Source organism: Zingiber officinale, chromosome 9A (assembly GCF_018446385.1).
Source record: "Zingiber officinale cultivar Zhangliang chromosome 9A, Zo_v1.1, whole genome shotgun sequence".
NCBI lineage: Eukaryota > Viridiplantae > Streptophyta > Magnoliopsida > Zingiberales > Zingiberaceae > Zingiber > Zingiber officinale.
Genome location: NC_056002.1, coordinates 90,179,187 through 90,251,275, shown reverse-complemented (window position 1 = coordinate 90,251,275; position 72,089 = coordinate 90,179,187). Strand labels below are relative to the sequence as shown.

General features: G+C 38.5%; 1 protein-coding gene and 1 long non-coding RNA gene across 2 annotated transcripts; both read left to right on the top strand.

Annotated features, from left to right (window-relative positions):
- The first annotated feature begins 43,181 nt into the window (after positions 1-43,181).
- LOC122021316 (ras-related protein RABH1b-like) lies at positions 43,182-62,571 on the top strand. The gene is made up of 6 exons (XM_042579432.1): positions 43,182-43,471; positions 58,336-58,406; positions 60,185-60,273; positions 60,526-60,637; positions 61,560-61,650; positions 62,174-62,571. Exons 1-6 carry the CDS (start codon positions 43,355-43,357, stop codon positions 62,318-62,320), a joined length of 627 nt encoding a protein of 208 aa, XP_042435366.1. The 5' UTR covers positions 43,182-43,354; the 3' UTR covers positions 62,321-62,571.
- A 2,323-nt stretch (positions 62,572-64,894) lies between these two features.
- LOC122021218 lies at positions 64,895-66,207 on the top strand. Its single transcript, XR_006122477.1, has 2 exons — positions 64,895-65,097; positions 66,146-66,207. It is a non-coding gene; the product is annotated as an uncharacterized LOC122021218 (long non-coding RNA).
- The last annotated feature ends 5,882 nt before the right edge of the window (positions 66,208-72,089 follow it).

Genomic DNA, 72,089 nt, shown 5'->3' with positions numbered 1-72,089 from the left:
CTCCAAGCTCCTCCCTTTGACCACCTTGTGTTGCTCGTGCCCGCCTCGGAACTCCGTCTCGTGTGGACCCTCGACCGCTCCAATTTGTACATTACAATTTGAAACTCGAGTTACATTCGAGTCTAAATCTAATTTACAACCAGAATATATGAGAAAGGCACGATGCGCAGGTCGCGAAAAAAAAAAAAACATACAACACGCGCAAACACATAACGGCACGCAGGCCGTATTATAAATTACAACACAATCCAATCATATTGGGTTTTTGGGCCATGACTATCACAAAATTAATATATAATCAAAATTATATATTTTTCATAATTTTTTGTAATTTTAAAATTAATTTTTACAATTTTTACGAGTAAAATTTTCCGGCGGACCCGTTTAGCGGTTTCGGGCGCAATCGCGGAACGGATCCCCTTGCGGGGCCAGGGGCAGTGCCCCTACCCGCGATCTAACCATCGCGAGGGTTTCTTTGCGATCCAATAGCGCCTAAACCCACTGTCCCAAAACGATTTGGGCCGAGACATTGCCGTTTCGGAAAAATCTTCCCGGCGGGTTCGTTTTAGCGATTTTGGGTGCAATCGCGGAGCAAATCCCCTTGCGGGGTTAGGGGCAGTACCCCTACCCGCGATCTAACCATCGCGAGTTGCTCCTAAGTGATCTAATGGCACCCAAGCCCGCTGTCCCCAAAATTTTTTAGGCGAAACGAAGCCGTTTTGGAAAAATCTTTCCGGTAGCCGAAGCCTACAAGTGCCGAGACACTTGTGCTTCGCTTCTACGGAAAAATTACCCATAAAAACTCAAAAATCATAATTTTACAGAAAATTACAGAAACTTTAGTTTTCATAAAACCAAAAATTAAACTCGTACAAGCCTTGCACGTGGCTCTGATACCACTGTTGGGTTCTTCGGGCCGCGAAAATCGCTTTTCGCGTCGCGAAAACCCCGAATCACCCAAGGCCAACGGATCCGTGAAAGGAAAACCCGAACGAAAATACGAGTACGAGTTTCAAAGACTCTAGATCTACACTAGATGAGAATTATACCTTCGAAGCGTGCCCTTTCGCATTCCCGCTCGTCCAAGGAATTGCTGGATCTCTAGAGTATCAAAATAGATACTCCTCTAGAAGTATCCACACGAACACGTAGGTGGAGAAAACACACAAAAAGGTGTGCTAGCACCTTGTGTGGTCACGGCAAGAGGAGGAGAGGGAGAGAGCTCTCTTGAGGAAGAAGAAGAAGGAATAATACCTTGAATAAAATCAAATTTCATTCACCACTTTTGTGTGGCCGGCCACTCCATGGAGTGTAACTCCCATTCCACATTAATCACAATTAATGTGAAGCCATTAAGAGGTGTTTTGTAACTCCTATGATGTGGCACATCATGAAGATGTGGACCATTACCATTGGTCCACATCTTGCCACTTCACAATGATGTGGCAAATGAGTAACCTCCACTCATTTAATGTGGCCAACTCACATTAAATGCAATGGAGGCTTGTAACCTCCATGAGGTGGCAAAGCAAGATGATGTGGAGCAACACTATTGGTCCACATCTTGCCACCTCACTCATGATGTGGCAAAGAGTCAAGTCAAACTTGACTCTTCCTCTTCCTCTCTAGTCAAGTCAAACTTGACTCAATCTCTCTCATGGTTGATCTAATCTAACCATTTGATTCAAGCCAACTTAATATAATGAATCTAATTCATTAAATTAAATTGATCTAATGAGTCATAATCTAAATTAGACTCATTAAATACATAAATCAACTTGAGTCTAACTCAATTAGCCCAATTTGGATTACTCTTAATCCAATTTGATTCATCAAATGAATATAATCCTCTTGGTTCATCGTATGAACCAAATCTCCATCTACTTGTCCTTAGTGTGTGACCCTATAGGTTCTTGTAACGTTGGCAATGCCCCTAAAATCATTTAGGAGCATAAGTAATGAGCGGTATCTAGCAACACATCATTACTACCCAAGTTACAAGAATGTTGAGATCCAACATCACCTTGTGACTACTAATTGTGACTCCTCACAATATGTGACATTGTCCTTCTATCCTAGACATCTAGATTGATCAATGTGAGGTATAGACCGTGTCATCCTCTAATCAATCTAAATCTTGAACTCCAAGTAGACTCACTCGATCAAATGAGCTCAACATCTCATGTTGACTCACTTGGGCATGGCCATGCACTTCGTGGTCTAACTCTATCAAGAATACCGATGTCGCTCCCGTCATATGGGAGGGATAGATCCCATCTACATCACTCACATCCCTCTGCATAATTCATTACATACCCAGTAATCGCCTTTATAGTCCACCCTGTTACGGGTGACGTTTGACGAAACCAAAGTACATAATTCCTTATGTAGGGAACCATGGTGACTTCAGGTCTAAGGACCAATAGTCATACTAATAGTCACATGAGAAAGTATATGATACTCATATAACGATCCATGATACTTTCTCATGGCGGGTCATTCAGTATACATTCTCTAATGCATACCCATGTGTCAGCTTGATATCTCTATATCCATGACTTGTGAGATCAAGTCATCGAGCTGACCTACATGCTAGTCTTATTGTATTTAACATTGTCCCTGAATGTTAATACTCGACTAGGAATGATTTAGAGTAGTGTTCCCTATATCATCTCACTATCGATTCAACCAATCGATTGATATAGGTAAGAACACTCTACTCAGGGGCGTTATTATACTTAGTTTATTTGGCACTAATACAAGTAAGTATAATAACCAAAATCAAATGCCTTTATTAATATACAAGAATATGATACAATGAGTCCATACAATCATCAAATGATTGGCTCTAGGGCTCTAACTAACATCTCATGCAAGTTTTATATCACATATAAAATTCTAACAACCTAGTATATGTCTTCGCAAGTGGCTCTGATACCACTGTAGGGATCTGGCGTACTAAACATGCTTAAGCGGAGTGAAAAATTAACTAGATCCTCTCCAGAAGATCCATGTAAAGGATAAAACAATCATATGCTAAGTTCTACATGAAAGGTATACCTTTGTTGTGTGCCCTTCGCAATCCCGACAATAACTTTTTCTTTGGATCCAGATCTCAGCGTGATCAAGCGTTCGTGCCTCTACTGTATCCACACGAATGCATCCTTCGTTCGTCACATGAATGAAGCCTTCGAAGAAGAACCATCTTCTTGTGCTAGCAAGAAAAATGGTTCGGCCAAACTTGAAGATTCGGCCAAGGAGGAAGGAGGAGGAAGAAGAGGGAGATCAAGAGTCACTTTTCTCATCTAATGAAAAAATAAATCCAAAAACCTATTTATATTCATCCCATGAATACCAAGGATTTTTGTCTCTTTGCATTCCTCTTAATGGGTTGGATTTATTATATTGGATTAACCATTAATCCAATAACCCAATAAGTCTAACCCATTAATCCAATGTGTCTAATTTAGATTGGACTCAATCCAATGAGTGGGTTCATTTGAATCTAACTCAATGAGTAACCCAAAAGGCCTAATCATCTCATGATTGGCTCTTAGGGCTAATTAATAACACGAGCCTTCTTCTCTCTTCTCCTCGCGAGTTCCCGCAACCACATCCGGCGATCTCTCCCTTACGGGAGCAGCACAGTTAGCGATCTTTCTTCCTCTCATGAGCACCACAGACCATAGCCAGCGATCTCATCTCTCTCGAGCCATAGCCGCCGATCCTCTTCTCTCCGAGTCGTGCCCTACCTGATCTAGTAAGTAGTTTCCCTTGTAGTTATGGATTGGGTGATTTCGGTAGGTTTGTAGCAAGTTTGGCTGCCATCTATGCTTCGGCATAGGATTCATTCGATTGTAGTTTCGATTTTAGAAATGTTATTGTTTTCTTTTGGTGGATTGCTTTGCCCCTTACTTGGCTCTGATTCGTCAGAATAGATTTGGGAAGTTGGCTAATTGATTACATTTTCCTCTCATTGTCTCCCGGAGGATTTCTATTGGTTGATCGGTGATGGATGGAAGGGTTCGAATTTGATGAAATTCCTATTTTCCCAAGCTGGTTGTGATGTAGGGGATAGATTTAGGAGGTTATAAATGGTTTCAATATTGTTCCTATACCTGTGAAAGCTCGGTTTTATTTTTAGTGCAGATTTAAGTGGGATGTTCTTTGTTTTTGGTTTGGTTTCTGTCTTGGTGGCGGTTTCAGTTTCTTTTTCGACTAGATTTTTGGGTGTGGTACAGGACTCCGGGTTCTGTTCTATGAAGGTTCTGGGTCTTGATAACTGATGTAGATAGTGATGCTAGGATTGGGTTAGATATGGTTTGAGAATTGGTATTAGCTATTTGATTCATATGAAGATAGCTAATTTGTGTACGCTAATGTAGGACTTTGATTTGAGATGGGCATTTCGACGTAGGATTTCTGGTCATGATCTTCTTTTAAGACGGGTACTTCTTGCTTTATTTCTTTTAGTACTTTGACCTTGGTGCATGAGCTATTTTTGGATAAAAACTGCTTTACCTTGACTTCACTCTTATTTTTCTTGTGTTTGATACTTCCACTCAAACCTTTGTGTTATTCATTTATATATCCATACAGTCTCTTGTTGTCATCTATGATATTTAGCAAATATTAGATACCAACCTTGTATGCTTTGATTGTTGTTTATTTATGTATCGTATTGAGCATGTTGGCTTCATGTAGCATACCTGATTCCTGTTTACATGTATATGATGATTGTTATATTTTGCACATCATATCATTGCATACATGTTAACGATAAATTCTCCTTTGCGGTCGAAAGAGTCGTTAACCAGGGCCGCTCGCTCGGCCACTCGAGAGAGTGGTAGCTGGAGCATGTCGCTTGTCCTATCGTGCCCCACTCGGCCACTCATGGGTAGTGGTAGCTGGAGTCACGAGCAGCAGGGACCCCCTTTACTGTGTAGCTAGTTAGCTACTCAGCACCTGTCCACTCGGTCACTCGAGAGTAGTGGCAGCCTTTGAGTGGTACAGTTATCATCGATCCGACCTCTCAACCATACAGGGGTCGTGGTGCAGAGAGGTGGGAGGGGTGACCATCCGTGCATACGCTGTTATTATTATATCTGCTAATACTGTTGCTTACTTATACTGCTGTTACTAGTTTATGATATTGTTGCTTACTTATATTGTTGTTGCTAATTTATGCTACTGTTGCTTACTTATGTTGATATATTTACATAGGTTGAGATTTATACCTGTGATATGTGTTTAGACCCTGGCTTACTTATTGTTAAAATGTCTTTACCTCATATGATACCTTCGTAGTGATGAACAGTTTAGTAGTCGATTGGTATTACTCCTGATCTTCTTTTACCTAGCCTAGGATATGGTTTCAGGTATGATCATGTATATTACGATTTTATTTTAGTATCTTCTATTCCTTTATGAGACTGTATACTGTTGGCTCACTCTGTATTTGTATATTATGTTCATACAATATCTTTCTTTTACCCGCTGAGTTCCAATACTCACCACCCCTACAAATTGGTTTTTTTTTCGCCAGGTAGCAGGTAGATGAATCAAGGATGCTTGGAGAGTCCTAGCTGTCAGTCCCACTACACTCTCGAGGACGGATTTCTTTTCAGTCTTGTTTCTGTTCGGTGGTATATTCGTTTTGTGCATTTTACTTTCCAATAAGTTGATGTGGATTTTGGAGTCTAGTGTGGTGGTTGCAAATATTTTAGTTAGTAATTTTGTTGGTTTTGCATTTGTATTATTTTGTGATTTTTTTCGCTTTATTTACTTCCAGTCGTGTGTGATGTTATAAACTGCGTGGTTGTGTTTATTCATTTTTGTTCTGCCGGGTAGGCAGAGTATATTAACTGCGTTGTTGTTTCCATTTTTGTTCAGCTGGGTAGGCTGAGTATATTAATTAACTACGTGGTTGTTTCCCTTTTTGTTCCAGCTGTGTAGGTTGATGGTTATATGGATGTATTATGTATATTTATTGCTCAATTGTCACTGATATAGGGGAGATGCTGCCAAAATGTTTCAGTAGGGACTCCTCCGGGGCGTGACAATTTATTTGGTATCAGAGCATGGTTCGAGTCAAATGATGAGTTTTGGTGTTTTTAAGATTTCGATCTTGTTTTGATTTATGATTATTTTTCGAGTTAATCTGATACCAATTTAGTGGTATCAGAGCATGGTTCAAGTCAAATGTTGGGTTTTGTGTTTTGGGGATTTCGATCTTGTTTTGATTTATAATTTTTCGAGTAAATCTGGTACCAATTTAGTGGTATCAAAGAAAGTTTTATGATGCCTATTTTCTTGTATTTTGGATTTCGTGTTTTGATTTTTCTCAATGCGACTTTTCGAGTTTTAGGACCAAGCAGCGGCAAGAATCTCCAAGCTATAGGAGGTATGTGGTATACTGTTATCATACACTTATGTTGTTACTTGACTAGTTGTTTATCGGTCAATAGGAGGTCGACTTACTTTATTTCATGAAAATTCTGACCTTTGGGTTATTTGTGTTTGGTAGGATAACCTAGAAGGTATATTTAGATAAATGACCCCTCACTGATATGGAAAAGTATAGAGTTAGCTGCTTAACACATATGGCAGTTAGCTATTTGTTGACAGTGCTCTCTACCTTTGTGTGCATTACTCGTCACTAGAGGGTACTGAACCTCAAGTGGAGCAATCGTAGTATGATGTAGTACAAGACAATGGTTAGTCGATTTAACTATCATTGTCTCCACAAGTAGCTCAAGACCTTGATCACATGATCATTTATTAAAGGCCTTGAAGTCTATATCTCAAATCAAAGTGTTCGATATTTTTATCGACAGTTATCAGAGGACATCTTACGGGTATGATTATGAGATGCGTGGTGATATTCTCTGATGGGTAGACTTTTAGTCAGGAGGTTGAGTGACCATTTGAACTTTGGATTGTAATTTTTGTACTGTAGATACTTGAGTATTTGGAAGGATGAGAATATGATTGGTTGTCTCACTGAAGATTTATGATAATAACCTTCCCCACTAGATATTGTCTCTGTAATGGTACGACATGGGCGTGCAATGTTGAACCATGGTGGGTATATCTAAGTTTATTGATAGTGGGTGTTGAAGGTTGGAGGCTTCCCTTTTTCTCTATCATTGTTTGGGAGGCTAGCAGGTTTGATTGATGATGTCGATAGTTTGAGCGCTTTATATAGATGTTGGAGGATCTACTGATAGTAAATTATAGATTTTTGAGGTAGTTGACTTACCCACGATTGGCTAGATAGTAGTGGGGGAGTAGCAGAAGCAGGGTGAGCTCATCACCCACAGAGTCATCTTTTATGGTTGGAGATTGGTTATGATGCTAGGATAGAGTAGTTGATGAGGATCTTTGAGTTTAGTAAATTTGGGGACCAAAATTTTTTATTAGTGAGGGAGAATGTAAAATATGGTGCTCAAATAATAATTAAATAATAAGGTTATTTGAGAAATAGTCTTATTGGATTTTTTGAAATTTTTAGAAATTTTTTGAGAATTTTTCGGAGCTCGTATGACATATTTCGAGGGGATCTCACTTATAGGCTCGAGAAAAGGCTGTTAGGAATATCCGGAAGTGGGAGTTGATTAAGGAATCAACTTAGGGTTTAATTGCACTAAACCTAAGTATTTTTTTATAAAAGCTCCTCCAACCCTAATTTGCCTACCCGACACCTCCTCCCCCTCTTCATCGCCGACCTTTACCGAGCCCTCACCACGCGATACCACCGAATTCCTTTCTTCACCGTCGGCCTCTCTCCTCCTCCGCCAAACTCCTTCCTCCCTCTCCCTCTTGCGAGTTCCTGTGCCCTAGCTCTCACACCACCAACCTCCCTCCTTCCCGAGTCTTGCATTTCCCCTCACCAAACCGCCGCCTCTGTCTACAGCATAGGATCACACCAACGTTGCGCATCTCAGCATCGACTGAGCCTTCTTCCCTCTTCTCCTCGCGAGTTCTCGCAACCACATCCGGCGATCTCTCCCTCATGGGAGCAGCACAGCCGGCGATCTTTCTTCCTCACACGAGTACCATAGACCACAACCGATGATCTCATCTCTCTCGAGCCACAGCCGCTGATCCTCTTCTCTCCAAGTCGTGCCCTACCTGATCTAGTAAGTAGTTTCCCTTGTAGTTATGGATTGGGTGATTTAGGTAGGATAGTAGCAAGTTTGGCTGTCATCTATGCTTCGGCGTAGGATTCGTTCGATTGTGGTTTCGGTTTTAGAAATGTTATTGCTTTCTTTTAGTGGATTGCTTTGCCCCTTGCTTGGCTCTAATTATTCAGAATGGATTTGGGAAGTTGGTTAATTGATTACGTTTTCCTCTCATTACCTCCCGGAGGATTTCTATTGGTTGATCGGTTATAGATGGAAGGGTTCGAATTTGATGAAATTCCTATTTTCCCAAGATGGTTGTGATGTAGGGGATAGATTTAGGAGGTTATAAATGGTTTCAATATTATTCCTATACTTGTGAAAGCTCGGTTTTGTTTTTAGTGTAGATTTAAGTGGGATGTTCTATGTTTTTGGTTTGGTTTCTGCCTTGGTGGCGGTTTCAATTTCTTTTTCGACTAGATTTTTGGGTGTGGTACAGGACTCCGGGTTCTGTTCTGTGAAGGTTCCGGGTCTTGATAACTGATGTAGATAGTGATGCTAGGATTGGGTTAGATATGGTTTGAGAATAGGTATTAGTTATTTGATTCATATAAAGATAGCTAATTTGTGTACGCTGATGCAGAACTTTGATTCGAGACGGGCATCTCGACGTAGGATTTCTGGTCACGATCTTCTTTTAAGGTGGGTACTTCTTGCTTTATTTCTTTTAATACTTTGACCTTAGTGCTCCACTCATATTTTTCTTGTGCTTGATACTTCCACTCAAACCTTTGTGTTATTCGTTTCTATATCCATATAGTCTCTTGTTGTCATCTATGATATTTAACAAATACTAGATACCAACCTTATATGCTTTGATTGTTGTTTATTTATGTACCATATTGAGCATGTTAGCTCCATTTAGCATACCTGATTCTTGTTTACATATATATGATGACTATTGTATTTTGCACATCATATCATTGCATACATGTTAACGACAAATTCTCCCTTGTAGTCGAGAGAGTCGTTAACCAGGGTCGCACGCTCGGCCACTCGAGAGAGTGGTAGCTGGAGCATGCCGCTTGTCCTGTTGTGTCCCACTCAGCCACTCATGGGTAGTGGTAGCTGGAGTTGCGAGCAGCAGGGACCCCCTTCGCTGTGTAGCTAGTTAGCTACTCAGCACCTGTCCACTCGGTCACTCGAGAGTAGTGGCGGCCTTTGAGTGGTACAGTTATCATCGATCTGACCTCTCAACCATACAGGGGTCGTGGTGCAAAGAGGTGGGCGGGGTGACCATCTGTGCATACGCTGTTATTATTATATCTGCTGATATTGTTGCTTACTTATACTGTTGTTGCTAGTTTATGATATTGTTGCTTACTTATGTTGTTGTTGCTAGTTTATGCTACTGTTGCTTACTTATGCTGATATGTTTACATAGGTTGAGCTTTATACCTGTGATATGTGTTTAGACCCTGGCTTACTTATTGTTAAAATGTCTTTACCTCATATGATACCTTCGTAGTGATGAACAGTTTAGTAGTCGATTGGTATTACTCCTGATCTTCTATTACCTAGCCTAGGATATGGTTTCATGTATGATCATGTATATTACGATTTTATTTTAGTATCTGCTATTCCTTTATGAGACTGTATACTGTTGGCTCACTCTGTATTTGTATATTATGTTCATACAGTATCTTTCTTTTACCCGCTGAGTTCCAATACTCACTACCCCCACAAATTGATTTTTCTTTTGCCAGGTAGCAGGTAGATGAATCAAGGATGATTGGAGAGTCCTTGCTGCCAGTCCCACTACATTCTCGAGGGTGGATTTCTTTTCAATCTTGTTTCTGTTCGGTGGTATATTGGTTTTGCGCATTTTGCTTTCCAATAAGTTGATGCGGATTTTGGAGTCTAGTGTGATGGTTGCAGGTATTTTAGTTAGTGACTTTATTGGTTTTGCATTCATATTATTTTGTGATTTTTTCGCTATGTTTACTTCCTGTCGTGTAGGCTGTTATAAACTACGTGGTTGTGTTTGTTCATTTTTGTCCAACCGAGTACGCTGAGTATATTAACTGCGTGGTTGTTTCCATTTTTGTCCAGCTGGGTAGGATGAGTATATTAACTGCGTGGTTGTTTCCATTTTTGTTCTAGTCGTGTAGGCTGATGGTTATATGGATGTATTATGTGTATATATTACTTCAGATTATCACCGGTACAGGAGAGATACTGCCAAAATTTTTTGGTAGGGACTCATCCGGGGCGTGACATATCTGACTCAGATTATGCCGGCTGTAAATTAGATAAAAAAAGTACAAGCGATAGTTGTCAACTACTTAGACCATCACTTATCAGTTGATTTAGTCGAAAGCAACACTGTGTCGCTTTATCTACTACTGAGGCAGAATATATAGCAATAGGTGAATGTGTAGCACAACTATTATGGATGATGTACACCCTAAAAGATTTCAATCTAAAACTTAAAAATATAAAATTTCTAATTGACAATATTAGTTCAATCAACTTAACAAAAAAATTCATTGCATCATTCAAGAACTTAATATATTGAAATTAAACATCACTTTATTAGGGATCATGTAACTAAAAGTGACATTGAACTCAATTATATTAACTCAAACTTAGCTGACATATTTACCAAACCCCTCCCTAATGTTGGAGTGTATACTGAAAGCCTAAGCTTTTGTAAACATTTATGTTAAATAAAGAATCACATTTGATCAATTTATCTACATTTGTTTGTAGTTGTTCAATTAATTTATATTGTAGATAACATAGTATGTGGTGTCACATATAGAAGATGATGTTATCAGTACCTTATAAATTATAAACAGTAGCTCACGACCAAAATGGAAAGGAACAAACCATTGGAAGGTCGTAGTGTAATTAGGAATTAGTTTATCTTGACTATATAATTATACTAGTACACTTAGAGTGTATTGAGTAGGACCATTTGAGGTCGTTTCTTTTATACTGATTTTATAAAGAAACAAAGACCTCGGTTATTATGGAAGTGTGTGCTCTTAATCCTAATATAATAACAAGCACATATATTTGATATTTATTTCTTTAATTTATCAATGGGTGAGATTTAGTTTGATGAATCAATAAGCCTGATAAGTTGGGAAATGGTATCACTTATAGTGTGTGTTGTTGATTATAGAAGGAAACTGTGTCCTAGAGATACTAGGTTGATAATGTCCTCAAGAGGAGCTCATAAGGATTGTCATGTTAAACCCTGCAGGTGGACTTAGTCCGACATGATGATAAGGTTGAGTGGTACTACTCTTGGACTAAGATATTAGTTAAATGAGTTGTCAGTAACTCACTTAATTAGTGGACATTCGATATCTTAAACACAGGGAGACTAACACACTCATAATAAGAAGGAGCCCAAAAATGTAATTTGGGATTGGTGCGGTAGTTCAATAATAGTTCTCTAGTGGAATGAATTATTATTGATAAAATTAAGTTGTGTGTTCGGGGCGAACACGGGATGCTTAATTTTATCGGGAGACCAAAACCAATTCCTCCTCTCGGTCCCTATCGTAGCCTCTTATTTATAGAGTACTATACCCACCTATACCCACCTTCTATACTCACCAATAGGGGGTCGGCCAAGCTAGCTTGGGAGCCAAGCTAGGGCCGGCCTAGGTATAAATTGGGGTGGCCGGCCCTAGCTTGAACCCAAGCGAGAGGGGCCGGCCATATTAAATTAAAAGGGATTTTAATTTTAATTTTTATGTGGAAGATATAATTTATTAAAGAGAATTAAAATTAAAATATCTCTCTTGTAAAAAGATCTACAAAAGATTAAAGAAAGAGATTAAATCTCTTTCCTTATTTGTAGATTGGTGAGATATTTTATTTTCTCTTTAAAAATTATTCACATGTTGTAAAATTAAAATTATAGAAATTTCCTTTTATCAACCATGAAGAGATTTTTAAAGAGAAATTTTAATTTTAAAAATTTCCGGAAACAAATTAGGAAGTTTTAATTGTTGATTAAAACTTGTCTAATTTATCTCTTTTAATGTGGTCGGCCATTAGAGATTAAATTGGGAAATTTTATTTTATTTTTCTCAATTAAATCATGTCAAGGAAATTAAGGAAATTTTATTGTAATTAAATTTCCTAATTTGCCTAGGCCAAGGAATATAAAAGAAGGGGTGAGGGTGCCTTCACAAGAAACAACCTCTATTATTTCTCTCCCTCTTTTATTCCTTGGTGTGGCCGGCCATCCTCTTCCTCTCTTCCTCTTTGTGGTGGCCGAAACTCTCAAAGGCTTGGAGCTCTTGTGGTGGTCGGATACTACTTGAAGAAGAAGAAGAAGAAGGAGAGAAAGCTAGGATCTCTTGGAGCTTGGTTGGTGTTTTGTTCTTCATCCTTGGTGAAGCTTTTTGTGGCCGAACCTAGCTAGGAGGAGAATAAGGTGGTTGGTGGTTTCTCATCTCGGAAGATTGTTGCCCACACAACGTCCGAGGTTAGAAGAGGAATACGGTAGAAGATCAAGAGGTCTTTCTAAAAGGTATAACTAGTAGTTTTTCCTTTTCCGCATCATACTAGTTATTTATGGAAATAATACCAAATACAAGAGGCTTACGATTCTAGTATTTCGAATATGTTTTTCGATGTTGTGTTCTTTTGTTTTATTTTTCCTTGTGATTTGATTGTTCTTTTCGGTTAACCTAAAGTTATTTTAGGAAATTAAATATTAGCTTTCTATAAAAGGTTTTGTCTAGTCGGTAGTGGTTGCTCTCATATCCAAGAAGGTCATGTGCCTCGCCACGTCAGTACTGGGAACCAATTATGGAAATTAATATTTAATGGAATTAATAACTTAAGGTGATTTGGGTCGAACGTGTTAAGTTCCGCAGGAGACCCAAGTCAAAACCTAAAAGAACGAATAGATTAAGTTTTGGATCAAACGTGTTAAGTTCCGCAGGCGATCCAAAATTTAATTTAAAAGAACACATGGTAGCTAGGAAAAGGTTCAGACCTTTGTACAAAATTTTTGTACAGTGGAACCTCTAGGTTTTCCGAGTAGCAACCAACACCTAAAAATGAATTTAGCAATTTACGTTGACAATTAGGGATATGCTTCATAGAATAGGCTTGCTACTTTTCAAATAATTTCTTAAAATAGTTTACAACTTCTAGGAAAATTTCTTACTTATATTTTAAAATTCTCATTTCCTTAGACTTTCAAAATTGATTTTTTCCTTAGCCTAGGTCAAATCTATAGAAAACATGATCTTATAGATCTAGAACTTGAGCATCTCACAAACACACTAGGTTTACTTTGATTGTGTATTTACCAACTTAGAACGGTGTGAGATGTGTAGGCCCCTTACCTGGACTTAAGATACCTATATCAATGCATCAACACAAGTTTGGGCATAAAATACCAAACAGTACAGTGATCAAGTTAAGTAATCCAATTTTAGTCAAACACTAACTGGATACTAATACTTAACTTAACTAACCAAGTGAACACTGTTATCTTCTAATAGTTAGTTAGTAACTAATGGTTAGACATTAAAGACAATTTATAAATATCTACTATTTTTAAATCATATCAGGATCAAGGGGAGGATATTTGAATAATAATTTTATCTATCAAAAATTCCACTTTGTTATAGTTTCAAACTTAATTGTTTACTTGGAACCCTTCTTTTTGTCTAACAATCCATTCTAAAAATTTCTATGTTCAAGACTCTTGTTTAAGTTTTTTGATAATCTTTCTGAGAAAATTTTTTTTCAAACATTTTACATAGAAATCATTGAAAAAGAATTTTAGAATATTTTGAAAAATTATTTTTGTTTGGGAAACGTTTACCTAAAAATTTATGAAAATATTTTTTTACTTTGAATTTTGGAATTACTTTGAAAATATTTCTTCGATAAATCTTTCATTAAAAGTACTTTGAAAGTTTGTCTTAAAACGTTATTTCATTAAAAGTACTTTGTAATTTTTTTTGAAAATTCTTCTTTAAAATTACTTTGAAAATTTTAGAAAATTTTTCTTTGAAACTCCCTTTGCAAAATGGTTTTTTTTTTTTTGTATTTTAATGCTCAAAAATTATTTGCAAGTATGTACAACTTATTTTTGGATATTTTAAAGTTCAAAATTCTTAATAAGGAATTATGAAAAGATTTCGAAATTCTTTTTTAAAACACTTTGAAATTCCTTATTTTGAAAGCTTAATTCAAAAATATTTTTTGGAAATATATTTTGCAGAGCACTTACTAAACCACTTTTATGCTATTTTTTTACAAGACTTTAATTTGAAAGTTTCTTAAAAGCTATTTAAACTTTAGAGTTAATTTGGTATATATTAGCTTTTAAAACTTAGTATAAGCCTTCTAGCTAGACTTTCCTTACACGAATTACAATATTTTATACAAGTGTTGTGAAAATTATTTTAACATACGTTGAAAAATATTTTTTGGAAAGTTCTTTTGAAAAGGATTATAAAATTCTCTAGCTCCTTCCACCAATAATCCTGAAGGTCTCTTATTGTCAAAATTTTATTACTTTCCCTAATTGCTTTTCTTAACATATTTATTTGTTCACTCATTTATCTACTTATTTTTTTTTTATGAATGTCAAAGGGAGAGGGTTAGAGTTTAAGTTAGAAAACAAAAGAAGAAAATTAGTATAACTTAAACTCTAGAAATGATCAAGAGAACAAAACTAATATTTTTATTATTGTTTCTCATAAAATCATTTTTTGTTGCTTATTTGTCATATTTTTTTTCTAACTTAACCCAGGTTGTCATTGCATAAAAAAGGAAAAGATTATTGGTGCAGTTTACTCTAACAGTCTAACTTAGATTTTGATGAATGACAAGTGAGTTAAGTTAGGTGTTTTATGATCTAATTATGTTACCAAGTGTGTAGGAATTTACGAGTTTGAAGGATCGGACACCAGGATAAAATTCAGCTAGGTCTGTGGGATCGAATAGCTGGTGCGAAGTCTAGATAGGTCAACGCGTCGATCGCATATCTGGCAGAAAGTCCGACTGGGTCCGTGGGACCAGACAACGGCAGAAGTTCAATTGGGTCTGTAGACCGGACAACTAGCATGAAGACCTGGTGGGTCAAGAGGCTAGTCAACCAATAGCAAATTAATAAGTAAAGGTAAGTCACTGGAGGAGAGTGACTAAGTGAGGATGCGTTCCAGTTCAAGGACAGTAGGCGTCAATCCAAATTAGGTCCATTTTGGATTTCTAATCTAAGATCTTGACTAGCTCCTAGCCTTGGAAGGATAGGAGCTAATTACTACTACTTATTATTGTTGGATCGAAAGCGCTAGAGGGGGGTGAATAGCGCTCGTGGATTTCACAATTTTGGTATTCGTAAGTAGTTCGAGTTAAAGCAGTGGAAATGATAAACGAAATAAACACACATAAAGGACACTAAGGTTTTACTTGATTCGGAGCCTAGGGTAACTCCTACTCCAAGTCCCACGATCGTAGATCGCTTTCGGTGGGCAATCACTATCAATTCGAAAAATCTTTTTACAATTATGTAATACAAGTATTGAATAATCAACTTATACTGATAGTACAAAAAGATGTAGAAGCGAGTTGTTGTCCGTCGGAGTGTCGAGATGCTTCAGAGCAGTGCACAGCTTTGGAAGATCACTTGAGTTCTGGTTCGAGAGTTGCTCTAAAGCTTCAGCTCGAAGCCCCTTTTATAGATTTTATGGATCTGATCCAGATCCTCGAAGTTCGGGATTATCTTTCACCTGATGCAGATCGGTCAACTGATCCCTGCGTTCAGTTGACCGATCAGGCGATCTCCTCCTATTCGATCCGCCTAATCCTCTCACTCCGCTTCGATCTGGTCAATTCTTATCCCAGGTTCGATCAACTGATCTCGTCGTTCGGTCGACCGATCTACTTCTCTGACTCGATCAACCTGGCCTAATCCAATCGTTGTTGATCCTTGGTTCGGTCGACTGATCCCAAGGTTCGGTCGACCGATCCTCTGGTCGAGCCTGGTCCAATCTCTGGGATTCTGATCTGTTGGCTTGGGAGTTCGGTCAACCGATCCCAAGGTTCGGTCAACCGATCCTGGTCAGTTCTAGCCCTGCACAAAACTGTTAATTTCCTGCAAAACAGAGTTAGAACAAAATAGAATATATAAGAAGCTCAAGTTTGACAATCTTCGGACTGTCCGGTTCTGACTTCAGATTTCTGACCGGAAATCCTAGGTCGAACCGACGCCTACTGTTCCCTCTTCCAGGGAACGCGCCCTCACCTACTCCTCTCAGGAGAAGTAACCTTTTGCCAGTTCAGTCCTCCAGACCGACTGGACTTTTGCTCAACGTCCGATGTTTCGGTCTTCATGCTGGACGTCTGGTCCACGACTCGTCCAGACTTCAACCTGGTTCGCGACACCAGGATTTCAACCTAGGGTTACCTCCCCCTAGGATTTTGCCCGAAGCTCCGACTCGCTAAGACTTTTCGTCTAGGGTTGCCACCCCCTAGGACCTAGGGTTACCACCCCCTAGGGTTTTTCCTTTGCCTAACCGCAGCTAGGATTTTTGCTTAAGTGACCTTAGGACTTACCTGCAATCTCAATCAACATATCAGATAGCAAAACAACTTAACTTTGAATCCTTTAACATTATCAAAACTCGAGTTCGATCATCGAATGCTTCCCGCACCAACAACTATCACTGTGTTAATCTTGTTTTGCAAGTTAGATATTTTAGTTTTGGAATAACACAACTTGTAGGGCAAAAGAAGCAAAAAGTCTTCGGATGAATAGTACCCGAAGGCGCCTTCAAGCAGTAGATGGCGCCTTCGCACTATTTATGGAAAGCGCCTTCAATGGCTTGAAGGCGCCTTACAAGGGATAAAATTTAGACATCGTCACAGATAAGATGCATCAAAGTTGTGATCAGATTTCTCACGTTGAAGGCACCTTCAATGTCTACGGAAGGTGCCTTCCATGGCCTTTATAAGCCAGTCTCGACTAAGCTTCTCAACACAATAGATATATGAGCTACTGTGCGTCCATTTGAGGTTCCACCCGCTCTAAGTCCCTATTGTGACTCTACTGTGAAGCTGCTACACCTGACAACTGCTTCGAGAACTTCTGATCACGGTCGGTAGACTGACAATGACACACGAGCGCTTTCACTTTGATCCCTACGTGTCGGTAATGAAGTTACTTTTTTGTATTTAATTACTGAAAAAGGGAAGTGTAGTTTATTACACTTGTCCTATATTCTTTGTACTTGATTCTCTTTTCCGGAGGTATCGGAAGAGGTATTTTAGTGGACTACCCATTGATAGGTCCACGTGACCTGGGTCTTGGAGTAGGAGTCACTGAAAGCTCCGAACCAAGTAAAACCGACCGTATTTTCTGATGTTCTTTTTCTTACTTAATTTCTGCTGCGTACTTATCTTTTAAAATCCAAAAAGAATGAGATCTTCAAAACTACGTGACCCCCCCCCCCCCCCCCCCCCGTCTCACGTGCGACTCAATCTAACACTATCGACCCAAGAAGTCAACTAGATTGGAACCTATGACTCAGCAAAAAAACTTTAGGAGAAGTTCCTAGAATTACATGAAGGTATCTTGGAAGCTAAGCTAGCAAGATGGGGCATCCTCCAAAATTAGCTAACAAACCTCCGGATGAACAAGGGAGAGAAGGTGTCTCAACTCCATACGAAGATCAAAGAACTGATCACCTAGCTCAACAACCTTTGAGAATCAGTAACGAATCATGACTCAATCCGGTACGTACTCAACTCCTTTCCGAGAATACAAGAGTGGTCAACCTTAGTAGATGCATGCTACATCTCTAAGGAGTTGGAGGCATGTATCCTAGAAGAATTATTCTTGACTTTCAAATTACACGAGTCTCAATGTGTAGGAGTTACAAAAGAAACATAGTTAAGTCAGAACCTAGACTTGCAAGGCAAGAAGGATGAATCGAACTTTGACACATCACTTGATGAAGATGAAGCAACTTTTATGGTAAGGAAGTTTCCAAAAAATTATGTCTAATAACTTTGGTAAGAAACAAGCAACAAAGCTTCTTCGAGGCAAAAGTAAAATCAGATGCTACAATTGCAATGAAAGTCATGTAAAAGATAACTTTTCAAAACTGAAGAAATATAAATTAGAAGGATAAAGGGTCAAATAAAAACGAAACACAAGAACCTCAGAGCAATGTGGGAGGAGTCATCATTCGAGACCGAGATGGAAGCGTATGCTGGACTAACACTGTTGGGGTTAGGAAGGTGAGAAGGTGCCCCTTCCCCTTCCTCTTCCAATCTAATCACCTTCCTCCATAAATGAAGGAAGGGGAAGAGACCTTCTACACCTATATAAGTTTGTCCAAGCAATCTAAAGGAATGAGGAGCACAAGAGAGAAAGGAAGAGGGGGCTTGCTGTGTGCGAGTTTTGTGCGAAGTCAAAGAGAATGGGTTCGTCCCATATGAAAGGTCTCTGTGCAAGGTTCATCCATGTGCATAAGATTGAAAGAGGCATGAAGAACATTCAAGATTGGTTTGTCTAATCTTGAAAGAGAGATTTTGTTTGTGAACCATGAAGAGATTTTTCGATTTGTTCGTAATCACTCTTCAAACAGCAAATCCGAAGATTATATTCTAACACCGATTGCAAATCTGTGGGAGATCACTGTGAGTTTTTACAGATTTCATATTTCTGTATTTTTCATGCTTAGAACTATCAACAATACTATCAGAGTGATGCTTAAGCATGAATCACTTCTCTTCGTTGAAATGAAAATCTCTCTGACACCATCGCTAGGCAAGATCGTGATTGGGTTGCGATCTGCCATAGTTGTCGAGCCCCGAGAGGTTGCTGGCTATTGGCTTCCATGGCCGGAGTGTGCCAGTGACCATGTCGGGAGGCTGACAATTGAAGGTAATGGCAATCACGTTCATCACGGCAGAAGAAGAGAGTGTCACGATTGCGACAGAGAAGAGAAGAAGAAGTGTAATCGATTAAACGAATCGATTAAAATAGATCTTAATCGACTTGAAATCTATGTAATCGATTAAACTGACGAAGCACAGTAAAATCATGTAGTCGATTAATGTAATCAATTAAAGCACAGCTATAATCGATTAAAAGATTTTAATCGATCAAAGTAATCGATTAAAAGAGGATGAATAATATTTGTTATTGTTCATCCGTCAAAATACTATTGTGTGTTGAGAAAATTTTGATTTTATTAAAAAAAAAAGGAAAAGATCAAATTCTTCTCAAACCATGTAAAGATTAAAATTAAATTAAATTAAATATATTTATTAATTAATTAAATGCATATAGAAATATATTATTAATTAATAAATACATATTTGATTAAATTTAGGGTTCAATTAATTAAAAATTGAACTAGATCAACTTGTCCAATCAAACCCAGGTCTGTTTTTAAATCATTAGTTGATTTAAGCAGACCAGTTTGACTTAATGATACCTAGATCTAATTCAAATCATTTGTTGGTTTAACCAGTTCAGTTTATTATTGAATTAATTAGGATAATTTTTAATTACGTAACTTGGGATGATCGAATATGACCAGATTAGTTCTATTGTGTCAGATTTGATCAAAAAAATTAGATTTGTTTTAATAGGTTAGACTTAATCCAATAGACATTGGTTTGATCAAATGGACGTGAGTTTGATCAATAAGATTGAAATTGACTTAAATGGGCTTAAATTAACAGAACATAAGTAAGAAATCCCAGTCCAATTAGATTAGTTCTAATGAGGGCATTGGACAGAGCTCAAGATCTGGATTCCCAATCAACTGATCAAATGAATCAGTCGATTTAGACTCCTAAAAATCAAGAAGATTTATTTTTCTTGATTAATAATGTTGGTTCTATGCCTATATAAATTAAATTAAGCCGATTTTGTACTGGTTAGTTGGTTTTGTACTAACTTATTTAATTTAAATTTAAAGATGGCACGGATGATTACCAGTCCTGGAAACTCGAATAAGAAGAGTTTCCAATCCTGGATAATTACAAGATCTGGGCATTGATTTATTCACTGCCGGAGAATCCTAAGGTGGTAGCACACCAGATATGGAGGCTCTCTGAAGGGAGAACCTAATATACATAGTTGTGTGTGGAGCTACTTCACCATGAGTTCCTAGAGAAAGATCTTGAAGAATTTGAGAAGGATCCAAAGGAGGATCCTCAAGAATCTAAAGAGGATTCTGAAGAAGTTTCAATGATAGATCAAATTGAAAATCTTGAAGTTGGTCTATCTGAGTTTGCCTCAAACAAGTCTAGGTTGAAGGGGATTATGTTGACCACTGCACTAGTGTCTGTCCTAGCGGGAGTAGTGTCAGCCTATCTAGTTTGTAAGAGTTCTATTATTGTTACTGTCATTATGTATGAACAGTATTAGTCCATTTAGTTCATGTCCGCTTGTTATATGTTAACATATGCGGCATGTTTATATGAATGATATGTTCATTCATATGTTGATTACTCTACATGATATATGAAAAATGATTAGTTCATTTAATTAAATCATGATAGAATGATGATTAGTTCATTTGTTAGGATGTATGTAATACTATTAATCAATGTTGATTTGATTGGACCATACAAATGATGAGTGGAAACATAGTTATCACTTGATTTTGTAAACCAACCCAAATTAATATTGAGTCAATCATAAATTGCATACATATGAATTACACTAAACACTAAATAATATGTTTATTTATGTTAGATCATGACAAATAAGAACATCATAGCTAAACTCAATAATAGAGAGAAATTATATAAGGATAACTGCAAAATCTAGAAACTCAAGATATAATATGTTCTTGAGGAAAAAAAGTTCTTGAGGCTATAAAATAGGTTATGGAAGGCCTGTAGATTCCACTACACAAAATAGACGAGATCTTAATGCCTATAAGGCAGGGAAGAAGAAGGACTCCACTTCTAAGGGAATATTGATTAGTTCAATAGTGGATGACCTAGTTTTTGAATATGAGTCATATCTTACAGCTCAAGTAGTCTGGATAACCCTTAAGGAGAAATATAGTGGAGGAAGTCTGAGCAAGCTTCGATAACTAACGATTAAGCTTAACAGTTACATTAAGCATCCGAATCTTTCAATAGTGCAACACCTCAGGGAGATGTCGAATATGATTCAAGAGCTTAAAACTACTGGTCATGAGTTGACTGATGAACAACAAGTTCAAGCAATTATTCATTCCCTTCCAGACTCTTGGGAGACAATGAAGCAGACCCTAACTCATAGTGAGAGTATTAAGACTTTCATTAACTATTCACGCCATGTAGAATTGGAGGCGGAGAGAGTTGAATCCGCAAGGATTTCTAGACTAGCCTATGTGGCTATTGGTTCTGATGGATCATTTGGATCCAAGAAAAAGAAATGGTTCAAGAAGGGGAAGGGAAAGAAGAAAGAAGTTGCTGGTGTGGGACAAAACCCAATCAAGAAGAAAGGAAAGAAGACCGGATTGAAACAATGCAAGTGTGTCTTCTTTTCTTGAGCATTTTTGTTGCTAGTTCAGTGTGGTTAGTTGATTCTTATCCTTTGTGGATTATAGATTTGGAAGCAACCAACCATGTAGTCGAGAGTGAGTTACATTTGTAGTAGAATACCAACAGGTATCATCTAGCAACAAATGGATCTATGCAGGAAACAATGCAAGAGTTGAAGTCAAAGGAGTTGGCACTTGCAAGCTCAACCTACATGGTGATCATACCTTGTTTCTACATAATGTCCTATATGCTCCTGAGATTCGATGAAATCTGGTTTCCGTCACTTGTCTTCTTGATTAAGGTTATTGTGTAAATTTTTATAGCCATTGTATAAAACTTTAAATTAACTTTGTGTTAATTGGGTATGGTTATGTAGCAAATGGTTTTATGGTTCTTGATATAGAACCAAATAATAATGATGGTTGTTTTTCAAACATTGCTCTTACTAGTAATGCTGATGTTAATGATGAAATTTGGCATGCTAGACTAGGACATGTTGTACAAGAATGAATGAATAGATTAGCTAAGGAGGGCCTTTAAGACACTCATGCTAAGATAACTTGTCTATATGTGACCATTGTCTTGCTGGAAAGGCAACTAGGAAACCATTTGGTAAGGGTATTAGGGTTGAATCACCATTTTAATTAATTCATTTAGATATTTGTGGTCCAATGAATGTGAAGGCTAGAAATGGGAGTTCTTATTTCATTACATTTATTGATGACTTCACTCATTTTGGTCATATGTATTTTGATTTCTCATAAAAATGAAGCATTAGATTGCTTCATTCGTTACTTGAACGAAGTTGAGAATCAAACAGAATGTAAAGTTAAGACATTATGCACTGACCGTGGAGGGAAATATTTGTCTGATATGTTCAAGACAATATGTAATGATAGAGGGATTATTAGACAACTAACAATCCCAAGAACTCCATGGCAAAACGAGATTGCTGAAAGAAGAAATAGAACTCTTCTAGATATGGTTAGGTCTATGATGGTGTAAAGTAATTTGCTGAGATGCATTATTAGTTGCGGCCTATATACTTAACAAAGTGCCTTCAAAGTCAATTCCATCTACCTCATATGAACGTTGGACAGGTAGAAAATCAAATTTAAGTAATCTGAGACCCTGGGGGTCAACTGCTTATGTTCATGATAGTTCTCACAAGTATAGAAACTGGGACCTAGTGGTAAGAAATGTATCTTTATTAGATATCATAAGACCTCCAAAGGTTATGTCTTCATAGGTGAGCAACTAGATGGAACCATCTCCGAAATAGATTCGAGAGATGTAATTTTTCTTGAAACCGAGTTCCCAACCAGAGGTGATGTTGATAAAAGTATTCCTCTTTGAGGGGATGAGATATTATCAATAAGAGAGATGTCAAAAGAGATGCCTAAGTCTAGTCAACCCACTGGGAGTGATTTACCAAGTCATAAGTTGACTTCTCAACAACCCAACTTATGAAGAAATGGTTTGATATTGATAATAAGGCATTAATAATACTCTCAGTTATGAACCTCAAACGGTAGAGGAAGCATTAAGATTCTCCGTTAGAGAAAAAAAGGGGTAAGTTGCAATAGATGAGGAAATGGATTCAATGAGAAAGAATCAAGTTTGGGATTTAGTCGATCTTTCTCTGGGCCGAAGGGCTATTGGGAATAAGTTGATTCTCAAAATCAAGAGGAAAGCGAATGGATCGATTAATCAATATAAAGTTCGACTAGTTGCAAAAGGATATATCCAAATAGAGGGTATTATTTTTGAAGAGAAGCTAAGTACATCTTAGGAGTGAAGATTATGTAAGATCGATCAAAAAGTCTTTTGAGTTTATCTCAAGAGGCTTATATCACTAAGATGCTACAATACTTAATTGCAACATTATATCTCAAGACTCCTAAAGAGATAGCTAAAATAAAATAAAAAAAAAAACATATGTCAGTGTTATTGGTAGTTTGATGTGCACTATGTTGTGTACCTATCTTGATATAAGTTATGATGTTGGCTTAGTTAGTCATTTCCAGTTAAACCCAAGGTCGAGACATTGTAAAGTGATGAAGAGGATATTAAAATACCTCAGAAGGACAACAAATTATGTATCTATTTTCAAGGATCTAAGATGAGCCTGAGTGGCTACACAAATGCAGATTAGATAAGAGACCTTGATGACAGAAAATTCACATCTGGCTATACCTTCTTGCTAAATGGTAGCGCCATCTCATGGAATAGCAAGAAGCAGGTTTATATAGCTGTGTTGACAATGGAAGATGTGTGGCTTGGCTTGTGTAGCCTTGTCGACAATAGAAGCTATATGGTTAGGCTTGTGTAGCCTTATCGACAATGGAAGCTGTGTGGCTTACGCATTAGTTGTGCAACAATCTGTCTGGTTGAAAAGGTTCCTGAAGCATTTGAAGATTGTTGAGGACAGTGGGAATCCTGTTATAGTGTACTATAACGGTCAAGCTGAGGATCTCAAATATCACAACAAAGACAAGCATATAGAATTAAGTATAATTTTGTAAGGGATATTGTGATTAAGAAAATAATAATTCTTGAGTATATCCCTACACGTACTATGCTTACAAATCATTTACTAAGCCATTGACTAAAGAGTCATTTCAAAGAATGGGAAGTCTTTGTGACTTCGTAAAATGTAACATGTTGTAAAATGTCATAATCTATTCAGTGTATAAGCTATTACATTTTGGATTAAAGTCTCGATAAGTATGTTGGCAGGTTGAGATTAGTCCACTCACATGGACATTCATCTCTATTTGTTAAGTATAAATAGAGGTAAGGTCGCTACTTATGGGACAACTTATGTAGCTATGAATAGAGGCATACCTATAAGCTAAGGTCGCCTTGATAATTGTATCAAGCTGAGATCATTTATGTAATGATTGAAATAAATGAACCCACCATTTACTAAACCTGTTGAAAGCCAGATTGGAATTCATATGTTGAATTCAGGATTAGATATTAGGTATGTCTAGATCGAAGTCTATACAATGTTAAAATCTTAGAAAAACATGCACTCTTTTTAGTAAAGAGAATAACATCGTAGCGTGTGATTCATACCACATGTGCTATGGCGACAATAAGGGTAGTAGAAAAATGAATCCTTGCTTCTCTACTATGCAAGACCTTTGACATTATAAGTTAATCTCAGTTTTTACCCTTAGTGACTATTTAGCTGTTTACTTAAAGTTTTAATCAGTGTCTACTACTTTAGCATATATCCTATGACTATGGATGATTCAGTCTATGAAACAGAATTAGGAAAGCGACTGATTGAAATGAATAAATTCTAGCTAAAAAGGAAGATTAAATAGATTTACATCTTTTGATGTTATTCACTGGTCGATCCATTTCTGTTATGTATAGAAATAAATGTGAATATTGAATATGGAATATGCTCTTGGCATAATGGTCATTATAAGGGATTAGAGATGTTCATATTGATGTAAATGAAGATTATTTAATCTGGATAAATAGCAAGACATGGAAATCTCCAAGATAATGGTTGTGTGCCACTAGGAGATTGGATGTTTCCTGGATAAAAGCTATGTGCCACCAGGACAGAGAGGCTATGTGTCATTATGAGGATGTCTCTAATTCATTGCTCAAAGAGCGGCTATGTAAGGTGTAACAATCTTCTTAGCATCTATCACTCAATGTGCTTATTGTCGTACGAACCATTTTCCCTAAAGTATGAATTAGATGTTTTTATTCGGTCTTTGTGACTAACTAGTTCTAATTTGGCCTTTGTGACCAATTAGTGTTTTGCTCTGGTCTTTGTGACTAGTTGACCTTTATGGATTGACTTGGATGAGTGGGAGATGTTGGAGTTAGAAAGGTGAGAAGGTGTCCCTTCCTCTTCCAATCCAATCACCTCCCTCTATAAATGAAGGAAGGGGAAGAGACCTTCTACACCTATATAAGGTCGTCCAAGCAATCTAAAGGAATGAGGAGCATAAGAGAGAAAGGAAGAGGGGGCTTGCTGGGTGCGAGTTTTGTACAAAGTCAAAGAGAATGGGTTCGTCCCATACGAAATGTCTCTGTGCAAGGTTTGTCCATGTGCACAAGATTGAAAGAGGCATGAAGAACATTCAAGATTGGTTTTTCTAATCTCGAAAGAGGAATTTGGTTTGTGAACCATGAAGATATTTTCAATTTGTTCATGATTGCTCTTCCGACAACAAGTCCGAAGATTATATTTTGTCGCTGATTGCAGATTTACGGGAGATCATTGTGAGTTTTTATATATTTCATATTTCTGTATTTTTCATGCTTAGAACTATCAACAAACACTAATAGAGAATCACCAGAAAGATGATGAAAGTGCCTTAAAGATGAGCATTGACAAAGGGGGAGACACTTCAGAAGAAAGCAGTGATGAAAGGAGAGCGTCGAATAACGAGACTGACTCGATAAGTAAGGTATGTTCTCTACCTTCCGATAAATTGTATAAATTTATCAAAATACTTTGTAGAAGTTCATGTAAACTAGAAACTAAAAATGAACAATTAAGAAAGGAGAATTTAGAATTAAGAGTTACCTTAGTAAAATCATGCCTATTAGAAGATTTCGATAAATTGAAGATTGAAAATGAAAAGTTGAAGGATCAAATAGAAAAATTAAATCATTCATCTTCAAATGTTCAATATTTTAGAAATTCATAAAGGCTTAACTGTTATTTTAGATTTCATGAAGCCAAATTAGAAAAGTGACACGAAAATACATTCCAAGAAAATATCTTATTAATCCAGTAAGTAAAAACTTGTTTTGGGTTCGTAAATCATACTTAGATTAAATAAATTTTTTTCCATGTTTTAGTTTTAATTTGCTTTAATTCTATTTACATAATTAATTAGTTCATATAGTTGGTGTTCATATTTTTTTATTGAAATTTTTTCCTGTGTTACACAAATGAATAATCTGTTAGTATAAAATTTTTTGAGATTTTTCAACAATTATATAATTTTTTATTAAAATATAATTTGAAATTTAAATTTTGAAATTTTTTGGAGATGAATTTTGAAAAACCTGATTTTTTTAGATAATTATCGTTGTATTTTGAATATTAAAAAAAATCAGTTAGCTTTTTTAGGATTATAAAATTATTTTTAAATATTTATTTTTAAAAATAATTTTCTCTATTTTAAAATATTTTCTACAGTTTAACTAAAAATATTCTATACTTGAAATTTTTATCATGGTCTCAAATTATTATGATTATTTTTTACAACAATTTTCAAGATTTGTTGACAGTTTAAAATAATTTTTGAATTATTTTTTGACAAATTTAGTTTTTAATTTTTAGAAATTCAAATATTCAAAAAATAATTTTTGAAAAATGTCTCAAAGTTGCTAATTGTTTTAATCACTTTTAGAAAAAAATTTAGTTTTTTTATATATGCCCCTATTTTTTTTATGTAATTAAAGTGGGAGAAATTAGAAATTAAGTTTAGGAGGAGTATAAATTTTTTTTATTGCCAAATTATTGTACTTGCAATAATCACTTATTTTATTGTTTGTTATTATCCTAACTTAATTTAGGTTGATGCACATCAAAAAGGGAGAGATTGTAATACCCTAGTTGAGTTTTAATATGATCAACTAGGTTAAGTTAGACTCTGTATTTTTGATGTCTTGTGTCTAAGTGTGTAGGGACTTAGGTACACAAGAAATCGAGGGGAAGATGCAACGGATGAGAAGGATGACATGGGAAATGAGTTGACGGGCTCAGTACATCCGAGAGACAAGAAGCTGTAGAAGAGTACACTGATGGAGCGAGAAGGATGAGAAGTCGGAGCGGAAGACTGCTTGAGGAGAAAAGGCCAAAGTTGGGTTCGAGTGAGTTCAACTCTCGATGGCCAAAGAATCAGCCAAGTGATTGGAGTAGCTGTTGGAAAAAGTCAACTCTATGTTGACTTTGTCCAAGAGCTTGGACCAGCTTGGTACCAAATAGAAGCCTCCTCTTTAAGATGTTGCTATGGATAATTGTTGGAGTCCACATCAGCAACACTCCAAGCGCCTAGATCGATCCAGATGTCTGGGCGAGGATAAAATTTTATCCTGAAACCATTGAAGAGTCGTTGTGAAGAAGATAGAATGCACTGCTGGGGGTACCCGGAGATGCCACATCAGCCAATAGACATTTTTTACTAGCAGACTATAAATAGAGCATTGATCCTCTTTATTTTGAGACAATACTCAAAAAAGAAACATTTGCTTCTATTTTTACTTCTTTCTATTTTCTATACTTAAATTATTGTAAGAGGCTACTCCGTTAAAAGGAGATTTTTAGTGGAGCTATCAAAAAGTCTTGGATTAACAACCTCCCTAGTTGTAACCAAGTAAATCCAGCCTCTTCTTTTCTTTTATGTTAATTAATTTTTGTTTAACTAACCTGTGTTGTCTTTGTTGTAGGTTTATATAGGTCGGTTAGAGGGGGTGAATAGGCCTGAAAAATAAGTTACCAAATCTCTTACTTTTGCTTATGAAGGATAGTCAAATTAAGTAAGCACAAATAATTAGCACAAAAAGCAATAACAGAAATAAAGTAAGAGGACAGAAGGATTTACTTAGTTATAACCTTGGTGGTTGTTAATTAAAAATAGTTTAAAACTCCATTAAGAAAAAACTCCTTTGTGCAGGTGGAGTAGCCTCTTACAGACTTTGAACTCTTAAAAAAAGCTAGGAAAATGAATACATAAGTTATTGTTTAATTCCTAACTCCAGAGGACTCTTTATAACCTCTGGAAAAATGTTATTGTTACTTGGAGGCGCCTCCAAGGTCATCCAAGGCACCTCCAACATGGATAAAGTTTTATCCACATTCCAATGGTCAACCAATGACTTTGACTATTTTGAGGCACCTTTAAAGCCATTGGAGGTGCCTCCACGCCTCTATTTGAGGCACATTCGATCTTTCTCGAGGCGCCTTCGCGCCTTTCCATCTGAGGCACCTCAACAGCTTTGAGGTGCCTTTAGCTCTAACTGAACAACTCCACTAGCAGCACCCGAGCCACCCTCAATTACAAGGGAGGCACCTTGGGTCTTCAATTTTTTTTTTTTGATAAAATGGTAAATATATATTATCAAAATGCACAATCATACAAAATGATCATGGAGCCCCTTATGTAATGTCTGACGAACTGTCAGATCTGGAAGGGGACCTATGATCATGTACATGTGATCACTTATGTGCCAACTTCTATACACTCTGCTATGCATGTTGGCTGCGTGCTCACCCTCAGATCCACCTATTGAGCTGAGGTACCAATCAGTATTGCCCATGATCTGTGTCCATGCTGCTCATGCCTCGCCATCCTGATATGTGTCCATACTCCTCATGTCTCATCCTCACTGTTTATACTCTGTCATGTGCTACTATCTTGTGCTTAGGAGCCATTAGTAGCTCCAAGTGATCTCTGTTAGTCTCTCCCAACCCATGGGACTCAGGTCGCCATTGCCACCTCTAAACCACATGAAGTCATTTTGAGCAAGTGACCAGCTATCAATGAATTTGATATGCCTTTACTGTGAGCCATTTGCTGCAAGCTAGGTAGACCTTTTTTGTGGGCCTACGCACCCTCATGGGCTTTTTGGCAAAGCCCCAGCTATAAATGGATTTGATGCTGTCCTCACCGTGAGCTGTTTGTTGTGGACTAGATAGGCCTTTATGGTGGACATATTTACCCTCTTGGACTTCTTGGCAAAGCCCCAGTCGTAAACGGATTTGATGTGTCTTTACTGCTAGTTATTTGCTACGGACTAGATAGATCATTCGTAGGTGGATCTAGTCACATGTACATCACTCTCATCCCCTATATGCCTCGGGTCTTCAAGATCAACCACTAAGTTGATCTTCTTGAATCCTATTCACTTGGGTGATGCTATGGTCATCCAGAATTTAGCTCACCCAAATCCAACTCTGACCTTCTCCTCGAGCATGTTTCCTCCCTGGCTTCTCGTCCCTTGGATAGGCCTTGTGTCTCCTTCTCGTCTACCGGTGTACTCTTCTACAGCTTCTCGTCCCTCGGATGCATCGAATCCGTCGACTACCTTCTTGTGTCATTCTTCTCGTCCACTACATCTTCTGATTGACTTCTTGTATTTCTAAGTTCCTACACACTTAGACACAATGCATCAAAACACAACAAAACCTAATTTGACTTGGTTGATGTTCCGGATATGAATGTGGCATGGGAGGAATTAATGGGAGGTCAAAGGGCATTTGGGTAATTGGGGATGTTGAGGGTTTTGGGGATAAGGAGGCAGCCGGTTCGTGAGAAAAAGAGAGGAGGCTCCTGGGTTCTTCGGCGGCCGCCGGGAAGAAGCAGAGGGGGGGAGGGGCTTTTGGTGGACGGGCGCCGCCAAAGGAAAGGGGGTTCGGGCATTTTGTGGATTTCCGCCGCTGGCCACGAGGAAGCTTTTCTCCTTCCCAAGCTCCCCGCCGGAGCCGACGAAGTCGCCGGCGCTCCCTGCTTCCTCTTCTCTACCCCTTTTCCCCAGCAGCTTCACCCCTGCGCGGCCATCAGTAGGGAGGGGGAAGCTCGTCTCTCTTCCTCTCCCAGTCGACGTCCACCACAGCAGCTGGTGGCTGTCGCTGTGACCGATCATCAGGACGATCTTCGTCATCGTCTACCACCACGAGGCGGGCTCCGCCACCTCCAGCAGGTGGTGTCACCGCCGCCGGCAGTCGCTGCCACCCCTTCCGACGGCCCCCACAGTTAGCTCCGGCGTCCTGACAGCTCGCATCGACGGCTGTGCATTTGAGATACGGCCCTTTGCGGCGTTTCTATGCATCCCTTGTGTTTTCCGGCCATCGAGCCGTGATGTTCTGTTCTTTGTATTACTGCTATGATGATACGGCCTGCGTACCGCTTATCGGCCTATGAGCCATTGTGTATCGCCACCATCAGATTCGGCTTATCAGCGGGTCCCCACCCATCCCATTGTTGGGGTCACGACGACTCGGTCAGCACCATGACCAGCTCATCCATCCATCCGAGGGCGCCCCCCTGGGCCAGGGTACGTTCTCGTACCTTCTTTGCATTTATTTAAATATTCTATTATTATCCGGATATTTATGCATTTGTGGGATTCGCCTCGAGCACCGAGGTACCAGAGACCGGGGGAACCCGGTCGCTGGATACAGGTACAGTTGATCGGAGGAGGACTTCTGACGATTTGGTCAACATAGAGGACAGCTCATCGACCGGGTCATGGGGATGCGGTCAACCTTCCAGACACGTCATACCGGCAGGTTCGTTTTCTCAGCTTCCAGACAGGAACAAAATGGCGCCGTCTGTGGGAACGCGCCTGATCTGGAACGTGAAGATGAACGACGCCGGATAGTTCTGCCATCCTCATGACCACGGTCCCCGAGCCGTTCGGCCATGAGGTTTATATCCGAGCCACAGGCTCGATGACGAAGGCCCCCGAGCCGATCGGCCGGGAGGTTTATATCCGAGCTACAGGCTCGAAGTCGAAGGCCCCCGAGCCGATCGGCCGGGAGGTTTATATCCGAGCCAGGGGCTCGAAAACGAAGGCCCCCGAGCCGTTCGGCCGGGAGGTTTATATCCGAGCCAGGGGCTCGAACCCGAAGGCCTGAGCCGCTCGGCCAGGTACATTATAGTTGAGTACTACCTCAGGGAGCGAAGGCCTGAGCCGCTCGGCCAGGTACATTATAGCTGAGTACTACCTCAGGGAGCGAAGGCCTGAACCGCTCGGCCCGGTACATTATAGCTGAGTACTACCTCAGGGAGCGAAGGCCTGAGCCGCTCGGCCAGGTACATTATAGCTGAGTACTCTACCTCAGGGAGCGAAGGCCTGAGCCGCTCGGCCAGGTACATTTTAGCCGAGACTACCTCGGGGAGGATTATATACGAGCCAAGCGCTCGATGTGAAGGCCCGAGCCGGTCGGCCGGGTATATGGTTTTCCGAGCCAAGCACTCGACGACGAAGGCCCGAGCCGTTCGGCCGGGTGTGTAGTCTCACTTGGAGACCGACGAGCACCGTCGTTAAAAATCGAGAGTCGGGCCGGCGACTATAAACCTCCCGGGCGACCGACCAAGAATCGGGACGCAGTCGGGCCGGCGACTATAAACCTCCCGGGCGACCGACCAAGAGTCGGGACGCAGTCGGGCCGGCGACTATAAACCTCCCGAGTTGAAGACCTCTGCACGGACCAGCATATCATATATTCTCTCCCCTGTTCGGGGTCGAGTTATCACTGAAGGCCCCCGAGCCGTTCGGCCGGGAGGTTTATATCCGAGCCACAGGCTCGAAGACGAAGGCCCCCGAGCCGTTCGGCCGGGAGGTTTATATCCGAGCCACAAGCTCGATGGCGAAGACCCCCGAGCCGAGCAGCCGGGAGGATTATATACGAGCCAGGGGCTCGATGGCGAAGACCCCCGAGCCGAGCAGCCGGGAGGATTATATACGAGCCCGTAGCTGCTACGGGCTCGATGGCGAAGACCCCCGAGCCGAGCAGCCGGGAGGATTATATACGAGCCAGGGGCTCGATGGCGAAGACCCCCGAGCCGAGCAGCCGGGAGGATTATATATGAGCCAGGGGCTCGATGGCGAAGACCCCCGAGCCGATCGGCCGGGAGGATTATATTCAAGTGATCATCACCGGTTTCGGACCAGTTCAGCGGACTAGCACATCATATATCTATCTCCCCCGTTCGGGGTCGAGCAATCGTCGCGGCCAGGTATCTATTCTTCCGGGCGACATCATTCCGGTCGCACGCGCGGTATCGTCCGCCCGGCATTTATCCGACCGATCGACGTCACCACGGTCGCACGCGCGGCATCGTCCGCCCGGCATCTATCTGACCGATCGACGTCTCCACGGTCGCACGCGGTCGCATCTATACATCCGATCGGCAGCATTACGATCGTTCGCATGACAGCATTCGTCCGGCATTTATCCATCCGATCGGCATCATTCCGATCGCTCATTCAGCACGTCAGGCCAGCATTTCATGATCGACTGATCGTCATCTTCTCTGTCGCTCGTTCGGCGTTGTCCGCTCGCCGTCTACTCGATCGACATCTTTCCGATCATCCGCTCGGCCACACCGCTTGATCTAGGTTGCACGCCCGACCTCATGCCAGTCTACTCAGCGTCCCACGTGCCGCTCGGTCGGCTGTCAGTTTACATATCGAGCACTCAGCGTGTTGTCGTTCGCTCAACATCTTCCGCTCAGCGTCTATCCACCCGATCGGCATCACTTCGATCGTCCGGTCGGTATCTTCGTGGCTGCGTACTAGGCATTGGTCCGGTTACAGATTTAATCCGCTCGGCACGTTTATCATCTCATGCGACACTATTAATATAGAGACCGCTCGAGTGACATTATATTATCGGTTCAGCGATTCGGCTTTGACATCGAGAGCGGTTCAGCCCTTTGCGATAGACTTGTCCAGTCAGTCGGACTCACGCCTCCTTCGACTAGACTTGAAGGGGAGGCTTGTGTTCCGGATATGAATGTGGCATGGGAGGAATTAATGGGAGGTCAAAGGGCATTTGGGTAATTGGGGATGTTGAGGGTTTTGGGGATAAGGAGGCAGCCGGTTCGTGAGAAAAAGAGAGGAGGCTCCTGGGTTCTTCGGCGGCCGCCGGGAAGAAGCAGAGGGGGGGAGGGGCTTTTGGTGGACGGGCGCCGCCAAAGGAAAGGGGGTTCGGGCATTTTGTGGATTTCCGCCGCTAGCCACGAGGAAGCTTTTCTCCTTCCCAAGCTCCCCGCCGGAGCCGACGAAGTCGCCGGCGCTCCCTGCTTCCTCTTCTCTACCCCTTTTCCCCGGCAGCTTCACCCCTGCGCGGCCATCAGCAGGGAGGGGGAAGCTTGTCTCTCTTCCTCTCCCAGTCGACGTCCACCACAGCAGCTGGTGGCTGTCGCTGTGACCGATCATCAGGACGGTCTTCGTCATCGTCTACCACCACGAGGCGGGCTCCGCCACCTCCAGCAGGTGGTGTCACCGCCGCCGGCAGTCGCTGCCACCCCTTCCGACGGCCCCCACAGTTAGCTCCGGCGTCCTGACAGCTCGCATCGACGGCTGTGCATTTGAGATATGGCCCTTTGCGGCGTTTCTATGCATCCCTTGTGTTTTCCGGCCATCGAGCCGTGATGTTCTGTTCTTTGTATTACTGCTATGATGATACGGCCTGCGTGCCGCTTATCGGCCTATGAGCCATTGTGTATCGCCACCATCAGATTCGGCTTATCAGCGGGTCCCCACCCATCCCATTGTTGGGGTCACGACGACTCGGTCAGCACCATGACCAGTTCATCCATCCATCCGAGGGCGCCCCCCTGGGCCAGGGTACGTTCTCGTACCTTCTTTGCATTTATTTAAATATTCTATTATTATCCGGATATTTATGCGTTTGTGGGATTCGCCTCGAGCACCGAGGTACCAGAGACCGGGGGAACCCGGTCGCTGGATACAGGTACAGTTGACCGGAGGAGGACTTCTGACGATCTGGTCAACATAGAGGACAGCTCATCGACCGGGTCATGGGGATGCGGTCAACCTTCCAGACACGTCATACCGGCAGGTTCGTTTTCTCAGCTTCCAGACAAGAACAGTTGACTATATCAAAATCAACCTGGGGTACTTACAATCTCTCCCTTTTTGATGTGCATCAACCCAAGTTAAGTTAGGGTAATAACAAACAATAAATTAAGTGAAAGTATTTTAAGAAATATTGTAATTAAGTACAAGTAAAATATTACAATTAATTAACTCCCCCTTAACCCCTTAATTTCTCTATCCTTTGATCACATCAAAAAAATTGAGGTAAATAGAGAAAAATATGTTAATTTTCCTAAGGGTTATTGAAATAGTGATCAAGATAAAAAAATTTACAAGAATTATTTTTCAAATATCTGAATTTCTGAAAACTAAAAACTAGATTTGTCATAAAATAATTTAAAAGTTATTTTAAAGTGTAAAAACAAACCTTGACAATTTTTATCAAATATAAGCATAAAACTTTGTGAACATGATAAAAATTTCAAGTATATAACATTTTGTTTTTTAACCTTAAAAAAATATTTTAAATAAATAAGATTGCTTTCAAATCTAAATATTTAAAAATAGTTTTTGAATCCTAAAAATCTAGATATTTTTTTTAGATATTCAAAATACAACAAAAATTATCCGAAAAAACAGATTTTTAAAAAATCCTTCTCCTAAAAATTTTTAACTTTAAATCATATTTTTGATAAAAAATTTATAAAAATTATATAATCATCAAAAAATCCCATAAATTTTTATACTCGTATATGGTTCATTTGTGAAATACAGAAGAAAATTTCAACAAAAAATATAAATATATCTTAACAAGAAATAACTTGATTAATACATAAACATTCATTTTAGAAAATACATTAAAAAATTGATTTTGACCTCTAAATATTTTCTTAATTTTTTGTAAAATAAAATATTTATCTATATAAAAATTAGATTTTTGAAAATTTAATTTTTGAGAATTTTTAATATTCAAAATTAGTTTTTTAGAAATTAATTTATGAAAAATTATTTATCAATCAAAAAATTTTGAAAATATTTCTACTAATAGAAAACCTATAGTTACATCACAATAATAATTTTGAAAATAAAATTCGAATAGTAAGTTTGTATAAAAAATAACATATCAATTAAGTCAAATAAAAACTCTAATCTAGTAAATTTATAATTAATTTGAAGGAGATCTAGATTAGGCATGCTTTTGGAACCTAGCATAGATTTCTGCTTACTGGATTAATTAGGAATTTCCTTAGAATTATATTTCTTAGTACTTTTTTGATTTGACCCCTATGGTTTTATAAATATTAGTTAAGCCTACTATGATTTCTAATATTTGAATTTTGAAAAGAACTTGAATTTAAGCATACATTATTCTTTTTCAGTAATTCTATTTGTTTTTTTAATTTTTCATTTTCATTTTGACTTTATCATATTCTTCTAATGGACATGCCTTAGCTAAAATTATTTTCAAATTCATATTTTTCATTTTTCAAATTTATATTCTTAGATTTAAGTTTACATAAAGACTTGAACATTGATTTTATACCAGAATATAACTAATCAGGAGGTAGAAGACATACCTCACTTGCCGGATCTAATTTGAAGTCAGATTCTTCTTCTTCACTGCTGCTTTCTTTAGATGTAGCTCCCCCTTCATTGATGCATTCCTCTTGATGACTTGCCATTAGAGTTAATCCGACATACTCCTCTAGTTTAGACTCTGATGACTCTGATGACTCTTTGTTCTTCTCCTTCTTTTTTAACTTTAGACAGTCATCTTTGATGTGCCCTTCTTCATCACAATTGTATCATCTAATCTTTCTTTTACCTTTTGGATTTTTCTTGGACTACAACTCATTAAATTTGTTATATCTAAAAAACTTTTTGAATTTCCTTACCATATATACTTCTTGATCCGTGTTGAGTGAGGAGTCTGCTTCTTGCTCAATCTTCTTAGCTTTGAAAGTTAGGTTTTGAGTTGGCTCCTTTTCTTTTGTAATTTTTACACATCGAGACTCGTGTAATTCGAAATTCTAAAATAATTATTCTAGGATACTTACCTCTAAGTTCTTAGAGATGTAGTATGCATCTACTAAGGATGATCATTCTTGTGTTCTCAAAAAGGCGTTGAGTGCGTATTAGATTGAGTCCTGATTTGTTATCGATTCTCCCAGGTTGTTGAGTTGGGTGATCAGTTCCTTGATCTTTGCATGGAGTTGAGTCACCTTCTCTCCCTTGTTCATCCGGAGGTTTGTTAGCTAATTTCCGAAGATATCCCATCTCGCTAGCTTGGCCTCCAAGGTGCCTTCATGGAGCTCCAGGAATTTCTCTCAAAGATCTTTGGTCAAGTTGTAGGCGCCAATTCGGTTGACTTCTTGCTATGACAGTACAGTTAGCAGATGGAATTCAGCTTTGTCGTTGGCCACAAAGTCGGCTTGCTGCTTTTTATTCCATAGGTGTTCCTCTTTTTGTTCTCCGTTTTCATCCCTAGGTACTTAAAAATCATTTTTTAATGTTAGAAATATATCAAAATCAGTTTTCAAGTATACCTCCATTTTTCTCTTCCAAAGCGCAAATTCTCCTTCGAACTTCGGTGGATGAATCCTTGAACTGGTCATCGTCTTGTTATTTCAGTCGACGGTTAATTCTTCTAAGGTGGTTGAGCTCTGATACCAATTGTAGGTCCATGTAGGTCGGCTAGAGGGGATGAATAACCCTGAAAAATAAGCTACCAAATATCTTGCTTTTACTTGGCAAGGATAGTCAAATTAAGTAAGCACAAATAATTAACATAAAAAGCAATAACAGAAATAAAATAAGACGATAAAAGGATTTACTTAGTTACAACCTAGGTGGTTGTTAATCTAAGATAGTTGAAAACTCCACTAAGAAAAATCTCCTTTATGCAGGCGAAGTAGCCTCTTACTGACTTTGAATGCTCAGAAAAAGCTAGGAAAATGAATACAAAGTTATTGTTTAATTTTTAACTCCAGAGAGCTTTTTATAGCCTTTGGAAAAATGTTACCATTACTTGGAGGTACTTCCAAGGTCATCCAAGGCACCTCCAATGTAGATAAAGTTTTATCCATGTTCCAATGGTCAGCCAACGACTCTGACAGTTTGGAGGTGCCTTCAATGCCATTAGAGGCGCCTCTGCGCCTCTGCGCCTCTGTTTGAGGCACCTCTGAGCTTTCTTGAGGTACTTTCATGCCTTTCCATCTGAGGTGCCTTAGACAACTTTGGGGTACCTTCGGCTCTGACTAAACGACTCCACTAGCAGCACCCGAGGTGCCTTCAATTATAAGGGAGGCACCTCGGGTCTTCGAGATCAACCTCCAAGTTGATCTTCTTCGATCCCGCTCACTTGGGAGATGCTTCGGTCATCAGAAGTTGAGCTCACCCAAACCCAACTCTAACTTTCTCCTTGAGCAAGTTTCCTCCCCAGCTTCTCGTCCCTTGAATACGTCATGTACGTCCTTCTTGTACACTGATATATTCTTCCGCAACTTCTCATCCCTCGTATGCACTGAGTCTGTCGACTCCCTTCCCGTGTCATCCTTCTTGTCCGCTGCATCTTCTGCTCAATTTCTTGTATTCCTAAGTTCTTGCACACTTAGACACAATGCATCAAAATACAACATGATATATCTAGCTTGACTTGGTTGATCACATTAAAACTAACCCGGGGTACTTACATTTGCTAACTTCAAGAAGTAAAAGAAAGTTTTTAACTCTTATTTTAGGGCAATTTACTCCCTCTTGCCGGCCGCACTGGGACCAACAGTTTTAGCACATATCCATGTGAAGCTATCCAACAAACCTTAAGCGCTCAGATTGCTTTCAGGTGCCTGAAAAGTGCCACATAAGCAACAATCATATTCAACCAATAGAGGCCTTGTCTTCTAAATTCAATACACACACTGTATTTTATTTTCCTAATTCATGTTTAGAAGCTTGTGTACTCAACTATTGTAAGGGGTTACTCCATCTTTGACCTTCGTCAAAGGAGTCACTTAGTGTACATTTTAAACATCTTGGATTAACAACCACCAAGTTGTAATCAAGTAAACTTCGAGTCTCTTACTTTCATTTTATGTAATTTGTTTACGTTTAATTTGTGTGTCCTTGCTAAGTAAGTAGTAAGATAAGTTGAAATTTTTATTTGCAGACTATTCACCCTCTCTAGACGATCCAGTGATCCTAACATTGGCTTCTTCCCATATTTTAATCTGATTAACTTTTATCTCTCCATAAATATTGGACATCCTAAGATCCCAACAATGCTCCATTCCGATAACATATTATAAGCCGAAAAGTCATTTATGGTCCAAAGAAGAGTAGATTGCATTACAAACATCTAATTAGTATGAATAGAAAACCTTCATCTCATAGTTGTCTCAGCTCCGCAATCAGTTATTATTTATAAACATCTACTAACTTTTTTCATATTTTGTGGACTAGGCACAACCAAAATTGAAAACATATATAGTGTTTTCATGCACATACCAAGTGAAAATTATACGGAGTTAAGATAACTCGTCAATAAGAATAAGATCTTCCAAATTTACCAAATAGAGTAAATCCATCAACACAAAGACCTAACCTAATGTTTTAAGTCTCCTTCATAAATTCAAAATATGCTCTATCAAAAGATTTCCACGCCTCTACATTGCATCTGATGGATGATACATTAATTCCTCTTCTGTTTCATGATTTGCATACCAAGTCATGTGTTCTGCAGTAGCCTTTGATTCATAAAGCCTGGGGACGAGTTGGCGGAGGCGTTGGAGGCGAGCGAATTGTCTTATACCACCATCAATGCTTTTCACTAAAAATATTTTTTACACAAGTTTTTTATACTATATAAATTATTCGACATTATGTGATTATACGACAATACATCTCTAATAACTTAAACAAAATCATTAAAATAATTTTCAGACACATTATGCTCTACCTTGGCATTTAACAATACTACAGTTAAAGATAATTTTGTGCTACTGCCACAACCAGCCTACACAAGCTCATATGTAGCACTCAACACTTCCTGAAATTAGATATATGGTTCATTATTCATATTTTCATCAACAACGGGTGGTGTTAGCTCCTCCAACCTTGATGTATAACTAGTAAACATTTATTCAAATATTGGAGGAAAACCAGAACTTACAGCGCTTAGTTTTAGAAAAAAATCTGACATGATGCATCAATTACTATCATCTAATATGGATTTAATTGATCATAATAACTCTGATCCCCACTAATTGAGATTTGTATGTTTTGTCCATATTCTTTATATGTGAATGACATTGCTTACCATGAGTAAATCAAATTATAACAAGGTAATAACCAAATCCTTTTCCTTTAAAAATTTTCTATTATGACATTTTTTGCACGAACACCTTAAATTATTCTCATCCATAAACTTAACTTACTCAAAGTAAAATCCAAAAATTATTTCAATCCAATAATAAACTCATCAGTTAAAACTAACATTCAAATAAGATTTTTTTATACATCTAACTCCTTTCTTTCTCCATTTTTCCTATTTTCAAATTTAAAATTATTAGAATATTAACTCTCATCTACTACAAATAAAAGCTAGTATATACTTCATTAACAATAGTACAATAATTAATTACTACTAAATTGGTATATCAATAATTATTATAAAGTAACCTAGATAAATAACATCGATTATCAATAAATAATTATTGTTTTAGATATACCTAAAATTGGCCCTGAGACGGGTTGACAAGGACGCTGGGGACGAACATATTTGTCTTTTTGCCACCATGTACAAACAATATTACAAGTCAACAAACACTAAGAATTGCATTAACTAAGTAACAAACATGTAAGAAACATTTAATAGAACACCTAACTAGCAACATTCAATCAAAACCAAATGCATAACATTATAAGTATTGAACATTGAATCTATTACAAGCATTCAACAAGAATTAATACAAACAATCAACACATCAAGTAGACAATCAACACATCACACAAATGAACCAATCCAGATTTAATCAACTTAAAGTAGTGTTTGGGAACATTCATCAAACATTTCACATGAACCATTCAATTCAAATTAAATCGGTGACATCTTAAATATGGAAGATGAGTCATGCACCATTCAATTCAAATTAAATCGATGACATCTTAGACATGGAAGATGAGTCTAGTACAATCAATCAACGGTGAATTCACACAAGCAATCAAACAATCAAATCACACATCAAGGAAATCAACCAAGCTTGAGGATGATGTACGATTGGAGTTTGGAGAAGATGAAGATGTTGTTGTCCAGATCTATAGAAGATCGGATGTTGTGGCTACTTTTCGGCGAGGGGAAAGCATATGTCAGCTGCGCTCGTGCTAAGAAGCAAGGCCAGTTGTGCTCGTGGCTGATTGCAAGCGATGTGCTAGGAGGGAAGGGATAGGGGAGGGAGAAAGGATCGAAGATTATCGACTGTGCTCGGAGTGCTTCACGAGTTGGAGAGAACCAACACAGGAGAGTGTGCGGTGCGAGCGTAGATTCTTCGTGAGGTTGAAAATTTAGGGTCAAGAGCCAAGGCTTTAGATTCCTAAATTTAGCGAAAAATCTAGGATTTGTTGCTAAATTAATTACAAATAATGTATTCGTCGTTGATTCATCAACGAATACCTAGATTCATCGCTGAATCAGTGAGTGATGAATCCAGGTATTCGTCGCTCATTGATTCAATGCCGAATAAATTATTCATCGTTGATTTAGAAATGAATAATATATTCATCACTAAATCTAATATTCCAATCCAAAATTTAGCTTAAATTTAGCGACAAATTGTAAATTCGTCACAAATTTAGCGATGAAATCTGATCTTGTCACAAATTTAGTGACGAATATACAATTCATCGCTAAATTTCTAAATGAATCCGTGATTTGTCACAAAATTAGTCACTAATTTACCACTAATATAGAATTCGGCGTAATTTAACAACAAATTCAATTTTAGTTATAAATTAGTAATGAAATTTGCGACAAATATTCTTGTTACAAATTATACGATGAAATTTTTTGTGTTGTTAATTTCGTTGTTGTTTTACAATGAAAGAGTTTTTTTCTACCTATATTTGTTATTAATTTGTGATGAATTAATTTCGTCGCTAAAATTCATCAAAAATCAGGATTTTTTTTAAATGTATAGGCGATGTCAGCAATTGAGCTAAGCTAGGTAAATGGTATTGGGATTTGAGATTAAACCGGAAGCGGTGTCGTTGACTGAGGTGAGACATATGTGATGTCAGCGACTAAGGTGAGACATATGTGATGTCAACGATGAGACCAAGTCAGGTAGATGGTGTCGTGATCTGAAAGTGAACTAGATGGTGTTGGGGTCGGGAAGTAGGGGTGTAATCGAGCCGAGTCGAACCAAACTCTTAGATGTTTGAGTTTGACTCGTTTATAATCGAGTCGAGCTCGAACTTTATTTAACGAATATATTCATGGCTCATGTGTTCATTCGAGCTTTTATCGAGCCTAAACGAGCTTAATAAATATAAATTATAAATTTAAATATTCATTAAAACTAAATTATATATTTTAAAAAAATTATAATATTCTTGTTAAAATTTATAATTTTATTCTAATAAATAAATTTAATATATTTGTCCATGTTTTTCATAAGTGTAAAATCTATAAATTTAATATCAAAACTATTATTTTTTTGTATTTAAAAGTTAATTTATGAGCTTAACGAATATGTTCACAAGCTAACGAGTCGAATATTGTGAAGCTTGAGCTTGATTTGTTTATCTTAACGAGCCTTATTAAACGAGCTCAAACGAGCTTTTATGGAATCGAGTTTCGAATAGCTCATGAGCACCTTGGCTCATTTACACCCCTATCGGGAACTGAGTCATGGAGGATGTCTAGATCTGAAGCTGGGACTATGTTTGAGTTGGAAGTCAAGAGAGGAGTGAGATCAATGACTGAGACCGAGACGGGTGTCAGGATCAGGAGTTGAGATAGGAGTCACCGTTAATGACTTGTACTTAACCAAATTTGAATATCTAGAATGAATGTACCGTGCCAGTTTAATCATATCCAAATTTAATCTGAGCAAAGTCTAATTTTTTTAGGGTCATATTTGATCCATCTTGATTTTAACTTATAGATCAACATAATTTTTTACCACACAAGATACATGGAGTTATAGGAAACCACCCATCAAGGAGCACAGATCTCCTGTACCACTTTTTTGTAGCCTAGGGGATGTGTCACTCGCATTTGCGGTCGGATCACGGGTGTGATCCGGTCGTAAATGGTTGCGATCCCTTCCTGGGTTCATCATCCCCACCAGGTTATAGTTTTGTTCGGAGCGGACGACCGGAGGCCATCCGAAAGCCTCCAGTGGTGGATAAGTAGTCAGGTTACTGGGCGCCGAGTAAGGATGTCCTCCAAGCGGCCTCTGGTCGCCCGCTCCGAACAAAAACTATAATCTAGTGGGGACGGTGAACCCAGGAAGAGATCGCAACCATTTACGATCGGATCATAACCATGATCTGACAACAAATGCGAGTGGTATATCCTTTGGACCATAAAAAATGGTCCAGAAGATCCTGTCCCCATCAAGGTGGAAGAATACGTGGGAAAGATTTATAACAGGGATACTTCGGTATTTTTTGAATTTTTAAATACATAATATATTATACTATATAATTATAAAATATCTATAAATGTTAAAAATAATAGAAATTTAGTTCACTGAAATAATATTTTAATTAAGTTATACGGATAATAATATTTTTAGTTAAACTTTAAAAAAAAACTCAATGAAGCTTTTAATATAAATAAATTAGAATACAGTCAATTATTTGGATTTTTTTGAAGCTCTCAAGGGATTTTATAAAAGAACATAAAGTGCTGGGGTTTAAAATGAAATTTTACACCGGCAATGCCGGCCATTTTGATTTCGCAGGCCGCGGAGAATAAAACGGAAATAGCAATCGCCCAAAAAAGATTATTAAGTTGGATCTTTTCGAAATCTCTTGTTTCCTCTCCTTGATTTCAGATCCCAAGCTCTCTTTATCTATCTCCTTCAGATCCTCCCTGCTTTCAATCTCTTTGAAGGATCGCCATGGCCCCGGTCTCGGCGCTCGCCAAGTACAAGCTGGTGTTCCTGGGCGATCAGTCGGTGGGGAAGACTAGCATCATCACCCGATTCATGTACGACAAGTTCGACAACACCTACCAGGTCGATTTCTATTATCCTAGATTCTATTTTATACCGGGATCCAGATCAGACTTTCATATGCTTGTTTTCTGCAATATTGTCGACGATCCTGTGACTGCTGGGAGGCTTCGTTAGGGTTTTCATTCTAGCAAATGCTGCTCCTATATTTGTCCATCGCATAGTATGCTTCATCTACGAGATCTGTCGTGATCTAGATGGTTACGAGACGGAGGATGTGACTCTTGAATTTTATGATCTATTCAAATAAATCCTTTTAACTTTATTTCCTTTGTTAAAGATAAGTTTTAGACCTTTTCGTTTTCTAAGATAAATTTTAGATAAGTTAGATCTTTTCTCTTGAAAATATATTTTTATTTTATTTTTATTTTGGAAAGGTAATTTAGGTGCCTATTTAATGAAACATTATATAATTTTGGAATACAAGTAAGTTTTTTTTGGTTAATCAATTTCACTTGATTATTAGAGGTTCATCCCCTCGAGGTGATCACCTTATCCTCCTTTTCATTTTCTTTCCTTCGATTTTTCCACGCATAGGTCTCGGGTTCCTATCAACTTGGTATCAAAGCGAGGTTCACTTCATCATCGCCCTATAGTATCAAGCATCAACTTCTTCAACACCTCTAGCTGCATCCACCAACAAGTGCATAGTCTTAACCCAACTTCAAGAGAAGAAAACCCATGACTATTGGAGGATTCAACCTGACGCCAAATGGGCTCTGGAATTTGAAGCTAAGCATGAGACAAGAATGGATAAATTCAAAAAAACTGTAGCATTGTTAGTCACAATAGTACAAGAATTGAAGGATCGTTTAGAGGTGGATTCTAGCTCAAGCATACTAATCAAAAGGGGAACAAATCAACAGTCTCGACAATGACAATATGACCATAGAGTGAACTCAAATGAAGATCGAGAGTACAACCTTCCACATATGAAGGTGGAATTTCTTCGTTGGGAGAACAACGATTCGATTGGATGGATTTAAGGGTTGAAAAATATTTTCACTTCCACAGCACATCGGACTATGCAAAGGTAGAACTAGCATCTATAAACCTCGAAGACAATGCCATCTAATGGTATGACTAGTTTGATGCATGCCATGGACCTCCAACATGGGAGGATTTCAAAGAAGAACTCCTCAATCGATTTGGTCCCTCTGGTTATGAGAATGTTTGATGGAGAATTGGCTAAAATTCAACAGACTACAGCCGTACTAGTGTACCAAGGATGATTCGAGCGATTCTCTAATCAAACTCGTGATTGGTCAAAAAAGCAATTACTAGGCACTTTTATTGACTTCACCTTGCTATACGTCAAGAAGTAAAAATGAATCAACCCCGCACCATGAAGGTTGTCTTATCCTTTGCACGACTACAAGAAGAGAAGATCAATGAGGAAGGAAGAAGAAATAACAAGGTAATTCGTGAAAACAGATTGCATTATTTAACACCCCATAGATTGACAAAAGAAGAGATCAAGGAAAGAATGACAAAGGGATTATGCTAGCATTGCGGAAAAAAATGGCGCTGTGGTCATTAATGCAAGCAAAAGAGGATACTGATGATTGAACCAATAGAGAACTCTAATGTAGAAGATGATTTCGATGAAGGTGAAACACAATATAATATCAATGAAATGCAAGATTACTCTATGGCAATATCAGTTCATGCTTTAGAAGGACTACAAACTCCGCAAACGATGAAGGTAAAGGGATTCATTAAAAAACTAGTGATGATACTTATAGATTCAGGAAACACCAACAATTTTCTAAACTCAACCTTGGCAAGAAGGCTTAAACAAAAAATAGAGCAAGCATCTACATTTGATGTTAAGGTGGCGGATGAACGATTACTTACAAGTCCAGGAAAGTGCGATAGTATTAAAATTTTCTTACCAAATTATGAATTAATCACAGATCTCTTTCTTCTACCCCTAGATGGATGTGATGTTGTGTTTGGAGCACAATGGTTGAGAACATTAGGAGACATAATATGGAATTTCTCTCAACTAACAATTGCTTCCAAGATTAAGGAAAAGAAGTTTGCATCAGAGGCAAGAAACAAGATACTATCACATCAATTAGTAGTTATCAGGCAGAGCGATTATTAAAGAAAGATTGCTCCATTTTTCTCATGCAACTCTTCATCAAAAAGGATCCTAAAGGTACATCACATACCCCCCAAGAATTAGAGGCACTTCTTTCAAAATTTTCTATAATATTTGCTAAGCCAAAGGGTCTTCCTCCATCATGTTCACATGATCATCGTATACCTCTAATATTGGGAGTGCGCCAGCAAATGTTAGGTCGTATCACTACCCTTATATACAGAAGGAGGAAATTGAGAAGATTATACAAGAGATGCTTCAAGCTGGTATTGTTCGCCCAAATGTAAGTCCATATTCTTCTTCAGTATTGCTTGTGCGAAAGAAAGACGGAAGTTGGCGAATGTGTGTAGATTATCGAGCACTTGAAAGATAAGTACCCCATCCCTATCATTGATGAATTACTTGATGAATTCGGAGGTTTCTCATGCTTCTCAAAGTTGAATCTTCGCTCAGGCTTTCATCAATTAAGAATCCATCAGCCAGACATTCCAAAAACAGCCTTTCGGACTCATGATGGTCATTATGAATTTTTAGTCATGCCTTTCGGTTTAACTAATGCACATTCTACATTCCAAAGTTTGATGAACGATATCTTCAGGCCTTACCTCCATAAGTTTGTTTTGATTTTCTTTGATGTTATCCTTGTTTATAATTCATCGTTCGAAGATCATTTGCATCACCTTTATAATGTACTCACTCTTTTGCGAGAGCATTCTCTTTTTGTGAAAAGATCTAAGTGCAGCTTTGGGACAACTAAGGTGGAATACCTTGGTCATATTGTAAGCCAAAAAGGAGTAGCTACTGATCCCTCAAAGGTGCTAATTATGAAGGAGTGGCCCACCCCAAAGAATGTCAAGGCATTATGTGGTTTTCTGGGTCTCACAGGTTATTATTGTAAATTTGTAAAAAAAATTATGGAAAGATTAGTGCTCCCATAACAACTTTATTAAAGAAAGATGCATTTAGACGGTGTCCTGAAGTAGAAAAAGCATTCCAGAATTTAAAGGAGGCTATGATAACAACACCAGTTCTTGCACTACTTAATTTCAATAAGCAATTTGTCATTGAAGCCGATGCATCTGGAGTTGGAATCGGAGTAGTACTTATGCAAGAATGACAACCATTAGCTTTTACTAGCAAGGCACTATCTCCTCTATATCAATAGATGTCTATTTATGACAAAGAAATGTTGGCTATCATACATGCCGTTACAAAATGGAGACCCTATCTTCTTGGCCGACGTTTTCAAATACGAACTGACCATAAGAGTCTGCAGTTCATCTTGGATCAACGTATCTCAAATATAGATCAACAAAAATGGATCAAGAGACTCTTTTGATATGATTATGAAATTGTTTATGAGAAGGGAACAAAAAATACAGTAGCTGATGCTTTATCTCGCCTTCCTAACCAAATAGAATTCACTGCTATATCTTTAGTGACTTGTAAAAACTTGGACAACATAAAAAGAGAGCTAAAGGAAAATTCAGCGACACAGGCTCTCATCCAAAACATATTACAAAATTCATTGCTAAAACCCCACTATTCTTGGAATGGAGAAATTTTATGATATAAAAATAGAATCTTCCTTCCAACAAACTCAGTTGAAAAAGGAGTAATATTGGAGGAATTTCATTCTTCACTAATTGCAGGGCATTCTGGCTTCCTACGCACGTATAAATTGATTTCAAGAGCTTTTTATTGAAAAGGAATGAAAAAAGACACCAAAAACTTTGTTGCTGAATGTGATGTATGTCAAAAAAACAAAGGAGAAAACGTAGCAAGACCAGGTCTTCTTCAACCCCTTCCCATACCTGAACAAATATGGACCGACATTTCCATGGATTTCATAGATGGGTTACTCACTTCACAAGGACAAACCACTATCATGGTGGTCGTTGATCGTCTCACAAAATATGCCCATTTTTGTTCATTATCACATCCTTATACAGCTGCCCGTGTTGTTCAAGCATTTTTTTGACCATATAATCAAACTACATGGGCTACCAAGATCTATTGTCACTAATAGGGTTCCGGTATTCACAAGTATTTCAGAGAACTATTCCAACTTCTACATTAAACTTTTATGAACGATATCTTACCACAGTTAGATGGACAAACAGAGGTGGTTAATCGATGTTTAGAGAATTATTTACGTTGCTTAACTGGTGATAGACCCAAGGAGTGGGTTCATTGGCTTTCATGGGCGGAATGGTGGTACAATATGACCTACCACTCAGTTACGAAGATTACCTCATTTGAGGTTGTTTATGGATGTGTACCACCCTCAGTTAGCTGATACACACGTGGATTAACAAATGTGCATCAAGTCGACCAAAACCTACGCACAAAGGACCAAATATTGCAACTTTTGAAAACCAACTTATGCAATGCACAAGCAAGAATGAAGCAACTGGCCGACAAACATCGTTCGGAAAGAGAATTTGCAATAGGAGATTGGGTTTTTCTAAGACTTCAACAATACAAACAAGCTTTAATTCGTCTTTCAACCTCTATAAAGTTATCACCGAAATTTTATGACCCTTATAAAGTGATAAAGTGTATTGGACTGGTTGCTTATCACTTGGAGCTTCCATAAGGTTCTAAAATACACCTTGTATTTCATGTGTCTTGTCTAAAAAAGAAATTAGGCTACAAATTTACTCCTCAACAACACCTTCCTAAATTGAATCCAGATGGTGAAGTTAAGTTTCAACGTTATGCTATTTTAGAAAGGAGACTTGTAAAGAATATGTTGGGTTTTTCGGGCGGCGAAAATCGCTTTTTCGCGTCGCGGAAACCCCGAAACCCCCATGCCACCGGATCCGTGCGAAGTAAAATAAAACAAAATTTACGAGTACGAGTTTCTTACATCTGGATCTACATTAGGAGAAGATCTTTACCCTTGGTGCGAAGCCCTTCGCGTATCCCGCTCTTCCAAGTGATGTCGGATCTCGAGGTTGTCAAGAGTACAACCCTCTAGAAGTATCCACACGAATAAATAGGTGGAGAAACCTAACACAAAGGTGTGCTAGCACCTTGGTAAGGTTCGGCCAAGAGAGGAGAGGGAGAAAGGTTGAGAGCTTGAGGAAGAAGATGATGGAATGAATATACCTTGAATCAAAAATGAATTCCATTCACTCACAAAAGTGGTCGGCCACCAAAGGAATTGTAACCTCCATTCATATTTAATGTGGTCATTAAAGAGGGGATTTGTAACCTCCATTAGGTGGCACACACATGTGCTAACTATGATGATGTGGTACATCATCATTGGCCACTTAATGCCAACTCAAAAATGAGGTGGCAAATGGTCAAGTCAAACTTGACCTTTCATCTTCCTTCTCAAGTCAAGTCAAACTTGACCAAATCTCTCTCATGGTTGATCTAATCTAACCATTTGATTCAAACCAATTTAATATAATGAATCTAATTCATTTAATTAAATTGATTCAATGAGTCATAATCTAAATTAGACTCATTGAACACATGAATCAACTTGAGTCCAACTCAATTAGCCCAATTAGGATTACTCTTAATCCAATTTGATTCATCACATGAATCTAATCCTCTTGGTTCATCATATGAACCTAATCTCCATCTAATTATCCTTTGTGTGTGACCCTATAGGTTCTTATAACGTTGGCAATGCTCCTAAACCCATTTAGAAGCATAAGTAATGAGCGGTATCTAGCAACACATCATTATTACCCAAGTTATAAGAATGTTGAGATCCAATATCATCTTGTGACTACTAATTGTGACTCCTCACAATATATGACATGCTTCTTACATCCTGACATCTAGATTGATCGATGTGAGGACATAATCCTCTAATCAATCTAAATCTTGAACTCAGTAGACTCCTAAATCAAATGAGCTCGATATCTCATATTGACTCATTTGGGCATGGTCGTGCACTTCGTGGTCTCACTCTATCAAGAATATCGATGTCGCTCCCCTCATATGGGAGGGATAGATCTCATCTACATCACCACATCCCTCTGCATAATTCGTTACATACAGTAATCGCCTTTATAGTCCACCCGATTCGGGTGGCGTTCGAGGCCAAAGCATCGTAACTCCTTATGTAGGGATCCACGTGGTGACTTCGGTCCAAGGACTAGTAGTCATACTAATAGCCACGTGAGAAAGTATATGACACTCATATAACGATCCGTGATACTTTCTCGTGGCGGGTCATTCAAGATATATTCTCCAATGCATACCCATGTGTCAACTTGATATCTCTATATCCATGACTTGTGAGATCAAGTCATCGAGTTGACCTACATGCTAGTCTCGTCGCATTAACATTGTCCCTGAATATTAATACTCGACTAGGAATGATTAAGAGTAGTGTTCCCTATATCATCTCACTATCGGTTCAACTAACCGATTGATATAGGTAAGAATCTTCTACTCAAGGACACTATTATACTTAGTTATTTGACACCAATACAAGTAAGTATAATAACCAAAACAAATGCCTTTATTTATATAAGAATATGATACAACAAGTCCATAATACAATCAACAAATGATTGACTCTAGGGCTCTAACTAACAATCTCCCACTAGTACTAGTGTCAATCAGTGTAGGCTCTAAGCCCCAATGACCTAGTGTGACCATCATGCTTCCTTTGTGTTAAAGTCTTGGTCAAGGGATCTGCGATGTTAGCCTCTGTAGGTACTCTACAAATCTTCACATCTCCTCTCTCGATAATCTCTCGAATGAGATGGAAGCGCCGTAGTATGTGTTTGGTCCGCTGGTGTGAGCGAGGTTCATTCGCTGTCTTTATAGCTCCATTGTTGTCACGATAGAGCTCAATAGGGTCGAATGCTAGGAACCACCCCAGTTCGATGAACTTGCGGATCATCGCCTCCTTTCACGCCTCTCGACGTGCAAAGAATGAATTGTAGAATCACTCATCGTGTCTTGCTTGAACTCTTCCCATAGCACCACCATTTACGCAAAACACGAACCGACTCGATCGATAATCGTCTAGTCGGTCTGAAATTAGATCATCAGTAACCCTTCTAGCTCTCATTATCGCTTCCGTATATCAAGAAATATTCTTTAGTTCTTTTCAAGTACTTAAGAATATTCTTGACTGCTATCCAGTGACTTTACCGATTGGTATCTCGTCATGCTCAAAGCATCGAGACATCAGTCGAGTACGTAGTATGGCGTCGTGATAGATCTATGGTCCGAGGCGTAAAGGGATTGATCCATACGTCTCTCTCCTCTGAAGAGGGACCTTGAGTCTTGAAAGACTCGCCATCGTATAACGTAAATCCCTTCTTGGAGTTTCGTGGCAAACCGAGGGAGCCTTGTCGATATATGTTCGACTTGAGCCAAACATCCTTTAGATCTATCTCATAGATCCGTACGCCTGAACGGGATGCTTCACCTAAGTCCTTCGTTGAGAAACAAGTCCCTAGCAAGTCTTGGCGGAGTAGCAAAGGGATGTCTTTCCCAATGAGTAGTATGTCATCCACATATAATATGAGAAAACAACTATGTCCCTACTGACCTTCAGACACACTGAGGTTCGTCTTCGTTCTTGATGAAATCAAACTGTTTGAGTGTATCATCTAATCGAAGATTCTAGCTCGAGAAGCTTGCTTTAGTCCATAAATGGACTACGACTGCGTACTCTGCTAGTATCTTGTGGATCTACAAAACTCTCGGGTTGTCAGGTCACGCATCCTCGGCGGTTTCATTCGAAGCGGTTTTGACATCCATCCGTATCTCATAGTCACGGTATCTTTAATAGCAACGTGATCCGAATGGATTTAAACATCGCATCGGAGAAAGGTTTCATCATAGTCAATACCATGAATCTGCTTAAAACCTTTAGCTACCAAGCGATCCTTATAGATAAGTCCATCCGTCGGTCTTTCTCTTAAAGACCCACTTACACCCATGGGTTTTACCTTCAGGTGGATCAACCAAAGTCATACTTGGTTGGTGTACGTGGATTCCATTTCGGATCTTATGACCTCTAGCCATTTCTCGAAATCGGTCTCATCACAACGATAGGTGGTAGGCTCATCCTCTGTGAGCACAACGTCATCGTGGTCGACAAGAGAAATGGTATCTCTCGGTGACGGCACCTATCGCACAAGAGGTATGTCACTTGAACCGGTTGTTGCTCCTCAACTCTTTGTGGAATAACATCATCCACAACATTTGTGGTTCGATCAACTTCCATGAGGCTTGGTGAACTCTTCAAGATCGAGCGTATCTCCCCTAGTCTTTTTAAAGCAAAGTCCTTCTAGAAGACCCGATCTTGCCACAACTACCTTGTCAGGCCGGAATGAGAAGTAATATCCTTAGTTTCCTTGGGATATCGATAAAGTAGCTGTCGGTTTGGGTCCAACTGTTCGAGACTTGGCGTCGAGCGTAAGCCCCGATCCCAAATCCTCGAAAGACACTGGCGCATCTCTCACATCCATATCCTATGGTGTCTTTATCACGGCCTTGGATGGAACTCGGTTGAGTATAAAGGCTGCAGTGTATAGAGCATAGCCCCAAAGGAATGTCGGAAGATCTGTGACTCATCATAGATCGTACCATATCTAATAGGTACGATTCCTCCTTTCGATACACTATTTCACTGTGGTGTTCCGGGAGGAGTGAGTTGAGATAGAATCCCACACTCGGCTAGATAGTCACGAAACTCACGGCTAAGGTATTCCCCACCTCGATCGGATCGACGTATCTTAATACTCTTGCCAATCTGTACTTCATTCTTGAATTTTTGAACTTTCAAAGGATTCCGACTTATACGTCATCAAGCATAACCATATCTAGAAGTCATCAAGAAATGTGATGAAGTACTATAACCGCCTCTAGCAATGACATTGAAGGACCACATACATCACTATGTATAAGTCCTAACAAATCGATCGCTCTTTCACTGTAAAGGGAGTCTTGGTCGTCTTGCCTAGTAGGCATGACTCGCACGTCTCATAAGATTCAAAACAAATGAGTCCAAAGAACCATCTTTATGGGTGGAATAAGCTGTCGTTTATATGACTGGCAAGCGATGCGAGAGATAGGTTTGGTTCGTATCGTTTGACTTGAACCTCTTGGTATTTATGTTATAGATAGGGCTTTCAAGGTCAGAATGTAGAGTCCGCTCATGAGGCGCAATAGAGCATATCTTTTAAATAAAGTAACAATATTTGTCCTTTATTATAAAGAGAAACCTTTTTCGAACAAGAAACTGAAATTATGTTCTTAGTTAAAGCACATAACAACAATCATCCAACTCTAGTACAAGCCCAAAGGGCGAGATAAAATAAGTCCCTACAAAGACAGGTGTGACCCGTGCTCCGCTGCCAGAGGTCCACCTCGCCCGCGATGCCTTCGCTATTTCTCGTTAGTACAAATGTGAGAAGCGCATCCGATATCTAATACCCATGATGAAGAAATAGATAGATTGACTTATAACATATATACCGGAAGTGGAACTTCGCTTCTTCTTAAGATCTTCAGGTACACCTTTCCAACGATGCGGTCGCGGTGGAAGTAGGTAGCATCCTATGGCGACCCCTCCTTTAGGGCTTCGGCTCTTGCCTTTCCCTTGGCTCGACTTTCCTTGCCTGGGCTTGCCTTGCCTTGTGTTTCGAACCGTGAGAGTGGGGCTTAACCTTCTTAAGGTTCATCTCAGCAGTTCTTAACATGCTAAGCAACTTAGGCAGTGGCAATTTCTTTCGTGTTATAGTTTAGAACGAATTGATTATAGCTATCCCGAGGATTGCAAGATCGGATCAGCGACTCTTGGCGGCGGAATCCCAACCTCGTGGGTTTTCTATGATCATTTGAGTACATACGGGCCTCATGAGCCCCATCGACATCTTGCATGAAATAGTGCCCTTGAGATCTCAAATCTCTCGTGCACGCTTGTCCTTGATATAGTTGACGAAGATGTTCAACCATATCATAGCGCCCATTAACTCGTGTTGCTTCTTAAGCTCGGAGTTCATGGCGCATTAGATAGGACACATCTAATGCGTCGTCTTGATGCTTCTTAAGCATCTCGGTCACCGCGTGGCGATGGCGGAGGAGCCTCCGGAATGGGCCGCCCAAGACGTGATTACGTTCTTGGGTGAGAACTATTCTCGGATTCTGTACCAGTCCGGAAATTTGCTCCGTTGAGCTTGGACGGAACGCAGAGAGAAGGTGTTCGTGTTTGACGTCATGGTTATCTACAATGTAAAAATGAAAATAAATAATCATCATATTCTAGTAATCATTTAATTAGGCCTTTAACTAAATGATGCTCCCACTGAATTCTATAATTCATGTGGGACAAGATCCACATCATACTAACCCTTGAGTTAGCTTTGGCTAATACGCCCAAGATTTAGTATGATCGGTAGGTAACGATTTACCAATTACATCTCTATGCAACTCTTGTTTATAGGATCATTATCCGCAGTTATATTAAAACTTGAGTTAGCTTTGGCTAATACGCCCAAGAATTAATATAAATATGATTTATGTCCTATCTTTCCAACCGTTGGAAGAATGCCTACAGTTAAACTCGATTTAACTAGTTGTACTCAATCAAATTGAGTCTCTACTCACCCATGCGTTGATAGGTGGGAGCAAGATTGTCCCTCCGTATCCTACCAAGATAATATGTGTTGCTCTGCTTTGGCAGATTTAACAACATATGTGATCGAGGTAGTGATAGGTATCACGGCATGGTAGGCATTTGAGTTGACGCGATTGAAATCTAATCTAATCGTAGGGTGCACCTTGTACACGATTTAGATCTAATCTAATCGTTAAGGCGCTAATTAACTACTTTACTAGCATGTATCAAATACACACACACAAGCAATTAATTATACTATTTGTGATTAGTCATGGCCCTACTACGATCTTCTCAAGCCAATGAGAAGATCGGATGGTCAATCTAGGGTCAACAGCTTCTCCAAGCTCCTCCCTTTGACCACCTTGTGTTGCCCGCGCCCTCCTCGTAACTCCGTCTCGAGTGGACCTTCCACGGTTCCAATTTTGTACATTACAGTTTTGAAACTCGAGTTACATTCGAGTCTAAACTAATTTACAACAAGAATAAATGGAGAAAAGGCACGACGCGCAGGTCGCGTATCAAGTATACAGCACACACAATCACATGACAGCACGCAAGCCGTATTATGAATTACAACACAAATATACCAATCAAATTGGGTCTTTTTGGGTCATGACCATCACAAATTATACATAATTCTAAATTATGTAATTTCCATAATTTTCTGTAATTTTAATACTAATTTTTACAATTTTTATGAGAAAACATTCCCGGCGGTCCCGATTAGCGGTTTTCGGGCGCAATCGCGGAACGAATCCCCTTGCGGGGCCAGGGGCAGCGCCCCTACCCGCGATATAACCATCGCGAGTGTCCCTAAGCGATTATACAACACCTTAGTCCGCTGTCCCAAAAAGACTTGGGGCGAAACCTTGCCGTTTTGGAAAAATCTTCTCGGTAGTCGAAGCCTACAAGTGTCTAAACACTTGTGCTTCGCTTCTACGAGAAAAATACTCATAAAAACCTAAATTTACAGAAAGTTACAGAACCTACATTTTTCATAAAAATGCAAACTAAACTCGTACAAGACTTCGCACATGGCTCTGATACCATTGTTGGGTTTTTTGGGCCGCGAAAATCGCTTTTTCGTGTCGCGGAAACCCTGAAACCTCCATGCCACCGGATCCGTGCGAAGTAAAATAAAACAAAATTTACGAGTACGAGTTTCTTACATCTAGATCTACATTAGGAGAAGATCTTTACCCTTGGTGCGAAGCCCTTCGCGTATCCCGCTCTTCCAAGTGATGCTGGATCTCGAGGTTGTCAAGAGTACAACCCTCTAGAAGTATCCACACGAACAAATAGGTGGAGAAACCTAACACAAAGGTGTGCTAGCACCTTGGTAAGGTTCGACCAAGAGAGGAGAGGGAGAAAGGTTGAGAGCTTGAGGAAGAAGATATGGAATGAATATACCTTGAATCAAAAATGAATTCCATTCACTCACAAAAGTGGCCGGCCACCAAAAGAATTGTAACCTCCATTCATATTTAATGTGGCCATTAAAGAGGGGATTTGTAACCTCCATTAGGTGGGACACACATGTGCTAACTATGATGATGTGGCACATCATCATGACCTTTAATCTTCCTACTCAAGTCAAGTCAAACTTGACCAAATCTCTCTCATGGTTGATCTAATCTAACCATTTGATTCAAACCAATTTAATATAATGAATCTAATTCATTTAATTAAATTGATTCAATGAGTCATAATCTAAATTAGACTCATTGAACACATGAATCAACTTGAGTCCAACTCAATTAGCCCAATTAGGATTACTCTTAATCCAATTTGATTCATCACATGAATCTAATCCTCTTGGTTCACCATATGAACCTAATCTCCATCTAATTATCCTTTGTGTGTGACCCTATAGGTTTTTATAACGTTGGCAATGCTCCTAAACCCATTTAGAAGCATAAGTAATGAGCGGTATCTAGCAACACATCATTATTACCCAAGTTATAAGAATGTTGAGATCCAACATCATCTTGTGACTACTAATTGTGACTCCTCACAATATATGACATTGTCCTTCTATCTTAGACATCTAGATTGATCAATGTGAGACATAGACCGTGTCATCCTCTAATCAATCTAAATCTTGAACTCCAAGTAGACTCACTAAATCAAATGAGCTCAATATCTCATATTGACTCATTTGGGCATGGTCATGCATTTCGTGGTCTCACTCTATCAAGAATATCGATATCGCTCCCATCATATAGGAGGGATAGATCTCATCTGCATCACTCATATCCCTCTGCATAATTCGTTACATACCTAGTAATCGCCTTTATAGTCCACCCAGTTACGGGTGATGTTTGACGAAGCCAAAGTACGTAACTTCTTATGTAGGGATCCATGGTGACTTCAGGTCCAAGGACTAGTAGTCATACTAATAGCCACATGAGAAAGTATATGACACTCATATAACGATCCATGATACTTTCTCATGGCGGGTCATTCAGTATACATTCTCCAATGCATACCCATGTGTCAACTTGATATCTCTATATCCATGACTTGTTAGATCAAGTCATCGAGTTGACCTACATGCTAGTCTCGTCGCATTAACATTGTCCCTGAATGTTAATACTCGACTAGGAATGATTAAGAGTAGTGTTCCCTATATCATCTCACTATTGGTTCAACTAACCGATTGATATAGGTAAGAATCTTCTACTCAAGGACGCTATTATACTTAGTTATTTGGCACCAATACAAGTATAATAACCAAAACAAATGCCTTTATTTATATAAGAATATGATACAACAAGTCCATAATACAATCATCAAATGATTGGCTCTAAGGCTCTAACTAACAGAATAACAATCAAGTGACGGTTGAACTATTAATTTAGTGGGATAACTTATCTATCGATGATGCAACATGAGAGTAGTATGATATAATTCAAAAAAAAATTTCAGAGTTTATTGCTAAACAACCTTGAGGACAAGGTTGTTTTGAAGGGCGGTGGAATGATAGGATTCTTTAATGGATCTATTCAAATAAATCCTTTAACTTTATTTCCTTTTCTAAAGATAAGTTTTGGACCTTTTTCCTTTTCTAAGATGAGTTTTAGATAAGTTAGACCTTTTCTTTTGAAAATGTATTTTTATTTTATTTTTCTTTTATACCTTTTCTTTTGAAAAGGTAGTTTAGGTGCCTATTTAAAGAGACGTTATGTAATTTTGGAAGAGAAGTAATTTTCTTTTTGGTTAATCAATTTCACTTGTTGTTGGAGGCCAATCCCCTCGAAGTGATCACCCCATTCTCCTTTTCATTTTCTTTCCTTCAATTTTTCCACGCACTAGGCCCCGGGTTCCTATCACGTACTAGGAATCTAATTATAATGCAGATTGATAGATTTCGGTGATATGATGGTTTTAGCAAGAACATAATGGAATACAATTCTGGTTAGTTGACGTATCATTGATCGCAATCAGTTCCATCAAAACCGTACCTTTTTCCTATCAATGATTACAAAGTTAGAAATTGAAAAAAAAAAATATGGGAAAAGAGTGCAATATTGTAATAAATCGTTAGAGAGCTGAATTTAATTTTGAATTATTGATAACAGAATACATTGTCTTCTTGTTTCTGAGATGTTTAATGTTTGTCTCTATTACATATTGTTACCTACTGAATGTGCAATAAAGAAGATAATTTAACAAGCACTTTTCAAAACAACAAACATAAATGGAAAATAACTAACTAAATGTGAATCTTCTATTGAATTATATGCTCACATATTGGTGGGAAAGAATTATAATAATGGTAATACATCGAGAGTTTATTCCACTTTTCATTGCCATCTAGCTTCACAGATACATTCACACACACACACATGTGCAAATACTCCCCCACATTAGCTTGGTAAAAGAGCCTGTCTCCAAACATGAAGGCTAGCAGAACATTGCATTTTGTAGCGATGATACTTGTTTGTGCTATTTGAAGAAGTCAATTACCCAACAAAGGCATTTCTAATTCTTGAAATTCTCTTGACTGATTGTAAGATGGAATTAGTCTCCTTTATCTAGAGGAAATGATCTACCATCTAAATTATGCCAAGCCCAGTTAAATGTAGCATCTGTACTCTCCTTTTGATTTTTGATCTGACAGCTTGATGTTAACATGATCAATAGGCTACGATTGGTATAGATTTTCTCTCAAAGACTATGTACCTTGAAGACCGAACTGTCAGACTACAACTTTGGTATGGTTATTGCATCTGCTCTGCTACACTTGAATTTTATGAAAGTTATCTCCATTTATGGTAATGGTTGACACATAATGTTAGATAAATTTTTGGTTTCAATTATAATTCTTCTTCTTGATATGGTGAATTCTAATGTAGGTATGATCGGAACACAAAATTTCACCTGGTCAAAATGAAAATTAATAATAAAACTAAAGCTGGCATTTGAGTGGCCATTGGCATCTGGCATTTAATTTAGTCTTTGAAATTCTTAGCAGAGATGAATGATATTCGGGTATATATGGACTCGCTAGAAAGATCAGCCAATATAATGTTCAGATACTTGAGTCCTTGCTACATTTATTATATGGAGTATCGCAGTTATGATGATGCTTGACACCTAGCAATGAGTATAGTATCTTGGGGATTTTGATACTGACATCATGAGCTGTTTATCATCCATTATATAGAGCATATTTATTGTGATATTGAAGAGCATTGATGACTATTAAGACGATTTTCTTATTAATTTTTGAGATTGCAAACTCTGTTTCTGTCAATCTTTCAGAGTATTCTATTATGGGGAACTCCATTTAATTAACCAGATGATGTGATCCATCAGTGTTTTGTAACTCTATGGGTCAATCTATAGCCTGCACTTTTCTTAGAAACATCTTCTTATCGCTGAATGTTCTGAGAGTTCATGTCATATTTGTCTAATCATTAGCAGCATGGATATCCATTACATTACCTTATATTTTTCTGATATTCTATTTTGGTAAATTAAATGAACACTAGGGAGCATTAACTAACATAAACCTATCTGTCATATAAACTCGAGATGGGAATTTGAAATTGTTGATGCCAAATAAATTCTGCTACCTCTTGAAGGGTTGAAACTGCTCCGAGGCCATTTGTTACTAACTGGCACTAAAGAGAAATTATGATAGGATCAGTCCCAATAAGGTAGATGCCTTAATCTGTCATCTTGAATTGCCCTCTGCTTAGTATTCGAATATCACCACACCCACCAAACCACGTGCTAAATCTTTGTTTCCCATGGTAGATTCTATAAACCGACATTTTTTGCAATTGAGAACAAGCTCATCTAACACAAGAAGACACAATAGAAATGACATAATAATGGAACACAAGTGATCTAACATGATTCAACAAAAGTACATTGTTCAAATAGAATCTAAGTGTATACAATATTAAAGCAAAATCACTATACTTTGATACTTAGACAAGCTGTGCTCATACTATCTACACTAAAGCTCTCGCCTTACTTTCCTTGTTTCAACTCCAATGGAACAATAGAAACAAAACGTCACCTAAAACACTCCCTAGATTCCAAAAACTCTACTCGAGAAGAAAACTCCTCTCTACAAGTTCTTGTTCTCCAAGATTCATTACACGTGCATTAATGTGTTGTTTGAACTTTAGTATGCAATTGGGGTAAAAAAAAAATCATAGTACCGAAGTTACAACTCATCACATGCTTTGTGTAGGTCATGCATGCTGTGCACAGGTGTCATACTCATTTGGGCACATGATGTTCTGCTCAATACTGAGAAATACCATACCAAGCAATTCTCAGTAGAAATCATATTAAGTGGAAATCTCCTTGAATGTCTTTGGACGGTCTACTTGCACGATTTGTTCTTAGACATAACACAGTTCATGTTTTTTTTTATTCCTCTAAATATTTATTCTTTTGAAAGAAACATTGGCTAGTAGCTTCAATATCCAAAATGTTCTCTTTTAAAGTTTTTCTGAATCTCAATCATCTCTAGGGACATTGTTGGACAAGAGAGATTTAGGAGCCTCATCCCAAGTTATATTCGTGACTCATCAGTTGCAGTGATTGCTTATGATGTTGCAAGTATGCTTCCTTGGTAAATCTTGTGCTGTATTTAACAATAATTATCCAAAGGGCTCAATCCCTGAGTGTTTTCTTCTTCTTCTTCTTCTTTTTTTTTAATTTTTTTTCCTTTTTCTCTCTTGACTTTCTTCTGCTTCTTGTAACTTTGATTGTTTCACTCAATATTAATGTATGATAAATGTAGGTAAACATTTAGTTTTATATCCTCTATTTGATATAGAAAACTTATTAGCTGCTTTGTATTTGATGTAGATCGTCAGTCTTTCTTAAATACTTTAAAATGGATTGAAGAGGTTCGAACGGAGAGGGGAAGCGATGTTATTATTGTCCTTGTTGGGAACAAAACTGACTTGGTCGACAAGAGGTGATTTATATCTCTTATTTAATTTGGTTTACTTCGAAACTCTGCTATTCTTAGGTAACAGGCTTACCAAAAAATAAGTGTTATCATTGCTACTTTGATGGTTATCTATATCTTCATGTATCACTATGTTCCATACTTTGGGCCTGTTCAAAATGAACCTGAGAATTTTTTGTAAGAAAACAACAAATTCTTGCATATGTAATTGAGATTGTGAAAGTTGGTGAAGTTCATATAGAGAAAGTAAGGGTGCGTTTGGTTTGCACATTTTTCATTTTCATTTTTTGAAAAATGCGCATTTCTGAAAAATGATGTTTGGTTTGTATTTTCCATGTCTGTTTTCTAAAAAAATAGATAGCATGTTTTGGAAAAATGGAGAATGACGAAAAGTCATTTTCTATTTTTTAGAAAACACGCGTTTTTCAGAAAATGAAAATGAAACATGCTTAAACCAAACGCACCCTAAGCCTACCAATGGTTAGAAAAGAACTTGATTTTTTTTCCCCTCATTTTCAATTGACAAATTTTTATCTTATTCATTTAATTGGTCAATTGCTCAAATAGCATGTAATTATGTTCTATTACTTGAGTTTATAGATCACTATAACCTATATTGAAAGTGTATCCCTCATAGAGTGACTAGTCATTTTAGGATGAAATGAGTTTTATTCATTAGTCCCACATGGACGAGTGTCAGTTGTCCATTATACCTATATATTACAAGTGTGTTGCCCTCTCAAGTGAATAAGCTCTGCTTGAATTCAGCACTAATGCTGCAAAGTGGTCACTAACAAGTCATAAAAAATACCATCAGTCACTATAAATGAGCTGCTTTCTTATCATCTCATGTCAGCTTCTTTTTCCAAGTCTGTCCTTGAGGATGGGAACTTACTCATTGCATTGTTCTTTTTATTGTTATTAATAGGCAAGTCTCCATAGAAGAAGGAGAAGGTAAAGCGCAAGAGCTCGGTGTCATGTTTATCGAAACAAGCGCAAAAGCTGGCTTCAATATAAAGGTAGCTATCATACCATGACAAGAACCTAGTATGCTTCAAAATTACTTCATGTTTATGCTTTTCAAATTACCAATGGATATATATGCCTGATCACAGCTGAAACTGACAAATACTTGTACTGCAAACATCTCCTTTAGGTGCACCAATGACTTGGGCCAAAGATCCTTAAACTAATGATGTTATACTTGTTAGACAGATGCACTGAAAGCAAACATACGTCATCTTTACGTGCCTAATTATGTTCTAGTCCTGACAAAATGCTTAACATGGCATGCTAGTTTAGTCTCACAAGGCTAGCAAGGGAAGTTAGCTAATGAATAGGATTTATATGGACTTAATAGATACCCTATTGTTAACTCGGGCTTCAATATTTTATTCTCATGGTTGAGAATAAGTTTGTGGATCAATGCTTCCATCAAATCCAATGGCTTTCTTATTTATTTATCTGAAAGTGAAAAAAATTACCACCATATTTCAGATTTTCAAGGACTGCGGTTACTAATTACTTCCTCAATCTTTTCAGGCTCTCTTTCGGAAGATTGCAGCTGCCTTGCCAGGGATGGAAAATCTTTCTTCAGAAAAGCAGGATGACATGGTCGATGTTAATTTGAGAGCAACCAACGCACATTCGTACCAGTCACAGTCACAATCTGGAGGCTGTAGTTGTTAATTTCATCCTTCACAATTTTTTGTTGTACCTTATTGCATTAGTCAACTGAAGAAGCCATGGTTCTTGAGGCGAGGGTTGTTATTCTCTCAACAAGATCAGATTATTTCCGGTTGTAAAGGTTTATTATGCATCTTATTCTGTTGCTGGCATTAATTGATAGCATATATTTTATTGGGATTTAGTAGATGTAATTGAGTTTTTTTGTTTGGTAAGATAATTGTTAGTGGAATATCATGGTTATTAATTTTAAAGCTGGATTGTTCATTGGAACGAAATTAACGTGCATACTCTATTTACGGAAAATTTCGCAGAAGCAGTACATTTATATTGAACAACAAGTGCATTTGATGTTGATTAACAGATATCTCTAACTTAAAAGAGCATTACATTTGAAAAATGGTGCATTTGAGACTGACATCGAAGAACGAGTGCATTGACTTCTCTCCACTGAGAGTTCCATGTGCGAGGTTTCGACATTTGAAACCATTTGTTTTTTTTGTTTTTTTAACGATTTTTCATATTTCATTAAAATAAAAATTATTATTTAATTTTCAATATTCGTTTTACAAAATTCTATTTATTAGTAGAGAGAGGGGTACAGATGATATACATCAAACATAGAAGCGGTCTTCTTGATAATATCAAGCAATCAATCAAGTCTCGTTTTTACACTTTCTCTCACTCTGAGTTATTATTGTTTTAAATAAATATAAATAAAAAAAGATGAATTGATTTTTTATAATCAAAATACTTTTCAAATATTTTAGACATTTATCTTTTTCTTTGTCATCAAATGAGTGAACGACATCTTAGTAATATTTTCAGGACGGTTCTATGCACATCATGGGGATATTTTATTCTTATTTATACGAGGAGATCAGACACCAAATATCTACGTGGGTATCCTTCAACGGACCTGATGTTAAATTCAAGTAGTCAAATTAGTACAATAAATTTAAAAATTATTTTTTTTAATTGCTTTTAAAAATTATTTTTTTAATTGCTTTTAAAAAATATTCTTGGCATCCCTAATTGGTGACCGAGCCATACGAAAAAATTTTATTAAGACCATGCAACTTTGTCGGATCCGGTGACGACGGCTGCAACGAAATCGACAAAGTATTTTTATTCGTCGCTTCTCAAACACCCTTCTCTCTATATAGTTTGAGATGATGAGTTTTTTCTAGGATTTAATTGGAGATGTGATAAGTTTAAATTTGGTTAGTAAAGATTTAATTAGGAGCCAGAGGATTTGGTAGATACAGATCGTTATTTCCTCCTTTTTATTCATGGTGATCAAATCTTAAAGGAGGAGCACAAGATACCTCAGGAGACAATCATGTTTAAGGAAACCTCATAGAAAATCATCTTGTGTGGAAGCACTGGAGATGACGCGTTGGATAAATGACTCTGTTATTTAAAAGAAGACTTTAGAGAAATGACGTGCTGGACAGATGAGGTGGAGAAGAAATTGACACCTAGGACTCTTCTGGGGCATTATGACCGACCATATCCTGAGAGTTGCTTTAGTATTGCAAAATAGGAAACTATGCCCTATAAACCCGACCAACCCTTGGGTCGACTAAGCATATGTTGAGAGATAGGGAGCTATATCCTATAAACTCGATTGGCGCTTAAGTTAACCGACCATATGCTGAAAATAGGAAACTATGCCTTGTAAAGCTGACTAGCCCTTGGGCTGACCAGACATATGCTGAGAGATAAAGAGCTATGTCCTGTAAATCCGATCGATGCTTGGGTCGACCGGTCATATGTTGAGAGATATGGAGCTATGTTTTGTAAACCTGACTGATGCTTAGGCTAACCAATCATATGATGAGAGATAGGGAGTTATGCCCTGTAAACCTGACCGACCATTGGAGCCGATCAGATTTATTCTATGTGTCTTGACATTGAGGTGTGGAACGTTGTGGCCTTTAAGTCTGGGTGACTCTAAAGATGATAGCGTTGAAGAGTGAGGAGCGGATTCTTGATGAGAGTGACTTGGTCATTTGCTTATATTCATGATTGTCACCCCACCTTGACTTTGATTGTCACCTCATCTTGATTTTAACTTCCACCTCACTATTGGATTGACTCGTAACATATCATATCATGAATGAACAACGAACAATTCAGTCAAAGCAAGATCACAAAAATCTATGAATTATCAATTTTCTAGTTCCAAGTAGAAATGCAGTCCCAATGCGGATTTTGAAAGCTTAATGCAAGCCACAGAAAGTGGCATACTGCAGCTTAAATTGAAGTTTGATTAGTTTTCAAGATCCTATTTTTTCAATTTTGTTTTATTTTTTATTTTTTTCAAAATCTCTAATGCAAGTTAATAAACACTGTCAGGAACAGCATCAACATCAAGGATTAAAAGATGGCAATGGTGGTTCTTGGTGGCCCTCAACATCTTCTTCCTTCTCGCCGGCCAAACTGTGGCAACTCTTCTTGGGAGATTCTACTATGACCAAAGGAGGCAATAGCAACTCTTTGTTCAAACTGCATGCTTTCCTATCCTCCTCATTCCCTTACTTCTTTTGCCTTCTAAACAACCTCCTTCAGCAATTGTAGCCACAACTCCTCTTTACATCAAGATTGCTTTCATATACCTTGCTTTCATTCCCTTACTTCTTACCAGAGGACTCTTATTGATGGGGGCGGAGACGGAAGTGGGAAGACACATCTCTATTTGAACATTTACGACATCTCGCCGGTAAATAAGTACTTATATTATTTGGGCCTCGGCATCTTCCATTCCGGGATTGAAGGTCTGTCTTCAATGGCTCAGTGTTCGATTTAACTCGATTCGATATTCCATGTCGACTATCTGTCTCGTAATCATTGCAAGAGTTGATTGGTTTCCCTTTTCTCGTACAAATTGCATTTGTGATGAATTCGAAGAAGTTGCAATTCATTGACATGATGTTTCTTGCGAAAGTTTAAAGCGAATGCTACTCTAAACTTTCCATTTTTTTAGGTTCAACTTCTTCATAGAACATCACTAATTTGCTTTTCTATCACCGTGTAAACTGAGAATTTGTGAGACTCAGTTTTAATCCATGGAAACTAAATGTACATCATATCTTATTCTATTAGTTGGGGGAAAAAATGTGCATTGTTTTGCTATGATTAACCTGTATGCCTAAGTGGGTTTGTATTGCTCATAGTGAATAGTGTATGTACCTACAAATGTGATTTAAAACAACTACTCTTGCAAATTCTTGGCAAATTCACACAAATATAAGTAATGGAATACAAGTAAACACAAATGTAAGCTTATCACAATCTCTAACATGTTTTTTTATGTGGTTCGGCAGCTCCCAAGGCTCCAACTCCATGGCTATGATATGTCGGTGGATCACTCACAGAAAACAATTATTTTTCCTCTTCTTGATCAACTATCGGAAGTGGAGAAATCTTTTACAAGTATAAGCATTACAATGAACTACAAAAGAAAGTTTCAAGTTAATAGTAGCTCACTTTTCAGGTTCAATTATTGACTCAAGATACTTAGCAGGACCAAGTTAATAGTAGCTTACTTTTCCTTATAAAGCTTTATTATTAGTTCACAACTCAGAATGTGGAGGGTTAAACTGGGGCTCAGAATTTAAGCATAACTTGGAATTTTTTGCTCACTTCCCATTCATGTGCATGAAAATGATCTAATTTCTAATAGTCTTTGGATTTTATTATCGTCCCCATCATCAAACAATGTTAGTACTTAGTGCAACATATTATACCTCTTGTGCATTTCCTTCTTTTAGTTTGAAACCATAGCTCATAGTTTGATAATTCTACTGTTATTTCTCAGTGAAGCCCATGGCATGGAATATGGATTCGGAGCACATGAGTTCTCGATGAGCGGGGTATTTGAAGTAGAACCAAAAAGCTATCCTGGATTTATCTTCGGACGATCTGTGTGGCTGGGCACCACAAATATGTGTCGCTCAGAATTTTGCTTATTTATTGAAGATATTTCTGAGAAATACTATGGAGACACCTACCATTTGATGGACAAGAACTGCAACCATTTCATAGGTGAGGTAAGTGTTGGAACCTTAAGGTTATTTTGGTGTGATCAATAAGTTAAGTTAGGTTCTGTGATTTTTAACCTTGTGTCTAAGTGTGCAGGAGCTTAAGAGCACAGGGAGTTGAGCAAAAGATGCAGCTAACGAGAAGGACGGCACGGGAGAGAGCCGACGAACTCGGTGCATCCGAGAGGCGAGGTACTGCAAAAGAGTACGCGGGCGGACGAGAAGGAGGAGCGCGGCATTTCCGAAGGGCGAGAAGCCGGAACGGAAGGTTGCTCCAGAAGGCCGAAATTGGGTTTAGGTGAATCTTATTTCGGATGGTCGGAATCACCCAAACGAGCGGAGCCGGAGCAGAAGACCCGAACCCAGGCAAGCTGAACCGGAGCAGAGGTCCCTGACCAAAAAAGTCAACTGGAGTAGACCTTGGGTTTTGAGCGCCCGGAACCCTTCCGGGCGCTCGGACCGAGTTTTTATCCAGATCATGATTAAACTGTGATCCGTGCATTGGGGATAAAGTTTATCCCTTCAGGGCGCCCGGAACCCTTCGGGGCGCCCCAACCAAGGCTATAAATACAGTCTTGGTCCAGAAGCTTTTCAATCAACTCAAGCAATTTATTTCCAACACTTGTATGTTTCCTTTCTAGATTAGCTTCTTTGTTTTTGCACTTCACTGCTGTAAGAGGCTTCTCCGCCTGAAGGAGTATTTAGTGCTACACTTTCCTTGAACTAACAACCTTCCCGGCTGTAACCAAGTAAAAATCCTCTTGCCTCTTCTTTCTGTTTTGTTTAGTTAATTAATTTATTTTATGCAAGTGTTATTCTGTTGAAAGTTTGAGAAGGGTTGTTTTTATTTTTTTTTCAGGCTATTCAACCCCCCTTCTAACCGGCCCCAGCGGTCCAACAAGTGGTATCAGAGCAAGGAGGCCTCAGGAGGACTAATCGCCGACTGAAGCAACGGGATGGCCGGACCGAACATATACCCGCTGAAGTTCGAAGGGGAATTGCTACTTGGGAAAAAACGAATGCAGGTATTTTTTAAAACCGATTTTGATTTAATGTTAATTATGGAATCCGATTTTACAGCACCAGAAGGTAAGGAGAAATACCACTGGACGAAAAGGGAGCAGGCCGACTACGTGGCAAACGACAAAGCAGAGTACCATCTGCTAAGTGTTCTTCCGTCACAAGAAGTCAACTGAATCGGCAACTACGACTCCGCAAAGGTATTTTAGGAGAAGTTCCTTGAGCTACACGAAAGAACGTCCAAAGTCAAGCTCACAAGAGGGATCTACTTCGCAACCAACTTACCAACATGCAACTTAGAGAAGACGAAACAATTGCGCATCTACACTCGAAGATTAAGGAAATCATCACCGGGCTTTCAAATCTCGGAGAGATGGTAAGTAACCGAGATTCGCTAAGGTACGCACTAAATTCTTTTCTTAGAAATTCAAAATGGGCATCACTAGTAGATGTCTTTTATATTTCAAAAGACTTAGAAAAAATTACATTAGAAGAATTATTTTCTACATTTGAAGTGCATGAATCAAGATGTGCAGGTACGAAGGAACCCAAGCACAACGTCGCCTTCAAAGCATCGAGAGACGAACCTGAGTCAAAGTCTTCTCTCGACGACGAAGAAATGGTTATGATGGTAAGACATTTCAAGAAATTATGTAAGTCTAGAACTACTAACCATCCGCAGGGTAGAAAGAAAAGGACGATCCGCTGCTACCACTACAACGAAGAAGGGCACGTCAAGGACAACTGGCCCAAGCTAAGGAACAAGGACAAGGACAAAGGTAAGAAGTCTATCCAAAAGCGCAAGGTCTTAAAGGCAACATGAGACGATACGTCATCCGAATCAGAAGTCGAGGCCTTCTCCAGACTTGCATTAATGGCAAGTCATCAAGATGACGACTACGATTCAAGCTCTTCCGAAATGAGTATCGAGAGCATCGATGAAGGGGGAGCTACCTCGGAAGAAAGCAGCAGTTCAAGGGGAGACACAGAGAACGAGATCAACAAGGTAAGTGAGGTACGATCTCTTCCTCTCGATAAACTCTTTAAGTTTGTTAAATTGTTAACTAAAGACTGCTATAAGTTAGAAAAGGAAATTAAAAATTTTAAAGTAATCTAGCTAAGTCTTGCCCATTAGAAGAGTTAGACAAATTAAAATTAAAAAATAATAATTTGAAAATGCAAATAGATAGTCTAAAAAATCATGCATATTCAAATAAAATATTTTTTAGAAAATACAACAATTTAAATTGATATTTTCGATATCATAAGGGACAAATTAGAAATATTTCAAAGAAATACGTCCCTAAGAAATTTCTCGTTAATCCAGTAGGCTGGAACCTATATTGAGTTCCTAAGTCTTGCTTAATCTAAATTTTTAAATCAGATTTAGCGCATTCAGCGAGAAAATTAAACAATTAATTTCTTTATGAGGCTTTGTCTAAGAAAGTGGTTGTTGCTCCAATAATCAAGAAGGCCTAGTACCTCGCTACTGCCTAGAAGCCAAAATATTGAAAGAAAAATGTTTAATTAATTTTCTGATAAAAGCATTAAGGTTGAAATTAAATGTTTTAAAAAGTTTTTCAAAATTAAATGCTTTAAAAAGTTTTTCAAATTTTTTTGAAAATTTATCAAAAATGTTTTTATGCTTAAATTTTTCTTACTTAGAAAAATTCTTAAAAATATTTTTGCCTAAGTTAAAATTTCTTCTGAAATAGGAAATTTCTGCTTAAATTTTTTTTACTTAGAAAAATTTTTAAAAATATTTAACTTAGAACAATTTCTAATTTTTTAAATTTCTTTTTACTCAGAAAATTCTCTTATCTAAAGTTTTACTTAGAAAATTTTCTCACTTAGAGTTTTTACTTAGAAAATTTTCTTACTTAAAATTTTACTTAGAAATTTTTTACTTAGAGATTCTTTCTGTGAAAATTATTACAAAATCTTTCAAAGTTTTTTTAAAATTTTTATCCTTAGAGTTTTCTTGGAACCCTAATTTTTTATGTGATCAAAGGGAGAGAAGGAAAAGTATAAGTCTAGGGGAAGGTAAACCAATTTTTTTTTATCTTTTTGCACTTTATTGCAATAGTTGTTATTTCATTTTTATGTCTATTTACCCTAACTTAACTTGAGTTGCTCACATAAAAAAGGGAGAGATTGTTGGAACCCCAAGGTTGTTTTGGTGTGATCAACAAGTTAAGTTAGGTCATGTGGTTTTGAACCTTGTATCTAAGTGTGCAAGATCTTAGGAGCACAGGGAGTTGAGCAAAAGACGCAGCTAGCGAGAAGGACGGTACGGGAGAGAGCCGATGGGCTCGATGTGTCCAGGGATGAGGTGCTGCGGAAGAGTACGCGGGCGGACAAGAAAGAGGCGCGTGGTGTTTCTGAGGGATGAGAAGCCAGAGCGGAAGGTTGCTCGAGAAGACCGAAATTAGGTTTAGGTGAATCTTATTTCGGATGGTCGGAATCACTCAAACGAGCCGAGCCGGAGCAGAAGACCCGGACCGAGGTGAGCTGAACCGGAGCAAAGGTCCCGGATCAAAAAAGTCAACCAAAGTTGACTTTGGGTTCCGGGCACCTGGATCCATTCCGAGTGCCCGGACCGAGTCTTTATCCAGATCGCGGTCAAACCGCGATTTGTGCGTTGGTGTAAAATACCGGAAATAGGCGAATATTAATTAGGAAATTTTCCGAAATTTTTGAAAATTTTCTGGGAATTTTTCGGAGCTCGTATGGACGAGTTAACGGGGATAAAAACGGGGGCCCATGAAAGCCTGTTTAGGCTACCCATTTAAACGAGGGAATGTTTATTTTCTAAATTTCTTTTTTCTTATCTTTTATTTTTCTTTTCGTTACTCCTTCGTTTCCCTTCCCGGCAGAACCACGCGCCCGGGGTTTTGCCCTAACCGGCGTCGCAACTAATTCTTTCCTTCCCTTTGCGATTTAAGCCGTGGCCGACTCTCTTCTCACAATCCTCAAATTCTTCCCCGACGCTGATCCTCCTCAGCCCTAGCACCGGTTGCCAACACTGTGCCTTGCCGATGGTGTTGTTGTTCGCCGGGGTCCAGCCACCAAACCTTCCTCCGATCACCGAGCAGAGCCCCTTCCCTCTACCCTAGCGCCGTCCGCCTACCCCTCATCATTGCCCGACGACGCCACATCACCCTGCCGCACATCGCCGGCAGTAGCCTGCCCTTTTGCCCTAGCGGACGACCGCCTCTTTTGCTGCAATTTGGCAGCATTCTAGCCGAGCTCTAGTTCTCCTTTGGTTGCCATTGCCGACTGCGAGTTTGCTTCTCCCCTTTGTTCTCAGCGTCACTCCACCTGATGCTATGCTGCTGTTGCCGGGAGTATTCGACTGTTGGTTACAAAATGGTAAAGGAGTTGCTTGATTCTATACGGTTAACTGGAATTCAGCATCGATCTTGGGATCTTGTTTGATCGAAGAGCAAGCATGTGGGAGGATTTGTTGTGGTTTCAGCCATGAGTTTCTAGCAGCATACAGTTGCAGCTTTTCAATTGTGGATCAACAGTAATTCATCTGTTGAGGTGAGTTTTATACTGAGAATTAGGGTTAAATTGGGTCAGTTACTATGATTGGTTATGCTTATTTCAAGTCCAAATTTGAATGAATTAGTTTAAGTTGATTGAGGAGTTAGATGATCCAATTAGGGTTTATAATTGGATCTGGATTTATTATAGCTTCTCGAGGATTGATTTAGCTAATTTATTTATATGTAATTAGCTAAATCTGGATACCATGTATCACAGGACTTTGACACGAGACGAGCATTTCGACGTCGGATTTAGACTGGATTTGGAACTTCCTATTGGAGGCGGGTACCTCTTGACTTATCTTTTATGATATTATCTTTGGATATGCATAGTATTTTATAACTACAAGCAATGAACATGTTTGTCTTTGGTATGTCACTGTTTGATATCCATAGCATGTTAGGTTTATCGCCTGTGACGTATCCGTGCTTATATCATGTGATTTATTGCCATGAGTACTGTATTACCATAAGTATCTTAGTTTCCATAATAAGTGACATACCATGTTTTACTGAGGTTAGGACTAGGTTCTGGATTTTTGGTTTCAGTCATGTGTATCTAGATTATCTGATACCTAGGTTTTTATACCATACCTGACTTGTGTACCTCTATTTGTATATCATATATGGTTCGTGTACCTAGACCTTGATTCTTGATATGTGCATATTGTTGGTACATATGTTATGGAAGGAGATATATTTAGGATCTAGGTTGCTATACCATAGAGGACCTGTATGCCCTAGATCCATGGATTGACCTACTGATACTGTAGTACCCATTTTGTATATATATGGATATGGTTATGTTGATCAGTTTTTGTTATGTATAGTGACATGCATCATGATTGCAGATTGTCGGCTCCACTATGGTTGCGCCCATCGTCGGTTACATGTACTGCACACACCCCCACTCATGGTTTAGTGGTATATCAGGCTGGTGTGTGGCGGTTCACTGTTTGGCTCCGTTGGTCATATGACCCAACATCGATTCGCTCCACTGCATTTAGTGTAGCAGAGTAGCCGCAGACGGTGGACTCGCTTGGCCCGCTGGTCGTGTGACTGCTGTAGCCGAGAGATACCTCCCGTCATCGTGTACCGGAGTTGAGAGCATGAGCCCCCATTTATGATTTGGGGTCACAGGACAGGAGTATCCGA

Excerpts from the sequence above, each read along its gene's own strand:
- LOC122021316 (XM_042579432.1), top strand. The coding sequence starts at position 43,355 with ATGGCCCCGGTCTCGGCGCTCGCCAAGTACAAGCTGGTGTTCCTGGGC. Across the intron at positions 58,407-60,184 it reads ACTGTCAGACTACAACTTTG|GGACATTGTTGGACAAGAGA; the intron begins GTATGGTTATTG and ends AATCATCTCTAG. Across the intron at positions 60,638-61,559 it reads ACTGACTTGGTCGACAAGAG|GCAAGTCTCCATAGAAGAAG; the intron begins GTGATTTATATC and ends TGTTATTAATAG.